Below are 70,500 nucleotides of genomic sequence, written 5' to 3'. Positions count from 1 at the left end.
AGATGGACATAATCAATCAATCAATCAATCAATCGTATTTATTGAGTGCTTACTATGTGCAGAGCACTGTACTAAGCGCTTGGGAAGTACAAATTGGCATCACATAGAGACAGTCCCTACCCGATAGTGGGCTCACAGTCTAAAAGGGGGAGACAGAGAACAGAACCAAACATACCAACAAAATAAAATAAGTAGGATAGAAATGTACAAGTAAAATAAATAAATAAATAAATAAACAGAGTAATAAATATGTACAACCATAAATATAAAGAGGTAAACATAAAGAGGTAGGTGATGATCTAAGAAAATTACCCACCGGTTAGAAAATATGGAGCTTTGAGAAAGTGTTCAACCTGGTGTTTCATGCCCAATGGAATGTACCACTGATTTTAAGGGCGAAGGTCATAGGGAATTAAGCACGCTAAAAATACGTGGCCCCTCTCAGGGTCACACCTGGAGAGTTTCCAGTCCTCTACCAGTCTCGATTATGGGAGGGAGAGTCAAGCAGAGTCCATTCCATTCCTAGCTTGGCCAGTGGCTAGCAAGTGGAAGGCAATCTGCTACAGGTAAAAACTCACCTGTACTGGGCGGAGGCTCAAGTTGACTGCGCGGAAGGAGGCAGTGGTAAACAACTTCAATATTTTCACCAAGAAAATTCTGTGGATACACTACCAGGACAATTGCAGATGGAGACGGGGAGTTCCAGGAGAGACGTGTCCATGGCGTCAGTGTGGGTAGGAGTGGAAATGGTCATTAGAGGCTGAAGAGAAAAAGGACGGTTCTTCTAGGCTGGGTTTACATCCTAAATGCCTGAAGAAGCATTCTGTGGACAGAGAATATTTTCCCACTGCTAGAAGAGATGAGATTTGGTGGAGGGGAGAGGGGGCGGAAATGGAGGAGTGGTAAGGAAGCAGCGTGGTCTAGCAGAAACAATAATAACAATAATTGTGGCATTTGTTAAGCACTTACTACGTGTCAGGCACTGTACTAAGCACTGGGGTGGATACAAGCAGCATGAGAAGCAGCATGGCTCAGTGGAAAGAGTCCGGGTTTGGGAGTGAGAGGTCCTGGGTTCTAATCCTGGCTGTGCCACTTATCAGCTGTGTGACTTTGGGCAAGTCACTTAACTTCTCTGTGCCTCAGTTACCTCATCTGTAAAATGAGATTAAGTCCGTGAGCTCCACGTGGGGCAACCTGATCACCTTGTATCCCCCCCAGTGCTTAGAACAGTGCTTCGCACATAGAAAGTGCTTAACAAATACCATCATCATTTTTTATAATTATTATTATAAGCAAATTGGGTTGGACACAGTCCTTGTCCCGCGTGGGGCTCACAGTCTCAATCCCCATTTTACAGATGAGGGAACTGAGGTCCAGAGAAGTAAAATGACTTGCCCAAGGTCACACAGCGGACAAGTGGCAGAGTTGGGATTAGAACCCATGACCTTCTGACTCCCAGGCCCGTGCTCTGACCACTACACCATGCTGCTTCTCGGGCAAGAGTCCAAGCCTGGGAATCAGAGATTATGAGTTCTAAAGAAGCAGCGTGGCTCAGTGGAAAGAGCCCGGGCTTTGGAGTCAGAGGTCATGGGTTCAAATCCCGGCTCCGCCACTTAGCTGTGTGACTTTGGGCAAGTCACTTCACTTCTCTGTGCCTCAGTTTTGTCATCTGTAGAATGGGGATTAAGACTGTGAGCCCCACGTGGGACAACCTGATCACCTTGTAACCTCCCCAGTGCTTAGAACAGTGCTTTGCACATAGTAAGCGCTTAATAATGCCATTATTATTAATATTATTATTAATTAATTATTAATATTATTATCGATAATGAGCCACTATAATGCCATTACTATATAATAATTATGTTATAATCATACAATTATATATAATTATATGATTATAATATATAATCATATACATTTTAATACACATTATACATAATCATTACACAATAATTATACCATACAATAATATTATATAATAATTATTATAATAATGCCACTATTATTATTATTAATTATTATTAATGTTAATAATAATAATAATAATAATCCCTGCTCTGCCATTTACCTGCTGTGAGACCTTGGGCATGTCACTTCACTTCTCTGCACCTCAGTTCCCTCATCTGCAAAATAATAATAATAATGATGATGGTATTTGTTAAGTCCTTACTATGTGCAAAGCACTGTCGTAAGCACTGGTAAATGAGGATTCAATCCCTGCTCTTCCACCTACTTAGACTGTGAGCCCCAAGTGGGACCTGATTACCGAGAAGCAGTGTGGCTCAGTGGAAAGAGCATGGGCTTGGGAATCAGAGGTCGTGGGTTCTAATTCGGACTCTGCCACTTGTCTGCTGTGTGACCTTGGGCAAGTCACTTAACTTTGTGCCTCAGTTTCCTCATCTGTAAAATGGGGATTAAGACTGTGAGCCCCACGTGGGACAACCTGATTACCTTGTATCTACCTCCCTTCAAGGCCCTACTGAGAGCTCACCTCCTCCAGGAGGTCTTCCCAGACTGAGCCCCCTCCTTCCTCTCCCCCTCCTTCCCCTCCCCATCCCCCCCACCTCACCTCCTTCCCTTCCCCACAGCACCTGTATATGTGTATATATGTTTGTACGTATTTATTACTCTATTTATTTATTTTATTTGTACATATTTGTTCTATTTATTTTATTTTCTTAATATGTTTTGTTTTGTTCTCTGTCTCCACCTTCTAGACTGTGAGCCCACTGTTGGGTAGGGACCGTCTCTAGATGTTGCCAACTTGTACTTCCCAAGTGCTTAGTACAGTGCTCTGCACACAGTAAGCGTTCAATAAATATGATTGAATGAATGAATGAATCTACCCCAGCGCTTGGAACAATGCTTGGCACATAGTAAGCGCTTAACAAATACCACCATTATTATTATTATTATTACCACAGTGCCTAGTACAGTGCTTGGCACATAGTAAGCTCTCAACAAATACTGCAATTATTATTATTATCCACTGATGGTGCACTCTTCCCAAGCGCTGAGTACAGTGCTCTGCACACAGTAAGCGCTCAATAAATACGATGGAATGAATGAATAACTGAATGAATGAATGAAAACTGAGGAGGAGCAGGCCCATTGGTGAACTGGGGGGAGGAAATGGCAAAGAAAACGCTGAGGGCCTCTGGCTAAACTTCTCACTGGACCTCAATCTTATCTATCTCTCCAACCTCTCACCCTGATCTCATCTATCTCACTGACCTCGCCCACATCCTACCTCTGGCCTGGAATGCCCTGCCTCCTCCTATCCGACAGACAATTACTCTCTCTCCCTTCAAAGCCTTATTGAAGGCCCATCTCCTCCAAGAGGACTTCCCTGACTAAGCCCTCCTTTCCTCTCCTCCCTCTCCCTTCTCTATCACCCTGACTTGCTCCTTTCCTTCATCCCCCACTCCCAGCTCCCAGCCCCACAGCACTTATTCCCTATCTGTAATTTATTTACTTATGTTAATGTCTGTCTAGACTGTAAGTTTATTGCAGGCAGGGAAGTGTCTTTTGTTCTATTGTCCTCTCTCAAGGGCTTAGTCCAGTGCTCTGCACACAGAAAGCGCTCAGTAAATAAGATTGATTGAGGGAATGAGTGGTTAGTCTCTGCCCTTTGAGTCACTCCCTGTCTGTCCCCAACCCGAGTCAGCCCCTTTTCCCACCTGCTCAGGGTCATTCCCTAGTGGAGCCCTGGTCTCTTGGAGGAACTGTGGGCTGGATGTGCCCTCCTGGGTGCCTACCACGCTCCAGCTCCAGTGAAGCCTCCTCACCCTGGGGCTGTGGGAAAGGGGCACCGGCACCATTCCCTGTTTCACCCCCACCGCCTTTCCTGAGCCGTGACTGATAGCTCTGAGGCAGTCAGTCAACGGTATTTATTGAGCGCTTACTATGGGCAGAGCACTGTACTAAGCGATTGGGAGAGTACAACACTGTAGCAGACACATTCCCTGCCCACAACGAGCTGACGGTCTACAGCGGGGGAGGCAGACAGGAATAGAAATCAATAAATGATTTGTACTTCCCAAGCGCTTGGTACAGTGCTCTGCACACTGTAAGCACTCAATAAATACGATTGAATGAATAAATGACAGATAGGGACATAAGTGCTGTGGAGCCGGGAGGGGGGATGAATGAAGGGAGCGAGTCAGCCCATCATCAACCGGGTAAAGTTTGGATGATCTTTCCCCAGTGTCCCCTCTGCCCTGCATTCAGCTGGTGGGACCTTCCCAGTTGGCCTCCATGGGCATATGGCGTTTTGTCCCCCAGAAGGACTCAGTGTGCCTGCACACCTGGAGATTTCACTGGGCACACTCCTCTTCCAGATTGGCTGTGACCAAGATAAACAAGCAGCCCCTGTTGTGTCGTCCCGGCTGGGTCCTGCCCCTGCCCCGTCCCCCCCTGCTCTGCCCAGTGTCTGGGAGCCCACATGCCCTTCCCGGCCCAGTTGTCCCTGCCACAACTTGGCAGAGGTCGGTCCCGAAGGTGCCTGGGGCCCTTGCCACACTTGTATCTCAGAGCCACGGAGAGGGGGCCGGGTTTCGGAGGTTTAGGGGTGCAGTCGCTTACCTGACCCAGCACCTGGGACCCAGGGTACTGCTGTAGGAAGATGGGACCATGTGGGCAGAGGCGTGTCCCATCTCACCCCCCCACCCCCATCCCTCACCCTCTTCCTCCTCCTCCTCCTCCACTTCCTCCTTTTCTGAGCAAGCCTGTTCTCTTCCTTCTGGAAGCTACTGCAAACGCAGGCTGCCCAAACTGGGGAAAGTTTTACTCAGGACTGTGTCCCCTCAGAACAACACTCTGCGCCGCCACCCCCCACCCCCTGTCCACTCAACCCCACCCTTCCCCCCACCCCACAAGTCCTTGCCTTCCGCCTGCTGCTCTCCGGCCAACACCACCCACGGGATTTCTAAACCATTTTTTTTGCTTTCTTGGTATCTTCGACTAAACTTTCCTGTGCCAAGAGACACTTACCCAGCAGACTTTGTTGCCCAAAGCCTTGGAAACTTTGATTAGTCATCGTAAATATTGTTACAACCCAACTACTTTCCGCACCACAATCATTTGCCAAATAAAAACATTCTAGAAGCGAATTGCTTATTTCCAATTCAGAGATCTCTTTGGGGGAGGAGATGAAATCCATAATTAGGGGGAAATGGCTCCCCTCTGAAGGTTCAGCCCACCCACCCGATCTATGTTTCTCTTGCAGAAAGAGTTCCCAAACACAGCTGAGAGCATTTGCGTGCATGAGTGCTCGATTATATATTCTCTGGCCTGGAGATGGTCAGATTGACCCTGGCTCTCCTGAAATGAACCCTCACGGCCTGGCCCAATAATAACAATAATAATAATCAGTTATGGTACTTGTTAAGTGCTTACCCTTACCCCCTTCTCCTCAACACGCTATCTGACCTTGGCTTCACAGACTCCGTCCTCTCCTGGTTCTCCTCGTCTCTCCGGTCATTCATTCTCAGTCTCTTTTGCAGGCTCCTCCTCCCCCTCCCATCCTCTTACTGTGGGGGTTCCCCAAGGTTCAGTGCTTGGTCCCCTTCTGTTCTCGATCTACACGCACTCCCTTGGTGACCTCATTCGCTCCCACGGCTTCAGCTATCATCTCTATGCTGATGACACCCAGATCTACATCTCTGCCCCTGCTCTCTCCCCCTCTCTCCAGGCTCGCATCTCCTCCTGCCTTCAGGACATCTCCATCTGGATGTCTGCCCGTCACCTAAAACTCAACATGTCCAAGACTGAACTCCTTGTCTTCCCTCCCAAACCTTGCCCTCTCCCTGACTTTCCCATCTCTGTTGACGGCACTATCATCCTTCCCGTCTCACAAGCCCTCAACCTTGGTGTCATCCTTGACTCCGCTCTCTCGTTCACCCCTCACATCCAAGCCGTCACCAAAAACTGCCGGTTTCAGCTCCGCAACATTGCCAAGATCCGCCCTTTCCTCTCCATCCATACCACTACCCTGCTCGTTCAAGCTCTCATCCTATCTCATCTGGACTACTGCATCAGCCTTCTCTCTGATCTCCCATCCTCGTGTCTCTCTCCACTTCAATCCATACTTCATGCTGCTGCCCGGATTATCTTTGTCCAGAAACGCTCTGGGCACGTTACTCCCCTCCTCAAAAATCTCCAGTGGCTACCAATCAATCTGCGCATCAGGCAGAAACTCCTCACCCTGGGCTTCAAGGCTGTCCATCACCTCGCCCCTTCCTACCTCACCTCCCTTCTCTCCTTCTACAGCCCACCCCGCACCCTCTGCTCCTCTGCTGCTAATCTCCACACCGTACCTCGTTCTCGCCTGTCCTGCCGTCGACCCCCGGCCCACGTCATCCCCCGGGCCTGGAATGCCCTCCATCTGCCCATCCACCAAGCTAGCTCTCTTCCTCCCTTCAAGGCCCTACTGAGAGCTCACCTACTCCAGGAGGCCTTCCCAGACTGAGCCCCTTCCTTCCTCTCCCCCTCGCCCCTCTCTATCCCCCCATCTTACCTCCTTCCCTTCCCCACACCACCTGTATATATGTATATATGTTTGTACATATTTATTACTCTATTTATTTCTTTATTTTACTTGTACATATCTATTCTATTTTATTTTGTTAGTATGTTTGGTTTTGTTCTCTGTCTCCCCCTTTTAGACTGTGAGCCCACTGTTGGGTAGGGACTGTCTCTCTGTGTTGCCAACTTGTACTTCCCAAGCGCTTAGTACAGTGCTCTGCACACGGTAAGCGCTCAATACGATTGATGATGATGATGATGATTACCCTTTGCCTAGCACTGTTCTAAGTGCTGCAGTTGACACAAGGTAATCAGGTTGGACACGGTCCCTGTCCCAGGGGACTCACAGTCTTAATCATCTCAGTTAGTTGAGGTAACTGAGAAGTGAAGTGACTGGCCCAAGGTCACACAGCAGGCACGTGGAGGAGCTGGGATTAGAACTCAGGGCCTCTGACTCCCGTGTCCCTGCTCTTTCCACTAGGCCATGCTGCTTCACTGCCCAATCAGAGGAGTCTTGGATTGGCATCCTGGATGGGGAACCAGCCAAGCTGCCCGCATATTCTGAAATCCTCCCTGATTGTCACCGGGGCTGGCTTCGGACGGGGCTTGAGGTTAGCCATGTTCTGGGAAGCCAAGGGCTAGGAAGGCCTCTTCTCAAAGATGGAGACTGCCACGAGCCTCCTGCGGAGCCAAGGGCCTCGTTGATGACGGTCATGGGATGGAAGGGATCCCTCAGCGGGCTGAGACTGGAGGTCCTGGGGCCAGCTGCCAGGGCCCTTGGTTGAGCTTGAGGATAGGAGGTAGTGAAATTGATGACCTTGGGGAGGGAATCATTTCAGTGACTGTGACGGGAACGGGAGAGGGCCTAGGGGTCAGGGGTGATGGAGAGAGGGGAAAAGCCATGTCAGTCTGTCAGTCAGTCGGTCAATCGTATTGACTGAGCGCTTACCCCTTGGGAGAGTACAATAGAACAATAAACAGACACATTTCATGCCCACAATGAGCTTGCAGTCTAGAGGGGGAGGCAGACATTAACAGAAATAAATAAATGACAGATCTGGACATAAGTGCCCGCTCGTCTTGAGTCTGTGCCACTGCTGAGCACCCCTGACCTCAATGGGCTATGCTGGCTTTCGTCAGAAGGATTAAGCTATCGAGGGTGCTCCCTGCCTCGGTCCTGCCCCTGCCCTGGTGCTGCTGTCAGAGGCAGGATTCCGGGCTGGATGGGCCAGGCAGCGGATCTGGGGGACTGCCAGGGGCTTTTCACTCGAGAACCTGGCCCGGTGCCATCTGGCCGCTTGGGCTTTCAGCTCCGGCCACCCCCAGGAATGGTCTCCTCTCGGAGAGACCCTGACCCCTCACGGAGTGGGCAGGGGCACTTGGAGGGATGGGACAGCAGGACTGAGTGGCGGGCAGAGAGGCGGGCAGAGCGGCCGGTAGAGTGTTCCCTCTCAATTTCTGTGACTTGCAGTGATGTAGCGGTGGAAATTCCCCATCTAGATTGTAAGCTTGCTGTGGGCAGGGAATGTGTCTGTTTATTGTTGCGTTGTATGCTCCCAAGTGCTTAGTACAGTGCTCCGCACACAGTAAGAGCTCAATAAATACAACTGAATGAAAGAATGAACTAGGCCCCGTGTAAGTGTTCCCGTGCATTCGGTCAACCGTTCCCAGTGGAGCCTTCTCACCCACAGAATGGAAAAGCCTGCGATGTATGTCAGTGCTTCATCCTAATCCCCGTCCCTGAGGAAACTCATGCCTCGGCTGGCTCCAGGCTGCCTGCACGGTTTGGCAATCGATCAATCAGTCAATCAGCAAGTGACAGACCACTGGTGGGGAAGACATGCTCCCTGGCTCACCTTTGTCTCTGGAGGAGAGCCAGGGGGCAGGGGGAGGGATGGGGATACATGCCTCTCCGCTCTGTCTGCTTCCTCTATGGCCTCCACGACCCGCCCACAAGCCTCCCTCTTTCCCTGCTCTGCTGCCATCTGGTCGGTAGCGTGTCGGGGGCCAGGCGGTTTTGGGTGGTTCCGGGCGGTTCTGTGTGGTGGGTTAGGGAGCGCGGGCCCCTGGGAGCCATCGCTCAGGAAATACCAGCGGTGGAGGCAGAGGAGGAAGCCAAGACGGCTGCCACAAAAATCTCCCTTGCAGCGGGCCCGGGGACACTGGCGGTTTGAGGCCTTTGTGGCTTCCATGGGAAGGGGAAGGCCAGGCGTCTCCAGCTCAGTGCATGCTGGGGAGACTGGCAGAATGGTGTTGGGGGGGAGAAAATGCCTCTCGGAGGGAAAAACGTCCTGGCTAGGGGCCTCTGGCCTTGGGGACCCCCGGCCCCAAATAATAGCCTCTCCTCGGCCTGGGTCCTGGGGACTCGAGGGTCAGAGCCGTCAGCCCCGTCCCGTGCCCTTCCTTGATTGCCATCACCCTCCCCACCCGTGTGTTTAGTCACTACTGTGTGACCTTGGGAAAGTCACTTCACTCTTTTGTACCTCAGTCCCCTCTGCAAAGTGGGATTCATTCATTCAGTCATATTTATTGAATGCTTAATGTGTGCAGAGCACTGTACTAAGCGCTTGGGAAGTACAAGTTGGCAACATAGGGACGGTCCCTACCCAACAACGGGCTCACAGTCCAGAAGATTCAATCTTCAGTCAACAGTCTAGGGATTCAATACCTGTTCGCCCCACTACTTAGAATGTGATCCCCTTGTGGGATCTGATGATCTTGTATCTCCCCCAGGGCTTTGTAGTGCTTGTTACACTGTAAGCATTTAACAGACACCACAATTATTATTATTGCTGGGTTCAGCACTTAGGAACCCTCATGTGCTTACATTTGTCTCTTCAACCACTTCTCCAGGTGTTTCTTCCCAGCACCACACTGCCGCTCCTGACGGTCCTTGCCCTTAAAAACAGTAATAATAATCATCATAATTATGGTACTTGTGAAGCCCTTACTACGTGCCAAGCACTGTTCTAAATACTGGGGTAATAATAATAATAATAATAATAATAATAATAATAATAATAATAATAACGGTATTTGTTAAGCGCTTACTATGTGCCAAGCACGCTGGGGTAGATACAAGATGATCAGGTTGTCCCACATGGGTCTCACAGCCTTAATCCCCATTTTCCAGATGAGGTAACTGAGGCACAGAAAAGTTACGTGACTAGCTGCACACAGTTCCCGTCCCACATGGGGCTCCCAGTCTTATTCCCCATTTGACAGACGAGGGAACTGAGGCACAGAGAAGTGAAGTGAGTTGCCCAAGGTCACACAGCAGACAAGTGGCGGAGCTGGGATTCAAATCCAGGTCCTTCATACTCCGAGGTCCATGCTCTATCCGCTAAGCCAAACTGCTTCTTCTCTTCCTTCTGCCCTGCACCTGCACACACTTAAAATCTGCCAGTCTCCCGCTCTGGACCAGCAGATGTTCAAGGGCAGGGACCCTGCGCCTTGGGTCCGTTTTGCTCCACTCAGCACCGACTGGGATGCCCGGCTCTCGGTAAACAACCTCAGTCGACTGATTTTTGGAACTCTCCAAGGCACCGGGGAGAAGCAGGGGAGCTGGAAGCAGAAGCTAGCAGATGCCGAGTGATTTTGCAGAGTGAATCCCCGTTCCAGGTCGGGCGGCCCACCCTCCGTTCCAAAAGAGGGATGTTCATTCGGCCCCGGCCAGCGCCCATCGGCTCGCCACCGTGCCCACCGCTCCCAAGTCGATCTTCCGGATGTCGTGGCCGTGGTGAGGATTCTGGCTTGCGGTATGGGCATGAGGAGTCTGGCGGAGGACAACTGGCTGGCATCTGTGCCCACACAGTTTGTTTTTTGTTGGCCCCGAGAGGTCAGGGTCCCAGTCTGGGGGAGAACATCACCTGCGACTCCATCTCCTGACCCCGCTCTGGTGCTCCGTGGGGGCCAGTAGCTCTCTAGATGAGAACTGCATGGGAAAATCGGGGCCCTTAGCTCCCTGCCTTGCCTCCTGGCCCATCTTCAGGGTCCTGGGACCAGCTGGCTCTTCCGGCTCCACAGCTGTGCCTCCAGATGTGGGCGTGGGGCCCAAGGGTGGGCAGGAAGGACAAACCCTGCAGAAAAATGAAACTGAAACAGCTGGAGGGGGATAGTGGGGGAGGGAGGGAGCCGCCACCGCTGCCACAGCCAAAAGCTAGGCGGAAAAGTGGCAGCTCCGCTCACCTTCCTGCCCCGTCTCTTGGGCCTGGCCCGGCTCCGCCCTGGCTGCAGGGCAGACAGGTGAGGCTACCGGGCCTGGCCCTGACCCCCGGGGTGGCCAGGTGAGGCTGCTGGGAGGCCAGGAGGGGATGTCCACGAGGCTCCCCACTCTGACTCGTTGCTCCGAGGCTTCTTTGGCACACTTCCCAGATCCGGACCCCAGTGGGCAGCGCTTCCCGGCTGGCCCTTGTCCACTAGGCCTCCGGGGATGCCCGCAGCTGACGGAGCAGGGAGGGTCCCCCGGAGGCCCCCCGGGAAGGTGCTGGGCCAGCCTGAGGAGCCCTGGGGGAAAGAACCAGTCCCGATGGGCACCCTCTGCTCTACTTGTCCGGTCGTGTGCAGTGATGGGGAGATCTCAGAGAGCGGCCCGAGCCGTGGCCCTGGGATGGAGGCAGCTGGCTTCGTGACGTTGACTAAGGGCATATAGAGAAGAAGTTAGGGGGTCTCGGCTTAGCTCCCTGCATTTCTCCAGTGCCTGTCAGCTGCAAAGATCATGTCTGTTGTGCTGCAGTTAGGTGTGAAGTCACCTTGTGATCCAGACAGTGGACGTGGCCGTGGCCCTGGCTGGGTGGCCTCTGAGCAGGGTTCTGGCTGGAGACTGTTGCCGGCTCCGGAGAGCAGGGAGGGCTCTCCTGCTCCAACCCAGAGACGGCTCGGGTCGTGGGGTGGCTTCTCCGTGGTCCCCCAGACGTGGGGGTCAGAACCTCCCGTGGGCAGGCGGGCGAGCGCTGGCCCCGAGATAGCCGCAGGACCAGAAGCTCTTCTGGTTTTTGGGGTGGTGAGTGAGGGGCCTGGATCACCGCTCCCCCGGCCCTGGCCCTGGGGTGGTGGAAAGTGGTTTCCGTTTGGTGGGAAAGCCACTGCGGGAGAGGGGAAGTGTTGGGTGGGGTTCTGGGCTGCGGATGGGTCCAGAGGAGCCCTAGTCGTACAGGCGTCCCCTGCCCGGTCTCTGGGGGTCGGGGGTAGGGTGCCCCTTGGAACCACGGGGCAAGGAGAGGGGAGCAGGCTGGGCTGACCAACCAGGCCAAGGGTCCCAGTTCTGAGCTCTGAGGTTTGAACTGTGGGGTGTGGGCCTGGATCTCCCCAGGGTTCAGGGTTCAGGTCACCTGATTCGTTCAATCATATTTACTGAGTGCTTACTGTGTGCAGAGCACTGGACTAAGCGCTCGGGAAGTACAAATCGGCAACATATAGAGACGGTCCCTACCCAACAATGGGCTCCCAGTCAAGAGGGGGAGACAGACAACAAAACAAGTAGACAGGTGTTAGTATCGTCAGAATAAATAGAATTATAGCTATATGCATATCATGGCCTCGGCATGGTGGTGGGGGCTTGGTGAGCCAAGTCACTGTGAGAAGCAGCGTGGCTCAGTGGAAAAGAGCCCGGGCTTTGGAGTCAGAGGTCATGGGTTCACATCCCGGCTCTGCCAATTGTCAGCTGTGTGACTTTGGGCAAGTCACTTCACTTCTCTGGGCCTCCGTTCCCTCATCTGTAAAATGGGGATGAAGACTGTGAGCCCCCCGTGGGACAACCTGATCACCTTGTAACCTTGATCACCTTTAGACTGTGAGCCCACTGTTGGGTAGGGACTGTCTCTATATGTTGCCAACTTGTACTTCCCAAGCGCTTAGTACAGTGCTCTGCACATAGTAAGCGCTCAATAAATACGATTGACTGATTGATTGTAACTTCCCCAGTGCTTAGAACAGTGCTTTGCACATAGTAAGGGCTTGATAAATACCATCCTGATTATTATTACTGCGCCCTGAGGCTGGGGTCGGGGGGAAACATCTGCAGCTTTCCTTGGGGCCAGCCCACCGCAGTACCGCCCCCCACCCCCCACCTCTCCAGGGCCAAGCATTAAGAGCACACGCGCGCGCGCGCACACACACACACCCACACACACACACCCACACACACACACCCACACACACACACCCACACCCCACACACCCACACACACCCACACACACCCACACCAAAAAAAAAACCAAACCACATACACCCTGCCCCCCAGGGCCGCGGACTGGACACACAAACACTCCGCCCCCGAGGGGTGTGGGCTGGACCCACACACACAAACACACCCGTCCACCCCCCCACCCCCGCGGAGCTGAGCGGTCCCTGCGGCCCCCCCGGGGCCATGGGCCCCGCAGCCCGGCCCCGGTCGCTCCCCCCGGCGGACCACGGGCCCCGGTGAGTCAGGCCCGGAGGGCCCGGAGGGGGTGGAGGAGGGGGGTCCGGGGGACCCAGGAGGCCGGGAGTCCCGGGCGGGTGGGAAGGGATGGGCCCACCTCCCCGGCGGCCCGGGGACACCGAAGCCTGGAAACGGGTCCCGGCCGGACCGGCAGGGACGGGGCCAGGACCTCTGGAGCCTGCCCTTGCGGAGCGGGCTTAGTGGAAAGAGCCCGGGCTTGGGAGGTCTGAGGTCGTGGGTTCTAATTCCGCCTCCGCCACTTGGCAGCTGGGGGACTTTGGGGCAAGTCACTTCACCTCTCTGGCTCTCAGTTCCCTCTCATCTGGAAAATGGGGATTAAGTCTGTGAGCCCCACGGGGGACAACCTGATTACCTTCGTGGCTCGGTGGAAAGAGCCCGGGTTTGGGAGTCTGAGGTCGTGGGTTCTAATCGGCAGCTGGGGGACTTGGGGCAAGTCACTTCACTTCTCTGGGCCGCAGTTACCTCATCTGCAAAATGGGGATTAAGACTGTGAGCCCCACATGGGACAACCAGATCACCTTGTAACCTCCCCAGCGCTTAGAACAGTGCTTTGCACATAGTAAGTGCTTGATAAATGTCCTTATTATTATCAAGTCACTTCACTTCTCTGGGCCTCAGTTCCCTAATCTGCAAAATGGGGATTAAGACTGTGAGCCCCATATGGGACAACCTGATCACCTTGTAACCTCCCCAGCGCTCAGAACAGTGCTTTGGACATAGTAAGCGCTTAATAAATGCCATTATTATTATTATTAAGTCACTTCACTTCTCTGGGCCTCAGTTCCCTCATCTTGAAAATGGGGATTAAGACTGCGAGCCCTACGTGGAACAACCTGATCACCTTGTATCCTCCCCAGCGTTTAGAATAGTGCCTTGCGCATAGTAAGCACTTAACAAATGCTATCATTATTATTATTACTATTGTATCTACCCCAGCGCTTAGAACAGTGCTTGACATATAGTAAGTGCTTATCAAATACCATTATTATTATTATCAGGAGGGCAATGGACTGTCTGTTAGGGGTGGGGGCATTGCTGCCTGTCTTTGAGCCCCACGTGGGACAGGGATGGTGTCCCACCCGGCTGCTTCTATCTACCCCAGCTCTTGGAACGGGGCTTGGCACATAGTAAGTGCTTAACAAATACCATCATTATTTAAAATACCATTATTATTCTTGGAGTCAGCAAGCCTCCAGGGTGGAGGGGATCATGACTGGACAGCCTGCCATTACAGTGTGCCCCTGGTGATATCTGGGCAGTGCGTCTTGGATAGCAGGTGTCTTCTACAGTGTACATTCATACAGCCTGGCCAGCATGGGTGTAGACAGCATATGTCTAGACAGCGTGCCCTGAATCGTGTGTCTATACAGGGCGTGTGTATGCAGCATGTCCTAAGCAGCATGTCTGTACAACATGTGCCTGTGCAGCGTGGCTCAGTGGAAAGAGCACGGGCTTTGGAGTCAGAGGTCATGGGTTCAAATCCCAACTCCGCCAACTGTCAGCTGTGTGACTTTGGGCAAGTCACTTCACTTCTCTGTGCCTCAGTTACCTCATCTGTAAAATGGGGCTTAAAACTGTGAGCCTCCCGTGGGACCACCTGATCATCTTGTAACCTCCCCAGCGCTTAGAACAGTGCTTTGCACATAGTAAGCACTTAACAAATACCGTTATTATTATTATTGTACTGTGTATGCCACGTGTCTGTGCAGGGTAGTGTGTCTGCAGCGGGTGTCTATATAGTGTGCTTTGGACATTGTGTCTATACCATGTACCTCTGCAGGGCATCTGGGTAGTGTGACTAAGCAGCATGTGTCTACAGCGTGCAGCGTGTATCCATCAGGTGTTTCTCCATTCATTTCATTCATTCATTCAATTGTATATATTAAGCACTTACTGTGTGCAGAGCACTGTACTAGGCACTTGGGAAGTATAAGTCGGCAACATATAGAGATAGTCCCTACCCCAAAACGGGCTCACAGTCTAGAAGGGGGAGACAGACAACAAAACAAAACACATAGACAGGTGTCAAAATCGACAGAAGAAATAGAATTAAAGCTATATGCACATCATTAACAAAATAAATAGAATAGTAAATATGTATAAATAAAATAGAGTAATAAATCTGTACAAATAAATATACAAGTGCTGTGGGGGGAGGACAAGAGGAAAAAGGGGCTCAGTCTGGGAAGGCCTCCTGGAGGAGGTGAGCTCTCAGTAGGGCTTTGAAGGGAGGAAGAGAGCTAGCTTGGTGGATGTGTGGAGGGAGGGTATTCCAGGACAGGGGAAAGATGTGGGCCGGGGGTCGATGGCGGGACGGACGGGTGAGAACAAGGTACAGTGAGGAAGTTAGTGGTGGCAGAGGAGTGGAGGGTGCGGGCTGGGCTGGAGAAGGAGAGAAGGGAGGTGAGGTAGGAGGGGGCGAGGTGATGGACAGCCCTGAAGCCGAGAGTGAGGAGTTTTTGCTTGATTCATAGGTTGACAGGCAGCCACTGGAGATTTTTGTGGAGGGGAGTAACATGCCCAGAGCGTTTCTGCACAAAGATGATCCGGGCAGCAGAGAGAAGGCAGCGTACCCTGGGCAGTGGTGTCTATACAGCAGGTACTGTCCAGGCACTGTCTATACAGCATGTCCTAGTGGACAGAGGCCAGGACTGAGAATCAGGGGACCTGAGCTCTAATCCTGGCTTTGCCACTTACCTGCTGTGTGACCATGGGCAAGTCACATAACTTCTCTGTGCCTTAGTTCCCTCTGCAAAATGGGATTCAATCCCTGATCTCCTGCTTTCTTACCCGTTGCTGGGTAGGGACCAACCATCTCTATATGTTACCGATTTGTACTTCCCAAGTGCTTAGTACAGTGCTCTGCACACGGTAAGTGCCCAATAAATACAATTGAATGAATGAATGGGAGCCCCCTGTGGTATCTACCCCAGTGCTTAGTACAGTATTTGGCACATAGTAAGCATTTAACAAATACCTCATTATTATTACTATTATTATTATTATTATATGTGTCTTTGCAGCATGCCCTGGGCAGAGTGCCTGGGCAGCATGTCTTTACAGTGTATATGTATGCAGTGTGCTCAGGGTGGTGTGTCTCTGCAGCATGCCTTGAGTGGTGTGTCCCACATAGCATATGTGTATACAGTGTGTGTCTATGCAGTATGCCCTGGGCAGTGTGTCTATACAGAATGTGTCCAGGCAGTGTGTCTGTATAGCATGCACTGGGCAGTGTGTCTATACAGTGTCCAGGCAGTGTGTCTGTGTAGCATGCACTGGGCAGTGTATGACAGTGCAGCATGCCCCAGGGGGGAGTAAGAAGATGGGACTGTATGTCCAGTTTGATCACCAGCTCCTGCTGAGCTCCTGGCCAGGTGGCTGGCCGCCAGGGACAGGATCTGGGGGGAGGGTCCCCTCAGAGGACGGCAAGGTGTGGGTTCCTCCGTGGGTCCTTGGGCCGACAGCTGTCCCTGTTGGACTGTGGTGGGGGGCAGGAGGGGGGAATCATATCATCCCAGAGGGGCAGAGGGCCAGCCCCTCTGGGAGTCAGGGGAGCTCAGTGGGGCGGAGGGGAGAGGGAAGGGGGCGCAGGCTGGCACAGGATGAGCGAGAAGGCTCCCTGAAAGATCCATCCCAGTAGTCCCAGGGGAGGCCAGGCCTCTGGGAAGCTGCAGGTGGGGATGGGTGGGAGGGGGGCGGCAAAGCCGCCAGAAGCCCCGTCCGGCTGGGACTCGCTTAAAGACTCGGCCCAGATGGGCCAAATCCAACTCTGCATCTGGCTGCGCTGAGGTGTGGCTTCTCCTCTACGGAGGGTGGGGGAGTGTGAAAAGGAAAGCACAGGGAATGGACATCATCGTTGACTCGTGGTCCTGAGCTGGGAGGGTCCCGGGTCATTTCTGGGCCATTTGGGTGCCACGGGGCCCCTCCGCTCAAGGCAGATGGGCTGGGGTCAGGACATGGAGGGGAGCCCCCTACCTTGGTCCTTGGAGAATTGGGGGGCTCCAGGGGTGATGGCAGGCACCGTTCCCAACTGCAGGTTCTGTTCATCGACCGTTAACTGGGCGCCTGGACCGTGCTGAGCCGGAATGGCCCCAGGGAGGAACCTGCCGAATGCAGGCCAAAGGCTGGGAGAGGCAGGGAGCTCTGTCAGCTGGCAGCAGTTCAGCAAAGCCTCCGGCCCCAGGCCTGGCTGGACCGCCTCTGAGAAGTTCAGCTCCCTGGGGGAGCAGGCGGACTGGAGCCAAAGCTGGACAGATAGATACCAGAGGTGGGAGAGGTGGAGGAGAGAGGGTGACCGGATCCCATGGCTTGAAAGTCCCAGGGCCAAGCAGCCGAGGGTCCACTCATCCCCCTCCACTCATCCCCCTGTGACATTTTGCTCTGCCGTCCAAAGTTTCAGCAACAGGGTCCAAGGAGTGTAGAGAGAGCCAGGGTTGAGTGATGCCCTGGGACCGTCAGGGATGTCATACTGGATCAAGGGGGGAGTCAGGGGGGTTGGATGGTTTATGCCGGGTTGCTGGAGGAGAGTCAGAGATGCTGGATGGTCCAGGCTGGATCACTGGGGGAGAGTCGGGGATGGAGAGGGAAGAGTTAGGGGAGTTGGCCGGCCTGTGCTGGGCATCCACGAGGGCAACCTGCACAGGTCCTTTTGTCCCTGTGAGAGACAGTCGTGGGCTGAGTGAACTGTGGGGGTGATCCAGAACGATGAGGTTGATGACTGTGTGCATCTCCGGTTCCGTTTAGCTCCCTTTTCCTCAAATGGACGAGGTTGTGCTGCTCAAATCTCAGTTATCATTTTGGGCTCTGGACCCCTGGGTTTTCCAGATTTGGGCATGTTAATTTAGTGGTAGTAGTAGTAGCGGTATTTGCTCAGTGCTCAGTGCCATACTAAGTGCTTAAATCTCAACTCTATGGGTTGAAAAAAATGGCATTTATTAAGCGCTTACTATGTGCAAAGCACTGTTCTAAGCGCTGGGGAGGTTACAAGGTGATCAGGTTATCCCAAGTGGTCTCACAGTCTTAATCCCCATTTTCCAGATGAGGTCACTGAGGCACAGAGAAGTGAAGTGACTTGCCCAAAGTCACACAGCTGACAATTGGCGGAGCCGGAATTTGAACCCATGACCTCTGATTCCAAAGCCCAGGCTCTTTCCACTGAGCCACACTGCTTCTCTACGCAGTCCTAATGGTCGAAGCGTTGCCCTGGGCCCCAGACAGCCTCCCCATCCATCGTCGCCTCAGCCTGCTGTGGCCACGTAGGCCTGGGTTCTCCTGAGTTCTCCTGAGTTCTCCTGGGTTCTCTCTTTTAGACTGTGAGCCCACTTTTAGACTGTGAGCCCACTGTTGGGTAGGGACTGTCTCTATGTGTTGCCAATTTGTACTTCCCAAGCGCTTAGTACAGTGCTCTGCACATAGTAAGCGCTCAATAAATACGATTGATTGATTGATTGATTGATTGAAGGCCAGCTCCGCCAACGCTTGCCTCGAAAACCTGCGCGGAGCAAACAAAGCTGAGGAAGCACCCAGGAAGGTACCACTGCCCATAGGAGGCATCCAGGACAGTGGGACAACCTGATCACCTTGTATCCCCCCCAATCAATCAATCAATCATATTTATTGAGCGCTTACTGTGTGCAGAGCACTGTACTAAGCACTTGGGAAGTACAAGTTGGCAACATATAGAGACAGTCCCTACCCAACAGTGGGCTCACAGTCTAAAAGGGGGAGACAGAGAACAAACAAAACCAAACATACTAACAAAATAAAATAAATAGAATAGATATGTACAAGTAAAAGAAATAGAGTAATAAATATGTACAGACATATATATATATATATATATATATATATACCCCAGCACTTAGAACAGTGCTTCACACATAGTAAGCGCCTAACAAATACCATCATTATTATTATTATCTGTTGCTTTAGTCAAGATATTTGTTAAGGGCTTACAGTGTGCCAGACACCGTTCTAAGCCCTGGGGTAGATACACGTTAATCAGATTGGACGCAAATCCCTGTTACCACATGGGGCTCACAGTCTTAATCCTCATTTTACAGATGAGGGAACTGAGGCCCAGAGAAGTGAAGTGAGTTGCCCAAGGTCACACAGCAGACAAGTGGCGGAGCCAGAATTAGAACTCGAGTCCTTCTGACTCCCAAGCCCGTGGTCTATCCACTAGGTTACACTGCTTCATTTGGAAATGACGAATGCGCCTCTCTGGCCCTGGAACTGGCACTCAAGAGGGATGTCTTCTAAGATGTCTTGGAGGCTGAGGTGGGTCGCTCCCCATTTAGAACGGCGGTTCGTTGTGTCTTGTGCGTCTGGTGTAATTTCCCCAGCACTTCGTTCACGGCGTTCTCTCCACCGGTGCTCAGTATATAGCGTTGCTGCTCCTCCCGCCACTGCCATAAGCCCAGGGAGTTCCCCAGGCCGGTCCCACAGGCCGAGACTCGTCTCCCGTGGGGCTCCCGGGCCATGGGGAGCTATGGCTGGCGGCCCTGCAGGATCCATCCTCCTGGCGGCTGCCCGGGTGGTGCCGATAACTGGCACGGCTCCCTTCCTCGGGCCAGCTGGGAGACCCCAAACCAACCCCGCCCCATCCCCCAGGGAGAGGACCCCACCCCAGCCAGCCTCTTGCACCGTGAGTCATCACTTAAATCAAAAGCGAAAGACGAACCAGCCAGACTCTTCCAGGGTGTCCCTGCCGGCACCATCGTGTGGGACTTTCTGTGGGTTGTGGGAGAGGACGTCCTCCGGCTAGAGACACCCGTGGGGCCCCCTTTCCAGCGATGCGCTCCCGCCCGGGGAGCCCCGGGCCCGACACCCGGCCCCTGAACCTCGGCACCGCTCCCTTTCTTCTCATTTGATGCCATTGAATTCAGTCTTTTTTAGGTATATCTTTGGGATTCCTCCTCTGATCCTCGTTCTGGTGCCGGTGTCGTCTTCCTCCAACTGTGAGAGGAAAGCGCTAAATCGGGAGAGCGAAGACTATGTGAACGTCCTCCTGCCCGGTATCAACCGCCTGGTACGTCTCCACGTCTCTGTTGTCTCTGCCGCTGTTCTGGCTTCGGTGGTAATTCCAGAGCCGTCATCATCCAGCCGGAGGCTGGGGTTTGGGGGTGGCCTTTCGGGCTGGAGTGTGGGGCCGGGAGCATCCCGGCGACCGTGGAGGATCGGCACCCGGTCCCCCGGGCGGATGTCTGAGATGGTCTGGCCCTGGCCCCCAGGGGTCTGACCCCAGCTGTTCACTGGGGCTGTGTTGAGTGGGAAGAGGGCTTCACCCCAGGGGCTTCCTCGCCCTGGCAGCTTGCAACCCCCCTATCCCATCCTCTCCCCACTGCTCCGTTTCATGGGGTGGGATTCCTGGCTCCCCAAACATCCGATCTGAAGCTTGGCTTCATCTCACCTCGTCTCATCCCAGGGATCCGCTCCAGGCCGGGCCACAGTCAGATTTGTTGCCGCTGCCGCTAGGCAGTCCTGAGTGCTCAGTACAGTGCTGAGCTCCCAGCGGATGCTCAACATGTACCGCCGATTGACCACGGGTTAACTGGGCAGGGAATGGGTCTGTTTATTGTGGTATTGCACTCTCCTAAGCGTTTAGTACAGCGTTCTGCATATAGTAAGCGCTCAATAAATAGGACTGAATGAGCTGGAAGATGGGGAGGGAGAGAAGCGGCCCCCTTCGTCTTGATCCTGACTCAGATCTATGACAGTCGGGCAAGGATTACTACTACTACTACTAATGATGATGGCATTTGTGAAGCGCTTACTATGTGCAAAGCACTGTTCTAAGCGCTGGGGGATACAAGGTGATCAGGTGGTCCCACGTGGGGCTCACAGTCTTAATCCCCATTTTACAGATGAGGGAACTGAGGCACAGAGAAGTGAAGTGACTTGCCCAAAGTCACCCAGCTGCCAAGTGGTTGAGCTGGGATTAGAACCCATGACCCCTGAATCCCAAGCCCAGGCTCTTTCCACTGAGCCACGCTGCTTCTCAATGGTCAGCTCTTTGCAGGCTTTAGGAATTGGGGAAGGCTGGGGTGAAATTAGGCCATTCCTTGTGTCGGTCTGAGGCTACTGTCATTTAATTGGGAGGCAGTGTTGCCCAGGGTGAGAAGGGGGGGTGCGGGGACGGAATGTCGGTTTGAATCCCAGCACCGCTACTGCTCCGCTGTGTGATCTCAGGCAAGTCGCCCCACCTCTCTGGACCTTTGTTTCTACCACTGAAAAATGGGGACAATGCTCCCGTATTTCTCAGGGATGTTGTGTAGAGCAGATGAAGTCACTGAGGCAAGAGTGCTTCTGGGATGGTTTCAAGTGGAAAGAGCCCGGGCTTTGGAGTCAGAGGGCGTGGGTTCAAATCCCGGCTCCACCACAGGTCTGCTGTGTGACCTTGGGCAAGTCACTTAACTTCTCTGAGCCTCAGTTACCCCATCTCTAAAAATGGGGATTAAGACTGTGAGCCCTACGTGGGTCAACTTGATCCCACTGTATCCCCCCCAGCGCTTAGAACAGTGCTGTGCACGTAGTAAGCGCTTAACAAATGCCATGATTATTATTATTATTAAGGGCTTCTTATTCCTTGGGGAGCCTGGGAGCCTCAGCCCAAGCTAAAGTAGCAGGTCCTGGGGGCCCGGGACCAGGGGCTCGGTCCTGTGGTGGAGACGGATCGTCGTCATCTGCTCCTCCCCCAACCTCCCCCTTGCCCGGCCTGTTCTAGGAATGGTTCATTTTGGTTTCTGCCCCTGTGAAGGAGCCAGCCTGGATAGGAGGGGCCACCTGCGGCAGGCCGGGTGGGACTCCCGGGGAATCAGACCCTGGAGCTGGGGGAGGTGAGGCTGTTTCCCAGAGAGCCCCGGGGCAGGTTCCATCCCACACAACTGCCCCGCCAAGCAGGGAGAGGTATGCTCACCCTCTCCGCCTCCCGTTTTCCCTCCCTCCAGCCCTCCTTCCCCCTCTCCCTCCTCCTGCCTTTCCTCCCTCCTTCCCTCTGATCTCCCTTCTCTCCCTCCTCTGGTCTTCCCTCTGTCCTTTCCTTCCCTCTAGTCATTCTTCCCTCCCTCCCTCCCTATTGTTCCCCCTCCCTCAAAATCCGTTCACCATCCTCCTGTTTTCCCTGCAGTCTTCTGTCCTGCCCTCCCTTTCTCCACACTTCTATCCCCCTCTCTGGTCCTTTTTCTTTCCCTCTCCGACTCCCTTACTCGCCAAATCCCCCTAAGCAGGTTTCAGGAGTGGTTCAAGATGAGGAGAGGGCAAGCTGGCCCCAGACGAGGGAGCGTCCCATACCTGAGGTGTCGGGGGTTTGCCAGGATGAGGGATGCGGGGGGAGCCCCCTCTCCCACCTCAGGCAGGCCCGGTTGCCCCGAGGCGAGAGAAGGGCTGATCCGGGAGCCGGGCAGGGCAGAGAGCTAGCAAGCCACCCTGGCCAATTTTCCTTTCCTGGGCTCCCAAGACGGGGCTGGAAAGTGAAAGGTGGCCCAGGCAGGCCCTTGGTCCCGGATTTTGGGGATGGCCCCTCAGTTCCTTGACCTCGGCAGGGAAGCACCTAGGCCCCCTGACCCCGCCTGGGTGCCATTCCATCTCTTGCCTGATGCCTGGCTCCATCTGGGAAGAGACTTTCCGGGCCTGGGGTCTTGTCTGGGCAGGGGCTGCCCCCGGGTCTGCGCATTGGGACCCCTTCCCTCTGGGGACCGAGAAGTCCACTGGGGAGCTGCTGGCGCTCCCACGGTCCCAGCTGGGGGAGAGGCATCTCAGCGTCGCCTTCCCCATCTCGGGGTGGCAGAGGTGCAGATGGTCCCAGCCTCTGTGCAACTCCCAGTGCAGCCGCTCTGGCCGGACCGTGTGTGGTCAGACCACCACCAAGAAGCCGTGGGGTCTAGTGGAGAGACACTGGGCCTGAGAGTCAGAGGCCTTGGGTTCTAATCCTAGCTCTGTCACTGTCTGCTGTGTGACCTTGGGCAAGCCGCTTTACTTCTCTGGCCTCAGTTTCCTCATCTGTGGAATGGGGATTCAATACTTGCTCTCCCTCCCCCTCAGACTGGGAGCATAGTGTGGGACAGGGATTGTGTCTGACCTGATTATCTTGCATCTATCTCCGTTCTTAGTACAGTGCTGGGTACGTGGTGAGTGCTTAACAAATACCACAGTGCTTGTTATTATTATTGTTAATAATAATAATGATATTACAACTAATAATACTAATACTAAGTACAATCCTCGCCCCAAAACCCTGTGCCTGCTGGGAGCAGCCTGCCACCCTGCATCACCAACATGGCTCAGTCTTTCTCCTGGGGCATATGCTAATCGCCCAGGGAGACTCACCCCTTGTGCCCCAAACCTGCTTAAAGGGAGATCCCCCAGTTACCTTGCGGGATCTGCCTTGGTCTTCTCCAAACCTTCTCAGGGTCGTGGTTCATGACAGCTCCTCACCCCCAAGGACAGCGCTTAGTAGAGTGCTCTGCATGCTGTAAGTGCTCAATAAATACAACTGAATGAATGACAGGAGGAGGTGTCTCAGTCTTCCGCTGCTCAGTTTGCTGATGTCTTTTAGTCTTTTAGACTGTGAGCCCACTGTTGGGTAGGGACTGTCTCTATATGTTGCCAACTTGTACTTCCCAAGTGCTTAGTACAGTGCTCTGCACACAGTAAGCTCTCAATAAATACGATTGATGATGATGATGATGATGATGATGTCCGTCAACCGACAGTGTTCTTTGAGCACCTATTTTGGGCAGAGCACCATATTAAATCCTCGGTAGAGTAAATTGAGATCTAAGGCAAGACCCCTGCAGTCAAGGAGTTTAGAGTCTAATAAGGGAGACGGATGACAAACATTTTCAGGTAGGAGAAAAAAGATCATGGATGAGGAAGTGCTTCTCTAGCTGTACGCTCGTGGGTAGGGAACCTGTCTACCAATTCTGTTGTTTTGTGCTCTCCCAAGCACTGCATATGGTGCTCAGCACACAGTAAATGCTCAGTAAATACCACTGATTGATGGCTTGACAGGGTATGTCAAACTTGACAGGATTTAGTCACTTACTACTCGCTCCCTTTCAACTCTCGTATTCAGTCTAGGATGATACCAGAGGCGTGGGGTTCAGAGACAGAAAGGACGGAGGTGGTATTGACTGCAATAGGAAAATTAGGTGGAGGAGAAGTTTTGGGTGGGAAGACGGATCCCGTTTTAAACAGGTTGAGCTTAAGGTTCCAGATGGACATCATGTGGACGCATCCTGGAGGAAAGAGTACAAGTGAGATTGCGCCGATGAGATTGGCGAAAGCAAGTCTCCCAAGAGCTAAGTACAGTGCTTTGCACACAGGAAGTGCTCAATAAATACCGTCGATCGATTGAGGCATCTGTGGTCCCAGTAGAAATGGTCACTGCAGCCATCAGAACAGATGAACTCCCCAGGGAAAGAAGAGGAGACCCAGGCTGGGCCTCGAGAGACGCCTGCAATTCATTAATTCACTCATTCAATCAGAGCACTGTACTAAGCGCTGCAATCTGGGGGAGGGTGGCAGAGAGGGAAGAGTACAGTGCCTGACACATAGTAATTACTTAAATACCATTAAAAAAAAGGCAGACCATGGGAGGAGTGTCACTGGAGCCAAGATTAGGTAGTTTTCCAAGGAAGGGAGGGGTCCACCAGTGTCAGAAGCATCTGAGAGACCAAGGAAAATTAGGACAGCATGGAAACCATTAGATTTGGCAAGGAGATAGGTGGCCGTGCAGTCTCTTTTGCAGGCTCCTCCTCCCCCTCTCATCCCCTTACAGTGGGGGTTCCCCAAGTTTCAGTGCTTGGTCCCCTTCTGTTCTCGATCTACACTCACTCCCTTGGTGACCTCATTCACTCCCACGGCTTCAACTATCATCTGTAGGCTGATGACACCCAGATCTCCATCTCTGCCCCTGCTCTCTCCCCCTCTCTCCAGGCTCGCATCTCCTCCTGCCTTCAGGACATCTCCATCTGGATGTCTGCCCGCCACCTAAAACTCAACATGTCCAAGACTGAACTCCTTGTCTTCCCTCCCAAACCCTGCCCTCTCCCTGACTTTCCCATCTCTGTTGACGGCACTACCATCCTTCCCGTCTCACAAGCCCGCAATCTTGGTGTCATCCTCGACTCCGTTCTCTCATTCACCCCTCACATCCAAGCCGTCACCAAAACCTGCCGGTCTCAGCTCCGCAACATTGCCAAGATCTGCCCTTTCCTCTCCATCCAAACCGCTACCCTGCTCGTTCAAGCTCTCATCCTATCCCGTCTGGACTACTGCAACAGCCTTCTCTCTGATCTCCCATCCTCGTGTCTCTCCCCACTTCAATCCATACTTCATGCTGCTGCCCGGATTGTCTTTGTCCAGAAACGCTCTGGGCATGTTACTCCCCTCCTCAAAAATCTCCAGTGGCTACCAATCAATCTGTGCATCAGGCAGAAACTCCTCACCCTCGGCTATAATGCTGTCCATCCCCTCGCCCCCTCCTACCTCACCTCCCTTCTCTCCTTCTCCAGCCCAGCCTGCACCCTCCGCTCCTCTGCCGCTACTCTCCTCACCGGGCCTCATTCTCACCTGTCCCGCCATCGACCCCCAGCCCACGTCCTTCCCCGGGCCTGGAATGCCCTCCCTCTGCCCATCCGCCAAGCTAGCACTCTTCCTCCCTTCAAGGCCCTACTGAGAGCTCACCTCCTCCAGGAGGCCTTCCCAGACTAAGCCCCTTCCTTCCTCTCCCCCTCGTCCCCCTCTCCATCCCCCCATCTTACCTCCTTCCCTTCCCCACAGCACCTGTATATACGTATATATGTTTGTACATATTTATTACTCTATTTATCTTACTTGTACATATCTATTCTATTTATTTTATTTTGTTAGTATGTTTGGTTTTGTTCTCTGTCTCCCCCTTCTAGACTGTGAGCCCGCTGTTGGGTAGGGACTGTCTCTATATGTTGCCAACTTGTACTTCCCAAGCGCTTAGTACAGTGCTCTGCACACACTAAGTGCTCAATAAATACGATTGATTGATTGATTGATTGGCCGTGGAAAGAGGGTCTCGGTGGAACAGAAACTGGATTGTAGAAGCACAAGAAGAGAAGTGGCAGAGAGGAAGTGGAAGCGGCAGGTGTTGCCAACCTTTGGGAGGACCGTGAACAGGAACAGGGAGCAGGGAGTCGGGGAGAGCATCAGCGGGGGCCGGGGAGAGGGGAGCGGGTACGCTGCTCCTCGGCCGGCCGGTTGACCCCGGGGCTCTGCCCAGACCAGACCATCAGGGAGGCGTCCCGCTGGACGCACGTGGGCCCCCGGGCACACTGACACACACGCAGGTTATCATGAGTGGAGTAGTTTGCACCCTCATGTCCGAGAACTTTGCCCGACAATCGGGATTATCTAGGGCAGTATATCTGTGGTCGGACAGGGCAGTGCCAGATGGCCTGGAGAAGAAAGCACCCTGGAAAGAGATGAGTCGCCTCTCCATCTTTCTGCCTCGCCGGGCCTTTCCTTCATTGAGCAAAATCTTCCTCGGCTTCAAAGGTCCCTGCCGACACTTCCCTGCCCTACATCTATATCTGCTTTCTCCGTGGACTCTCCCCATTTTCACCCATCTGCCTGACTCACCCTCTACTCCGCAGCTGACTTTCTTCACTTCTCTCCAGCCCAGCTTCTAGATTTCCTCGCTCTCGGCTCTCTCACCTACGCTCAGTTCCCCCGGCTTGTGACCCTTCACCATTGATGTCGGGCAAAACTTACGACAATAACGATCACGACGACGGTATCTGTTGAGTGCTTGCTCTGTGGCGAGCACCACGCTAACTCTGGGGGCCGGGGGAGTGCGGTGCAGATCGGAAACGGTCTCCGTCCCCCACGGGGCTTGTGGCCTAAGGGTTTGCGCTACTGTCCGCTCCGGGAGACGCTCGAGGGGACCGTCTCTTCACCAGCCATTTCTCCATTCCGTCGCAGAAGAACCTGTCCCACGCGGAGGTCACGGCTCATGTTTCCAGCAGCTGCCGGGGCAGAGAACCCAACTGGCTCAAGAAGCTTTCGTGCAGCGACTCTGAGGTAACGGTGCCTCTCCAGGGTTTCTACCGCCATCCTCACCGCAGCGCACGGCCGCCTTCTTGAAAAGCATCTCGCCGGGCCATCCGCCGTTTCCATGGGAAATGAAGGGACTCAAAAACCACTGCAGCAGTGCCCGGTGGGCCTGCCTCTGAAGCGTGCGTGAGAGGCCTGAGTGGAATGTCTGTGTCTGAAACGTGTGTGAGCGGCCTGTACCCGAAGCATGTGGGCGGCCTTCGTTCAGTCATACATTCAATCGTATTTCCTGAGCGTGGTGTATCTGCGTCCGAAGTGAGTAGCCCGGGTGGTTTGTCTGCGCCTCAAACGTGTGCGTGTGAGTGGCCTGTGTGGTGTGTCTGAAGCGTGTGCTTCCTCTGTGGCGCGTCTGCGTCTTCGGCTTGTGCGAGTGACCTGTGTGATGCGTTTGTGTCTGAAGCGTGTGAGAGGGGCCCGCCTGGTCTGTATGTATCTGAAGTGGTGTCCGTGTGTTGAGTAGGTGAACGGCCTGTGTGGTGTGTCTGAAGCGTGTGCGAACGGCTTGCCTATTGTGCCTGGGTCTGAAGCACTATCAGCTTGTTTGCCTCTTTCGGGGATGTGTAGCTTAAAGGTTGCTGATTGCAGTAGACTGGTGACACGGGTGAACTATAAACGCTGATAATCAGCTCCATATTCTGTGCCGATCAACTCTTACCATGTTCCTGACCCTGAAACACTACGCGATCCTATGCAGGAAGGGCTGCAGTCCTGGCCAGCATGGCCTAGTGGCAAGAGCACGGGTTTGAGTCAGAGGAAATGGGTTCTAGTCCTGGCTCCGTCACTTGTCTGCTGTGTGACCTGGGGCAAGCCGCTTAACTTCTCCGTGCCTCAGTTACCTCATCTGTAAAATGGGGATTAAGACAGTGAGCCCCACATGGGGCAACGTGATTACAGTATTTACCCCAGTGTTTAGAACAGTGCTTGATGCATAGTAAGCACTGAACAAATACTATAATAATAATAATAATTATCATTAAGCTCCGGCTGACCTCGTCCCGCCGTCACTTATTCTTGGGCTTCCTTCCTAGCCTCGCAAGCTTGACTGCACAGACGGCGTGTCTTTCTACCTCTGCCTCTATTGTCCTCTCCCAAGCTCTTAGCACAGGGTTCTGCACACAGCAGAGACCTCAGAAATCAGTAAAGGCTGTTAATTGATTGCTTTCCTGCCGAAATCCGAGTCACCGGTGGATCGAGGGAACCCGTTGTCAAAGTCCAGCCCAGCTTCGGAAAAGCTTGATTCAAGAGATGGAAAGGTCACTTCCAGGACTCTGCTCAGAAGCAGAGCGGCGGCCGGCCGGAGTCCAGTCGAGGCTACCTGTGGCAATAATCAATCAATCAATCGTATTTATTGAGCGCTTACTGTGTGCAGAGCACCGTACTAAGCGCTTGGGAAGTACAAGCTGGCAACATATGGAGACAGTCCCTACCCAACAGTGGGCTCACAGTCTAAAAGTCACAATAACAGTCACATTAACGGGGCTGGTTATACCGAGCGGTGCCGCCGGGCCCTGGGGGAAGATACAACAGAGGCCCAAGATGTGTGACCTTCCCACGAGGGGCTCGCCGGTGATTCCCGTTCCCGAGAGACGCCCGGCTGGTATTTCAGGCTCCCTTGGACAGGACGATGCCGGCGTGGGAATCTAGCTGCCTGTCCCCCGCAACTTGCCAGGGAGATCCCAGAGTGGGCACAGAGAGACTCTGGGCAGCAGCGACAGTTACGGGTGAAGGCATCATTTCAATGTGTTAGCGTGAGAATAATACCAACACCCTATAGCTGCCAAATCCAACACCCCCGCTGCTTTGGGTCACCGGTTCATGCCAAAGTCACGTGTGGCATCCCGGTTCGATTTTCCCCCATTTAGCCGAATTTTTGTTTCCATCGTCTCAAACTGCTGTTCTCTTGGCCAAGATCATTTCCTGCTTGGCAGTGTCCAGAGAGAGGGGAGGCCTTGCCATAATCTTGTTGTCTGTTGCCGGGAAAGCCAACCAAAGCCACCAGCCCTTTACTCCCTGCTTCCTCCGGGGGTGGGCCTTGGCTGAACCCACAGTCCTCTCGCCTTGCCCTAACTCAGCCGGTGCTGATAAAAAGGAAACTCTGCTGCTGTAGAATTGCCAGAACAGAGCCCAGGGCTCCTAGCGCCAGGTAATCATTGACCGTGAACCCCGAACCCCTACCCTTGGGGTGCTGCCAACCGGCATCAGGGTGTTTGCCAGTCATGTGATTTACCAGTAGGATGAGCCGCGGGGCGGCGAGTGAATCTTTGTGTACCTATTGAGCTTCTGAGGGGTTTGATGATTGGCAGGTGGTCCTTCATCCAACCTTGTTTGACTTCTCCCTTTCTCTTTCTTCTTCTCCATACCCATCCCAGGAAGGCATGTATCTGTACCTGTGTCAGGTGGCCTGTAAGATGCTGCAGATTGCCAAAGCCAACATCAGCGAAGCCTTGAACCAACAGCTAAGTTTTGTCTCCCGGGACACGATCGATATCCTGTGTTGCAACTGCCCCCAGGTCAGAGTAAGTTGAGGAGAAGGTTGTGCGGGGAGGTGGGAGCCAGGCTGTGGGTTTCGGGGGTGGTTGGGGGTGGGGTGCCACCGCTCCCAACCTCGTGAGGATGGGGTGGGCTGGTGAGATGAGGCCAGGGTTGGGCTTCGGGTGGGGTGGGGGAGATCGAGGAGCTGGGTGCCCTTCCCCAAGTTATTGCAGTTGATTTCATGGCTGTCCCCACCTGCAGGACCCTGCTTGTCCCTGGTCTGCCCTTGTAACTGAACTCCGCCAGGCTGTCCGGAACGGCCCTGTCGGGCGGGGGGAGCAGGGACGGGCGACGATGGCAGCGGATTGCTAGGCCACGGGCTGAGCCCTCAGACTCCCTCCTTCTGGGGTCCTGCTCCGTCCCTCTGTGGCTTCTGGATGCTCCGTGGGGAAAGCAGGGGAGGGTGGGCATGCACCCAAAGGTGAGCCCCCTGCCTGTCCGCTCTCCCCTGGGGGACCCGGGAAAAGAGAAGGACCAGAAGTCCGACCCGACATAGGGCATTTGCTGGCTGCCCTCCCCTCACCAGTCCCGGCTGGAGCTGGCCCAAGGAGGGCAAGGTCCTAAGGGCGAGGGCCATGTCTTTTCCTAGTGCTCAGAAGAGCAGGTGCCCGCCTGCCCACGCAGCCGGATGATTGCCAGAGGTGCCTAGGCCCCTCCAAAATGCCTCCTTTCCCCCACCTTGAACTGAAAGCTGAGAGAAATAGGGGCATGATGGGGGAGAACCAGCCCCCACCAAGACTTTCCACATCGATTTTGTGTCCCCCCCAGGAGAAGCTACGCAAGACAGAGAGAGAAAGAGAAACCGAAGACTCCTCTCTGAACGAGCCCTACCCAACCAGGAGTGTGGTGAGTCTGCTTCTCCCCTTCCCCTCATGGCTTGGTCCTCCCTGGCTAGCCCAGCTCGAGGACACATGGTGATGGGAGTGGGGGGGGGTTACAGTTTTTTTTTCTGTTTTTTGCACTTACTCTGTGCCAGGCACCGTACTAAATGCTGGGGTAGATACGAGCTGATTAGATTGGTTGGACACAGTCCCTGTCCCACATGGGGCTCACCATCAATCCCCATTTTACAGGTGAGGTACAGAGAAGTGACTTGCCCAAGGTCACACAGCAGACAAGTGAAGGAGCTGGGATGGTCCTCCTGACTTCCAGGACCGTGCTCTATCCACTAGGCCTCACTGCTTCCCTGTGTACCTAAGTAGATCTGATTTGGAAGCTTAATCGTCCTCTTTCCCCTCAACCCCATAAATGGACAATCGCAGGGGCTCACGGGTCTGTCCTCCCCACGCCCACCTCTGCTCCAGCCTGCAACACGGGGATCGAGACTGAGCCCCACATGGGACACGGACTGTGTCCAACCCAATTTGCCTGTATCCACCCCAGGACTTAAAACAGTGCCTGGCACACAGTGAGTCCTTAACAAATACCACAGTTATTACACACGCAGCTATGTCCACCCAGGTTCCGTGTGAGCACGCCACATACCACGCCACCCCCAAACTCCAGTCTAGAAATCAGCACCGTATGGGGAACGAGAGTGTCGGCGGCTCTCTTTGCCCCAAGCCCTCAGTCATGCTCTGAGACTCCACCTCCCACGACATCAGGCAGCCTCTCACTCTCATACGCATCCACCTCCCTCCCAATTTCGCAATTGTGCTTCATCAACAATTCCGCAGGGTCCGTTTTCTTCCCAGGAGAAACCTGGGTCACCTCTGCTCTGTCCCCTCCCTCCCCATCCCACCCTGGCCGACGGGTGGAAGGGGGTGAACCACTTTTTAGTACCCGAGGGCCCAAAGTGGGATGAGAAACCGGTTCTGGGAGGGGTTGCCCACCTGTGTCCTGGCCAAACTTCCTTCCTCGCCCCTGCTTCCGGGCACCAGCGCTCACCTCTTCTCCTTGGCTCTCTCCCACAGGGCAAGGACAAAGGCCCAAGGAAAGGGCGGAGGAAACAGAACCCAGAGCTGCGCTGTTTTCTGGAGAAAGCACTGTCTGAATTCATAATCTGCTGGCAAAAGCGCTATTCTACGACGAGCCGCTTCGGCTGAGCTGCGGTGGCCCAGGCCAGCTGTTTGGGCGCTTGCGTAGCCACTCCCTGCTTGCCCCCGGGCACTGCGGCAGAAGCTCGGGCCCCTGGGGCCGCATTTCATCTTGCCTCAGGTCGACCCACCCGGGCGCCTTCATCCATCCCACCCGCCCGTGCTCCTGCCGCTCTCCCGGGGTTGGATAAGTCGGGCCGGTAGCCTGCCGGTTGTCCGCCGGAGGGGTGGCTCCATGTCGGGGTGGCCCGGTCCCTGGTGAGGTAGGAAGAATGGCGGCGTGGGCGGAGCCACCCTGATGCGAGGGGGCCGTGAGGCTGCCGCTCGACTGGTGCAATGAGTTAATTTTGACCTCGGCGCACGAAAGGCGTGCTAGAGCCGGGGTATTTTTACAGAATAATATATTGGCATTTTATCAGTGAAATGTACATACTGACTTTCTGATGATGTACCTGAGCATAAATCTATTTTCCTAGATGGTTTATACCTTCCCCTTTCTTATTTTGGGTGACCTTACCCCTTTTTGGTATTAAAAGAAGCCCCTGAAGGATGCCAGTGGAGTTTCTAGGAGCGAGCGAGGTGAAGGATAATACGTGATCGCCACAAAGGCTCGCTCCGGCTCGACTCCGGCTGCCGGCCGGCCGCTGGGCCCCCGACGGAAGGGGCCTGTCAGGCCCTCAACCCGTTGTTGGCTTGTTGCAAGTCCGTCCTTCCTCCACTGGCTGGAAGGAGGTTTTTCTCAGCCAATGTCGTGTCCCTCTTCCTCAACCTTGGCTCTTTCCACTCGAGGTGGAGTCGCTGGGTGGGCCGACTCTGCCCCTACCATCCCAAGGCCGCCTGGCCTAGTTTTCCAAACCCTTCAAGAAGGTGATGGTTCCCAAGCGCTTTCCCACACCCACCCGCCGCACCTCCTCCTCCTCCTCGGGCTGACCTCCGGGGCCTCAGACGACGAATCACCGCACAGCACCGGGACGGCCGGTAGTGTTCCGTTCCTTTATTGGGAGAGGACGGGGAGATGCACAGGGGCTCGAGTTGTGACGAGGTCGAGGGGCATGTGGTTCGTGGAGCTAGTGCCTACTGTCAGAGTGGGCCACAGTGGGGATTTTACACTTGCGGCCCAAGCTGGAACTCATTTTCCACATTGCGACACGGTCGCTCACACACAAGCTGAAGCGAGGAGACCTGGCCTCAAGACAGTTTCTTAGGAACAGTATTGCACAACAAATCAAAGAGAGCAGTCGTAGAAGAAGTTAATTATGAAAGTCTTAAAACTGGCTTTGTGTACATAGCCTGTTGCCTAATTCATAAATACCTTGCCCCCACCCCCCTTCGGCTTTCTGAACCCAGGTTTCTATGGAGACGACCAACCGCCAGCTGCCTCCCGGCCCCTCTAGACTGCCCAGGGTGCCCGCACCTTGCCGCCTCTCCCTCCCGTCTCCGGCGAGAGCCAGGAGCCGGGACCCACCGGGCTCGGCGACTGAGCGGGCACTGGATGTGGAGCAGAGCGGAGCTGACTGGAAAGACTAGTCACACTGGAAGCACGACCAGTTCTAACTGGTCCGCCTCGCCCGCACGGAACCGCTCCTCCCTTACTGACCGGTCAGCGGCGAACCCTGGCCGTAAAGGCCGAGCCCAATGGAGGTGGTGGAGGGAAAACAGCTCGGCCCGTTAGAGAAGACGTGCAGCAGAATGACTCGTGCAGCAGTGCCTGCCAGGAGGAGGGGAGAGGGGCTGGGCGACGGTGACAGAGACCCACCTTGGGGAGGAAGCCTTGGGACCATCTAGGAGAAAAAACCACCACTCTCTCTGCGTGGGCTCCTGCCCCTTCTCCCCCGCTCCCCGGCCCAGAGCAGCAGGGAGCGGGTTCCCCTGGGAATGACCCAGACCCACGTTTCCAAGTGGCCTTCCCGGGGGGCCTAGGGTGGATCTAGAAAGAGTCCCTCTCCAGGAGGGCCCTAGGGAAGCCTCGGGGAAGAGGGCCGGGGCCACGGCTCCGGAGAGTGGCCCTGGGGTGCGGCCGCCCTTCCTCCCGCCGGGTTCAGAGCTGGGGGGAAAAGCAAACCATCACCTGTTCTAAGCTGGCGTGGGTCCACGGGAAACTCTCAGGGCGCTTCTCCGGGATCTTTGCTGTTTCACGCGCACGTGCGCACACACATTCATACACTCACGCATATAAATTAGATAACCGAGCAGAGGGCTGCCCCTTCAAGTCACTCCTCCAGGCCGGGGGTCCTGGGATGCGGACGGCTACAGCAGGCGGAGGAGCTTCCCGCGGGGTCGGCCGGCCGCGCCGTCGATCCGGTCGGGGGTCACAGGACCATCCTCCGAACGCCACACTCGCAGCAGAACTTGGCCCAGTCCACGGGATGGCGGGTCCCACACTCGTGGCAGAACTTGGGGAAGGGTCCCGGGGAGCCGCCGTCGCAGCCGTTGGCCGCTGAGGAGCGGTCGCCGCCTGCTCTGTGTTGGGGCCGGACAAGTAACGTTAGAGACACACCCGTGGACGGGACCCGCCCCGTCCCACAGACCCCTGCCCCGGCTGCGGGGCAAGGGGGACCGGAGCCCCTTGGCCAGCGCACGGGTTGGGACACCAATGCAGAAACCGGAAGCGTCTTGGGACCTATCCATTCCGACTCCTCCTTCCCTCCCATACCCGGGCCTGAGGGCTTCTTATCACGTTTCCTACCGCCTGCAAAATAAGTGTTGTGGTTCCAATCACGGTTCAAACAGCACATCGAAACAAAATAGTGCCTTTCCCTGAAATACCTGCAGTCCCGTAACCCCTCTGCTGGAACCGGGGCGGTCGCCCGGGGCCGGACAGGGCCAGCCGTTTCCCCGTCCTGTTCTGCTCTGCTCACTGTTTGGAGCCTCCGCCATCCACCATCCGGCCCCCAGTGCCCGGCCCGGGGCCATTTGGCATGTAACAGCACCAAAAGCAGCCCCGGGTGAATGGGAGGCAGCGTGGACGGGCTTGAAGTCAGAGGAACTGGGTTCTAATCCCAGCTCCGCCACTTGTCCGTTGGGTGACCCTGGGCAAGTCACTTCACTTCTCGGTGCCTCAGTTTCCTCATTTGCAAAATGGGGAATAAGACTGGGAGCCCTGTGTGGGACGGGGACTGTGTCCAACCCGATTAGCTTTAGTACACTGCCTGGCACACAGTAAGCGCTTAACAAATACCATAACAAATCAGAAAAGAACCACCGAACCCAGCGGCACGCCACTGAGGAGAGAAAGTTGACTGTGGGGGGAGGGAGACATCCCACTTCCAGCTCTCTGACAGTTTTAGGGAAACAGCTTGGCGTAGTGGAAAGAGCACAGACCTGCAAGTCAGCAGGTCATGAATTCTAATTCCAGCTCCGCCACTTGTCTGCTGTGTGGCCTTGGGCAAGTCATTTCACTTCTCTGGGCCTCAGTCCCCTCACCTGCAAAATGGGGATTAAGACTGTGAGCCCCACGTGGGACAGGGACTGTGTCCAACCCCATTTGCTTATATCCACCCCAGCGCTTAGTACAGTGCCGGCACATAGTAAGCGCTTAGCGAATGCCACAATTATTATTATTACTATTTTAGGGGTCGCGCAGGACTTGCCCCGAGGTCTTCAATCTCTCAAAGCTGCCCTAAGAGACTCTAATGGGGAAAGCAAGCGTCCAGGCCGAGATCTGACAAAACGTGGGAGGCGGTAGCCCACCGGCCCACCCACCCACCCACTCTCCTTCCCACTTCTTGTGATCGGGAAGGGATATCTTAGCCAGCAACAGCTGCTAGGACACCCGGCTCACTGCCTTCTGCCCTCACCCCCTTTTGATCTCCCAAAGTTCGTCAGACAGCCGGTCAGACTGGCAGCCAGCCTCCAATCTCCAGGAGGGAGGCAGGAAGGCAGGCAGGGAGGCAAACTTCCATTTCTGGGAGGAGGAAAGGAGAGTCCACTCAGCCCAGCAGGGTCTGGGGGAGATGGAGCCCCTCCACTCCTATTTAAAGAAACGGCTAAGCATTTATACACAGCTAGAAAGGGACCTCTCTGGAGATCCGGACCAGACAGAGTCACACTTAAAATTCTGTGTCTACTGGGTTATATCTTGTACAAATATGATTCATTTTTAAGTACACACTGGTCTTAACTATTGGACGAGAATCAAATTTTTAAAAAATGTATAAGCCCTAAAATCACAAGAGTCTAAGCCGCTAAATTCCCACCCTAACTGTGGCTTAGTTAGGGTCTGCGGGTGTACCCGCTGACCCGGCTGTGGGAGCTGAAGGCCGAGCCGGGCCCTGTGGGTCGCTTGCCCAGACTGTACCCGCGGGGTCCCCTGGCACCCCACGAGCCTGCCTGCCCGCCACCCAGCCTGGCCAGAAGCCTAAGGACCCCGGGCTGCTCACCTCCCCCATCCCCTGCCCGAAGGAGCAGAAGGGTCACGTTCCCGCTTCCCGCCTCAACGCCGGCCCTGTACGTGCCCCCGCGAGGGCCTGGCAGGAGCATGGCTGGGGCAGGGTGGGACGAGAGTGGGATGGGGCGGGGCGGGGTGGGACGTGCCTGGGACAATACCCTTTATAACAATGTTCCAGAGGCGGGAGGGGAGGGAAGAGCTGCGGCTCACTCAGGTTGGAGAGAGGAGTGAAGGCGGGCTGTGGCTGTGGCCGCTTCCGCGGCCACCTCCAGGGATGCTAGCCGCAGGGAGCGGGATCACAGCCCGCTGGCCACAGGCAGGCCGGACGGAGCCGGCCCCGCAGGGAGCTCGGGGCCCGTCTCAGCTCCGGCGGCTCCCGGCCCCAAACACCAGAGAGGCGAGGCTGGCTGCTGAATCAGCCGGCAAGGCGCCGGGCCAAGCGCCCATCCGCCAATCCCGGGCCATCCCCGACCCGAGATCCCAGAAATTTCGGCTCCGCGGCGGCCAACCGGTGACTCAGAGCCTTTCAAGTGCTCAGTTCAGCCCTGCCGTCGGGCCGTCTCCAAAACACACACAAACACCCGGGCGTCCCCCCGGGGAACTGCTGTCTGCCATGTGTGGATGTGCCTCAGTCACTCGCGATTAGAAACAAACGCTAACACGGGCCTACCAGCTTCTAGCGTGCGGGCCAAAAAATGGAGTAGCGGTCCATGCGGACCCCGAGGCGGGCCGGGCTCAACCTTCAGCTCCTGCCGCCGGGTCAGTGGGTACACCGTCATCCCGTCGAGTGCCTCCCCAGCCCCTCAGAGAGAGGGTGGCTTAGTGGATAGAGCATAGGTATGGGAGTCCAAAGGACCTGGGTTCTAATCCTGCCTCCACCACGTCTGCTGGGTGACTTTGGGCTACTGACTTCATGTCTCTCAGCCTCAGTTACCTCATCTGAAAAATGGGGATTAAGAGCATGAGCCCCTAGTGGGACGGGGACTGCGTCCAACCTGATTAATTTGTATCTACCTTGGCACTCAGAACAGTGCTTGGCACATGGAAAGCGCAGAACAAATAGGGGAAGCAGCGTGGCTCAGTGGAAAGAGCCCGGGCTTTGGAGTCAGAGGTCATCGGTTCAAATCCCAGCTCTGCCACTTGTCAGCTGTGTGACTTTGGGCAAGTCACTTCACCTTCTCTGGGCCTCAGTTCCCTCATCTGTAAAATGGGGATTAAGACTGTGAACCCCCAGTGGGACAACCTGATCACCCTGTAAACTCCCCAGCGCTTAGAACAGTGCTTTGCACATAGTAAGCGCTTAATAAATGCCATCATAAAATATAAAAAAAGGACCATAATTATTATTATTATTACCCACCTGCTCGTGGAACCTTCGACTCCGTAGGTTTTCCTTTTGCTGGCCAGCGCGGCCGGGATGGGGCTTCTCACCAGGCTGGGCGGGGGCGGCGCTCGAGCTTTCGGGGTACCTCTACAAAAGGGGAGACACGTGGGAGGAAGTGTCACACGTTTGTCGGCGGGACAACTTCTTTTTTGGGAACTGCTGTCAGGAGCAGAACTCCCAGAACATTCTCGGCTTTGCTCTCCACTTTGTTGTACAAGCGAGAGACCTTGAAACCTTCTCCAATGAGATAAGAACCCCAGGCAACGACAAAGCTTGCTCCCGTTCGCCCCACTTTGGGAGCCAGTGACACCAGCTACGACGTAGTGGATACAGCGCGGTCCTGGGAGTCAGAAGGTCGTGGGTTCTAATCCAGCCTTCACCACTTGTCTGCTGTGTGACCTTGGGTAAGTCACTTCACTTCTCTGGGCCTCAGTTACTTCAGCGGTAAAATGGGGATTGAAACTGTGAGCCCCACATGGGACAGGGACTGTGTCCAACCCGACGTGCTTGTATCCACTCCAGCGATTAGTATAGTGCTTGGCACATAGTAAGCACTACAATTATATGATTGAATGAATAAATGAATGATTATTATTATTCCAGAAACAAATGAAAACTCTCTCTCTCTCTCTCCCCTCAAACTGCCCAGAGTTCTTGAAGGGCCTTCCATTCGCTTACGAAATCCAGCTTTCGATTTCTCTCAAAAGCATAAATGATCTGCAATTGTAGTTGGATTTCTGAGCACTGACCTGGCCCTGGGGAGACAGGAGACTCTGCTCAACCCCACTCTGGGGGTCGAGGTCAGGGCGGGGGGCGGCCAAGAGCCACGCCTAGCTGGGCCCACCCCCAGCCCCGGTCAGTCCCAGCAGGGTGGTCGGTGGTGGGCTCTCTCTCCCAACAGGGTCGTGTCTGATTTGCGACCGGGAAGCCCGGAAGGCCAGTAGCCCCGAGCCTCGCTGTAGACAGTGTCGGCTGGATCACCGTGACCCACTTACACACAGTAAGTGCTCCGTAAATATGATTAAATGAAAGGAAGGCCTCCCCCCAGCAGCTCCCCTCCCCCGGCACACAGTTGGGATGACAGGCCAACTGGGCTGGAATAGTTCGGGCCCATGTAAACATTCCCGGGAGCAAGGAAGTTCTACTTGAACCTGAGCCAGAATTTGCCCGCCGGATCTTTGGGCAGAAGCCACTGAGAAGAACTGGGGAATGCCGCTCCCCTGGGAGTGGGAAGGTGGGGGTGTGTATGTGTGTGTGTGGGGGGGAGGGTTGGAGGGGAGGGGAGGGATGAGAGCCCCTGGAGAAGTAGTGGACTGACTTGGAATGAAAACGGATGTCTCCAGGCCACCACCTGCTCCTCCTTGGCCACTGACTTTTTGTGGGTGGCACCTTTTGCCCTCTCTCAATCAATCAATCAATCATATTTATTGAGTGCTTACTGTGTGCAGAGCACTGTACTAAGCTCTTGGGAAAGTACAAAACAGCAATGAAGACAGACAATCCCTATTCACAATGAATTCACAGTCTTGAGTCTCTCCTCTGGGGCACGCCTAGGATGGCTCAGACCAGGCCTGGGAATCAGAGACCTCCTTTCCAGCCAGCCGGTTACTCTTCTGGGTCTCTAGCCCATTAGGGAAAAAGAAGGAAGAGACTGGAGGCTGGAGGAAGAGGTGAAGAGGAATGCACGAGGCTTGTCCGTCATGCCCATGGAGGTCGCCGTGCCCGGTGCCGCAGACCGGGCCCGACACCAAGTGTGTAACTGACTCTGCGTTGCGAGGGGACGGGCGAACGCACCCCACCTCTCACAATGACCTTTTAGAAACACACGGGGAAAAGTCATTCCCTGGGAGAACCAAGCGTGGTGCTTCACTTGGACACAGGAACAGTCAAACCAAAACATGGCTCCTGCTCAGCACAAGAGAAGACCAGACACTTCCACGGAAAAGGCCCAAGTTTACAATCCCACCCACCCACTCAACAAGGCTGTTGGCGGGCAGGGCCAAAGCCGCCGTTGCCACCACGGCAGGGAAGGGTGGTGTGGGGGCTGGGAACGGGTTGCCCTGTCATTCTGGCCTCTCCAACCTGCCCTCATGGGGAGCTCGATAAATGCCGCTGCTCCAGATGCTCCTGCCAGTGGGCATGAGTACCCAACCCGGGTCGTCGCCCCGGAGCTCTGCTCGGAGGAGGAGGGCGGCGGCTGCCCTTCTGGACCCTGGCCAAAGACTCCAGCAATGCCCTCGGATCTGTCCTCACCGTCCCCATTCTTCTCCTCTGGTAAACCACTCCTCTGGGCCTCGTGTCCAAGAATTCACCCACGCCCTCTGACCCCAACTCATAATTCCGGCAGGCACAACTAACTGTCTGCTGGCCACCTTGTGTCCAAGAATTCACCCAAGCCCTCTGACCCCAGCTCATAATTCCAAAAGGCACAACTGTCTGCTGCCCATCTTGTGTCCAAGAATTCACCCAAGCCCTCTGACCCCGGCTCATAATTCCAAAAGGCACAACTAACTGTCCGCTAGCCATCGGGGCTTACGACTGGTCACCTGGGGCTTTTGCTGACCGACCCACATTTCCCTAACAAGGCATTTCCTGACACCCTCTAGGAGTGAAGTCACTCCCTTCTGAAGCTTTGTCTTTTTGAGCTCCCGTCTTCCACCCAGTTCCCAAGATCCATACTTGTTCTCTGCTTCCCTTGGCCAATCCCTTCTGCCCATCCTTGCCCACCAACACTATTTCGGTTCCTCGGACAGGGCACTAGCTCAACGGACCGATAAGTGAGACTCCATACCTTATCTGCTTCAACTTCCCACTCGTCTCTCTCAGGCAGAAAAATCACAGTTGGGTTTTCAACTCAAAGAATTGCTAGAAAGCCTCAAAGCTACTGAAAATGGACTCCATCGTTCACAATCTGGAGAGGGCATTTTCAAGTTTCGATATGGAAAAAATTCAGCTGCTCCCCTGGGTCCAAAATGTTAGGCTTTCCCCCCCAGCAAATTCTCAGGGGGACCCTCCCCTCCAAGCTGCTCTGTGTGGGGGACTGGAGTTTTTCACTCTTTCATCTTTTTTTCTTGTGGGATTAAACCGGACAAACGCTCACCCAGTTGGAAACCCAACTAATCTAACTGATGATTCTTCTCTTCAAATTGCCTAACGGATACCTGAGAGAGCTGTTGCCTAAAACAGAAGTCAAACGGTGGCAAGTCATCTGGGACGCTTGGGAGTAAGGGGAAACCCCCCCCCCCTCAAAACAAACTGTAGATCTTATTTCTTTGCTTTGTTTCCTATTTCCAATTTGGAAATGGGTTTTGGATGCCACTTTTTCAAATGCAGATTTCCCTAATGAGCCTACAAAACAGTTCCCTTGCACAGATACTGGTATGAAATAATTCCAGAAAGTTTAGGGAGGAAACCCAAGTTTTGAGGTAGGGGTGAGCAAGGGTAGGAAATTCAGTCAAATCTAAGCCAACTGTGGTTTCAATTTAAACTTCTTCCCAATTCCAGACAATATGAAGCCTTGGGGGAATGAGTCCTCATGCACCGGTGGGAACTGGAGGATGAGAATATCATGGCCTCTGCTTTCTCAGGATCTCTGTCAAAGGTGTGGGCCCAGATTTAAGATTGGGGGAGATAGAATATGGGTCTTTTTTGTCGGGTTGTGCACGGTGAACATCAGAACTACCGCTAAGACCCGGCCGGGTAAGCCAAAGGAGACCCGAAAATTTGCCAGACTCGGCCGACGGAACACGGGGGCTAGAATTCGGGTCTGAGGTTGGCCGCTGGTGTCTGTGCCTGTGGCCTCATGCCTTGCTCAGTTTTGGGGAGCGGGCTGGGCTGGGGCGGTGGCTTTTCCTCAGCCCCAGGGTTCAGCCCGGCGGAGAGGAAAACAGCTTGAAGGGGGGTGGGCCTGGGGCGGTCGGGACTTTGGGCCACAGGATACACCCGGCCCTGGAGGAAGGCAGAAGGCCAACAGGGTCCACTCTGATCCCTTTCATCAACATCAGAGAAACAGTGTCTTGGTGGCCTGCCCAATCCCCACATTGGGGCGAGCGGTGTGTGTGTGTGTGTGTGGTCAGCTGCTTTACTGAGATCACACCGGCCTCCATTCTCCTGGGTGGCCTTTCTAACCCTGAAAAACAAAATGGTGTTCTTAGACAGATGGCGAGTACGGAGTGCTCTCTGTCTGCTTACTGTGTGGCCACAGGGAAGCAGCATGGCCCAATACAACGAGCACGGGCCTGGAAGTTAGAGGACCTGGTCCCAGCTCTACCGCTTGCCTGTTGTGTGTGACCTTGGGCAAATCACTTCACTTCTTTGGGCCTCAGTTTCCTCATCTGTAAAATGGAGATTCAATACCAGTTCTCTCTCTCCCTCAGGCTGGGAGCCCTTTGTGGGATAGGGACTATGTCTGACCTGATTATCTCATATCCATCCCAGAGCTTAGTACAGTATCTATTCCAGCACTTGGTATGGTTTTGGGCACATAGTTAAGTGATGTAACAGTATTATTATTTTTATAAATTTCACAGAGCAAACCTCCTCCAGGATGTCTAGGTCCCCTCCCGGGAGGAAGATTCAATCAGGGACAAAGCAGGTTAGGGAATCCTCGAGGGTGGGAGGAGAGAAGAGGAGACAAGTTGGCAGCAGGCCTGGTGGGTGGGGGGGGCAGGGGCGGTGATGCTGGGGAGAATCACTGTTCCGGCGGGGTCCAAACCTCAGCTGTTTCAAATTCCTGTCCCTACCACTCAGGCAAAATTAGAGAAGCAGCGTGGCTCAGTGGAAAGAGGCCGGGCTTTGGAGTCAGAGGAATGGGTTCGAATCCCGGCTCCACCACGTCTGCTGTGTGACCTTGGGCAAGTCACTTCACTTCTCTGAGCCTCAGTTCCCTCATCTGTGAAACGGGGATTAAGACTGTGAGCCCCACATGAGACAACCTGATCACCTTGTATCCCCCCAGCGCTTAGAACAGTGCTTTGCACATAGTAAGCCCTTAACAAATGCCATTAAAAAAAAAAAATTGACAGAATCACCCGAGCCCCATGGGCCGTTCCTTTGGCCTGAACCACAGGATGGGAATCCAGCCAGCCTCTCCACCAGGGTCCCAAAGAGAGACACCGCCTCCCCGAGACTCTACTGGATTCTTGTCCAAAGACAACACGCAACCAAGTATTGTGGGGGCAAAGACAACCGAGCGGATCTCAGAGTGGAACGCCACAGTCACTTATTCACCAAATCAGTTTTGTCAAGACAAAGGACCCTTTCAAAACAAAACCTTATCAAGACTAAAAAAACCACATCGATTTCCAGAGAACTTACCCGGCCTGAGGGGCTGCAGCTCCCACGGCACCTTTGTGAGAAGGAGATAAGGTTTGAACTTTGGTTCCCCACGGAGCCCCGGGAGAGGGTACCTTGCTTGCAGGCCCACCTGCCAACAGAAGAACGGGCGAATGTGAGAGGTGTCATCCCTGGTCCAGCCTCACACCCGGCCGGCCGGGACCCTGTCCCCGTCAGGGGTGCCGAAACGTTGGGAGGAACTGTGGGTCGGTCTCCCCACCTGACCGCCCCCTCTCCATCCCCGACTCTCCCTGCGGTGTCCTGGCATGGACCATAAAACCCCTGTGACCCTCCTGCAATGTCCCAACATGGACCACTCCACAGCCCCGCCTCTACCAATGGTAGAGTGTCGGTGGATTAGCCCTTTCCACCCCGGGGGTGTCCCACAGGTGGCCAACAGGGCTAGGGCCCTGCAGAAGGGCTGTACAGCGTGGGGGGTCGGCGAGAGCAGCAGGAGCCACAGAGCATCTCGGTTCCTCTGTCGTTCGGCCCGGCTCGTGGGTTTGGGCAAGTGAAGAGCACCTGTTGGGGGCATGAGCCGCTTTCATTTTCAATTTCTCTCCGCTCCTGTCTACGGGTAGGTCTGGTGCACGGTCCGTGTTTATCAAGTGAGAGGTACAGCCTGGGGTGCTCAGCTGCTGCTACTGTAGCTGGGCTACCTCATCTGCTACCGAGGCAACTGCTGCTTCATCGCCTCAGGGAGGGAACCCGGAGCCTATGACTCCTGCCAAGGGCCTCTCCCATTAAAGCTCCGGAGCTCGGCGTCCAAGAGCTCCCCGTCCCGGCTCCCGTCAGGGAGGCCCCCAGAGCTGAAGCTGTCCCCTACTCGTGCCTCCCTCCCGACAATCTTCTGAGAAGCCACGCCAAGATCCTCAGGCACCCTCTCCGCTAGGCCGGCCCAGTCTGGCTCCACACCCGGGCACGCTCTCCCAACCCACCACGGCTGCAAATAGCAGTCTGCTGCCGCCGCCTGGAAACGGGAATCATCTCCAGCGATGCGGGAACTCTCCGATGACAAACAAGGGTGGTTCTTCCCGACCGACTCCAGGCGGAGACGGTGCCCAGAAGCCCTGAGCCCCTGCAGTTCTCCCTTCTTGAGCTTTCCCTTCCTCCCAATCTGTAGCCGGATTCCCCCTCGGGTGTATGTCTATTGATAAAATCTCTGCTTTTCCTTTGGGAAATTACTCTGCTCCCATCTTTCTTCCTTTGATCCCGGGCCCTCTCTCGGGAGCCTCGTCTCCTGCCCTGGTCACCCGCTGGATGGAGAAGGAGGAGGAGAGATGACATTCACACCTAGGCCGGCCTTGCTGGCGCTACTCGGCTGCGGTAAGCGAGAAGAGGCCGAGGGAAGCGTCGTTGGGGTGCTGGGTTTTCGAAGAGCGGGAGGCTTGTACTGGAAAAGTGAAAGGAAAATCCATTTGCGGGATTATCCCCCGTCCCTCGGACAACCGAAAGCCCTCCTTATTTATTTATCTTAATGTCTGTCTCCCCCTCTAGACTGTAAGCTCGTGGTAGGCAGGGAATGTATCTGTTATCTGACTCTCTCTGGAGCTTAGTACATTCTTTCATTCATCCATTCAATTGCATTTATTAAGCGCTTATTGTGTGCAGAGCACTGTACTAAGCACTTGGGAAAGCACAATACAGCAATTAAGAGGAACAATCCCTTCCCACAATGAGCTCACAGTCTGGAGGTGGGGAGACAGGCATCAATACAAATAAACAGACATCAATATAAACAAACAAAATGAAGGATACATACACAAGTGCCGTGGGGCTGGGAGTGGTGGAAGAGTAAAGGGAGCAAGTTAGGGTGATGCGAAAGGGAGTACAGTGCTCTGCACACAGTAAGCGTTCAATAAAAATGATCGACTGACTTTAGATTCGATGTCTATTCCTCAGGCCAGGCAGAGGAAGCCGGTTCTGAGTCAGCCAGGCCTACCGCTACAAATCACTGGCTAGCTCCCTGACTGGTCTCCCTGACCGGAGGACCTGAGGGGTGGTGGGGGGCAATCAATCAATCAATCAATCAATCAATCAATCGTATTTATTGAGCGCTTACTATGTGCAGAGCACTGTACTAAGCGCTTGGGAAGTACAAATTGGCAACACACAGACAGTCCCTACCCAACAGTGGGCTCACAGTCTAAAAGGGGGAGACAGAGAACAGAACCAAACATACCAACAAAATAAAATAGGATAGAAATGTACAAGTAAAATAAATAAATAAATAAATAAATAGAGTAATAAATATGTACAACCATATATACATATATACAGGTGCTATGGGGAAGGGAAGGAGGTAAGATGGGGGGATGGAGAGGGGGACGAGGGGGGAGAGGAATGAAGGGGCTCAGTCTGGGAAGGCCTCCTGGAGGAGGTGAGCTCTCAGCAGGGCCTTGAAGGGAGGAAGAGAGCTAGCTTGGCGGAGGGGCAGAGGGAGGGCATTCCAGGCCCGGGGGATGACGTGGGCCGGGGGTCGACGGCGGGACAGGCGAGAACGAGGTACAGTGAGGAGATTAGCGGTGGAGGAGCGGAGGTTGCGGGCTGGGCAGTAGAAGGAGAGAAGGGAGGTGAGGTAGGAGGGGGCGAGGTGATGGAGAGCCTTGAAGCCCAGGGTGAGGAGTTTCTGCCTGATGCACAGATTGATTGGTAGCCACTGGAGATTTGACCCACTGGAGATTTGAGCCACTGGAGGTAGCCACTGGGGCAGCTTACTGCGGGGAGGCTGGCACTGATGGGTAGACATGTCAGGCAAGGGTCCTCGTTTAAAGGCCCTGGAACATTATTAGACTTGGGGTCGCCACCTGACATTAAGTGGGATCTCTGGGGGTAGAGAATCACTTCCCTTGCGGGGGGAAAAAGAATCCCTGAGAAGAGACTTCAATTTTGGGAAATTAATTTGGGAAACATTGCCGGGATGAAGGGAGGAAGAACGAAGGAGAAAAAAGGTGGGGAGGGGGTGTGTGTCTTCTGAAGGAGTGAGTGAGGGGACGCGTGAGTTTGTATGTATTCTTTGCCCAATGGAGCACAGCCATTAGACTGTAATCAATCAGCGAATCTCTTTCCCTACGTTTCTGGAAAGAGGTCCAAGTCGGGGGAGGGGATGGGGTGCCTCACCTGAGCTCGAGGAGATGCTTTTCCTTTGGTGTCGGAGGCGGAGAATTTGCCTTTGTTGCTGATGCGAGCTGCCTGCTCCTTGCAGAAACTGATGTGCCTGTCGGCTGCATTTTCATTGAACCTCCTCTGGCAATAAGGGCACTGAATGTAATCTAAAAAAGGACACAGGCCGGATTTTTCAGAGAATGAGCCGCCGAGCGAGCGGCAGGGTCCACAGCCAGCCCGACCAGTCCCACCAGCCCCTCCCCACCCCCCGGCCCGGGGAGAAGGCCGGAGAGCAGGGGGAGACCCGGCCAACCCCGGGACATCGGGTGAACCCCCTCAGCCGTCCTCGCTGACCCCAAGGGGGAGACCACAGATGGGGGTCTCCAAAACTAAGATTCAGTCTTCGTCCATTCAAACATATTTACTGAGCGCTTACTGTGGGTAAAGCACTGTGCTAAGTGCCTGGGATAGTACAAAACAACTATATATATATATATATATATATAAATTATATTCCCTGCCCATAATGAGTTTACAGTCTTGAAGTCGCCTAACAAAATTGGGTTAAAATTCTTTCCCTAGCACTGAGTCCAAATGTCTCCCAAGCATAGAGCATAGCCAATTACATGCATACTGAGTTTCACAGAGAAGTCCCTTCTGAAAGTTCAAAAAATGAGTAGATTACAAAGTATCCGAGACACCCTGACGAACCCACGGAGCCGGGAAAAAGCCCAGGCTGGTCATAGGAGGCTCTGTCTTCTGGCTGGCGGAGGCTGTTAAGGGAGTTAAGGTGCCTCCACTCCCAATGTGCTCTACGGGGCAGCAGGGCCGAGACCCCGGGAACTGGAAACCCTGCAGGGTCTGCCCGACAAAGAAGCCTCCCTCCGGGCGTGGGTAAGTGTGCCCAGGACCAGCCTGGCTCCGAGCCAGCAGCCGCTGCAGCTAGCCACCCGCCTGGCACGCTGCAGCCTCCACAGTGGCACCACGTGGGAATAACTAGCTTGGTGCCACCCCGGCTAGAGGGGGCCGCCGCTCTCTCCTGCTCTCCCACCCTGGATTTTCCTGGGGCTAAGCTGTCACCCGGCTGCCTGCTGAATTTGTCTCTGCCCCTGTAATGCAGGGAAATGTTGCCAAAACCTGCTTTGGCTTCAAGGTTCCCTACCCATGCCACCTGTGTGGCATGGCATCTAATAATAATAATGGCATTTGTTAAGCACTTACTATATGCCAGGCACTGTACTAAGCGCTGGGGTAGATACAAGGTAATTGGGTTGGACAGAGTCCCTGTCCCACGTAGGGCTCACAGTCTTAATCCCCATTTTACGGATGAGGGGACCGAGGCACGGAGTAGTGAAGTGATTTGCCCGAAGTCACACAGAAGACGTGTGGCAGAGCCAGGATAAGAGCCCATATCCTTCTAACTTCCAGGCCTATGTTCTAGCCACTAGGCCACACTGCTTCTCGATGGTCTAGACAGTACAGCCTTTGTGTTGGGCTGTCTCCTTCTGGGAGTCAGAAGGACCTGGGTTCTAATCCCTGCCCTGTCACTTAATTTCTCTCTGCCTCAGTTTCTTCATCTGTAAAATGGAGATTATTATTGTGAGCTCCATATGGGACATGAACTGTATCCAACCTGAATAGCTTGTATCTACCCCACTGCTTAGTACAGTGCCTGGAACATAGTGTTTAACAAATTCCATAAAAAAATTTTTTTTGACTCTTAGGAACGCAGGACTCCAGCTTTCCAAGAATGTCTCCACTGTTCTATGAATCGCCTGCCCTCCTAGCTTCAAGTACCCATGCTGGAACACTCAGGAGTTTGTTTCCCAGAGTTGCAAATGACAGTGTCTAAAGCGTATATTCAGGTATGGTTTAGATGAATACCTAAATCACAATTTTGTAAGTTTCCTACTTACATTCTGGGTTCCCCTAAGGGATAAAAACTTCCAGTGGCATTGGGCACATGGATTCTGGCATCCTTAATCTTGTTTATCTCACCGACGACCCCTCACCCACATCCTCTCTCTGGCCTGAAACTCCCTCCCCCTCATTAAAAGCCAGACCACCACTCTCCCCACCTTTACCACCTTAGTAACAGCACATCTCTTCCAAGTGGCCTTCCCCGCCTAAGCTTTCATTTCCCCTTCTGCGTTGCCTATGTAATGGATCTGCATCCTTTAAGCACTCGATACTTACCCACCCTCAGCCCCACAGCATCTATATACGTACCTGTAATTTATTCCTTCATGATAAGGTCTGTCTCCCCCTCTAGACTGTAAGCACCCTGTGGGCAGGGAATGTGTCTACCAACTCTGCTGTACTGTACTCTCCCAGGCATTTAATATAGTGTTCTGGGGCCAGGAAAAGGTCAATAACTATCATTGATTGAGTGATCCGCAGTGGATCAAGGACAGCCTATGTTTAATGAGCTTGGATATTGACTAAGCAAGGGTGACGCTCTCCCTCTGCGTGTCATCAATCGATCAGTGGTATTTACTGAGCACCTACTGTGCACAGAACATTATACTACGCGCTTGGGAGAATACAATATAACAATGTAACAGGGTTGGAAGACACATTTCCTGCCCACAACAAGCTCTCAGCCTACAGTCCCCCCAACAAGCAGGAGCCCACCTCCCCCGACCCTTTCCCTACCAGGATCGTAGGAAGGTGGAGGTGGTGGGGGGAGTTTCCCCCCTTCTTTAAGGGTCTGGTCAAGCCCTTTGGCTGCGCGGATGGTGGCTATGAACTCTTCGTGCTTCCTTCTCCAGTTAGACTGCTTCTTTGGTGGTTCTGGCTAAAAAGAAAAAAGAAAACAAAGGCCTAGAGGTAAATTTTCCTACAACAGGAAGCATGAGGTGAATAGGCCTGTGTGAGAGACAGCCTATGAACAAGAATCATTAGAAAACAATCCCTCCTGGGGGTTCTCATCCTTTGAGCAGGGGGTCCGTTTCTGGGATGAGCTTTTGGGGATGAAGGCCGTGTTTCAGAAGCTGGCCCTCCAGTGCTCCTGAACGAAGGGTCTGGGCTACTAGGCTCCAATCCACCCCAGATTCTGCTCAGTGCAGAGGAAAAAAATTCCATCCCAGGGGATTGTTTTACAGGTGGAGGGAGAGAAGTCAGCCTTCAGGGACAGTCGTGAGGTGACTGCGAAGCGGCTGGCATTTCTTCGTCCATCCTGGGACAAGGGGTCTGTCTCCCTCTTCTAGACTGTGAGCCCGTTGTTGGGTAGGGACCGTCTCTATATGTTGCCGACTTGTACTTCCCAAGCGCTTAGTACAGTGCTCTGCACACAGTAAGCGCTCAATAAATACAATTGAATGAATGAATGAAGGTCTGCTGTTGCCCCCAGGGCCAGGAGGTGAACAAGACAGCGAGCCGGGGGGCTGCCGCGGCTTGTCCTGCTGGCCAAAGGGGGAAGCTGACATGGCCCGGCACATGGCAAGCGCTCTGCAAATGCCACAGTATTTCACCAGATCTCAAAAGTTGGGGGACAACTGAATCAGCGTGGCCTAATGGATAGAGTCTGTGAGTCGGAGGAACTGAATTCTAATCCTGGCCCTGCCACATGTCTGCTGTGTGACCTCTGGCAAGTGACTTCACTTCTCTGGGCCTCAGTTCCCTCATCTGTAAAATGGGGATTAAGACTGTGAGCCCTATGTGGGGTAAGGACCGTGTCCACCCAATTACCTCAGTGCTTAGAAGAGTGCCTGAAACATAGTAAGTGCTTAACAGACACAATAATTATTATTATTGTTATTACTTGTACCGTATTCTCCCACACACCTAGAACAGTTCCCTGCTGGCAGCAGGTGTCCAGTACAGAGCTCTGCATATAGAAGTCAGCCAGTCAGTTGTATTTATTTAGCGTTTATTATAGGCAGAGCACTGAATTAAGCACTTGGGCTAATACAATACAACAATAAACAGGCACATTCCCTGCCCGCAACAAATTTACTGGTGATGATGATGATGGTATTTGTTAAGCGCTTACTAAGTGCCAAGCACTGTTCTAAGCGCTGGGGTAGATACAAGGTCATCAGGTTGTCCCACGTGGGGTTCACGGTCTTCATCCCCATTTTCCAGATGAGGTAACTGAGGCCCAGAGAAGTTAAGTGGCTTGCCCAAGGTAACACAGCAGACAAATGGCGGAGCCGGGATTAGAACCCACAACCTCTGATTCCCAAGCCCGGGCTCTTGCCATTAAGCCACGCTGCTTCTCACGCTGGAGCTCAGTAAAGACTAATGATGATGGTGTGTGTGTGTGGTACCTAAAGGGCTTACTGTCTTTATGACTCGTTTTTCTAACTCTCTGGTCTATCTCTGCCACTACAGACATTGTTCTGGGAACAATGCAGGATTCAGCAACCACATCTGGCCAATGTCTCCGATGGAAATCCTTGGCTGGGAAAACGGCTAGACAGGCCGAGTCCCATCCCCCACTTCAGGATTTCGGCTGTAATCATTGTTCCAGAACAACCATGCTTATTCTCAGTAGTGTTTCCTAACTGCCCATGACATATGTGTGTGTGTGAGACAGAGAGAGAAAGAGTCTGTTCAATTACTGACTTACCCGAGGCTTCAGAGGTTTTACTGTTGGAATATCGGTCCCTTCTGCCCGCTGCCTGCTGGAATCAAACGCCTTGCGCTTCTTTGTGGCGGTTTTCTGGCATATCGGCCCGTGCTTTTTCTGTTGGGTGGAGAGGAATGCCAGGACTGACCGAGCTACACCCGGGGGCCCGTGTGGTTCTTGGCCTGGGGTGACCATGGTCCTGCCACGCAGGGGGTGAGTGGAAGCCTGGGGAGCTCAGAAGCCTGGGTTGAATGGGGGCTCCGGGTGTGCCACACCCTCCGACGCCACTCTGCCTCCCAGTGCTTTCGACTAGAAGACAGATCTGGGCTGCCCGATACAGTGACCCAAGTCCTTGGGTGGATACCCCCAGTTTGACCGTGAAGGCCGGCAAACATTGGGCGGGTTGGGTTTTGGCTGCTTGGACGAATGTCCCCTACTGCCCTTTCGGATGAAGGCCGGGCCCACGTGGTCCCAGGACTAAAGGAACGGGCCCTGCAGGCCGCCCCGCTACTTTCCACCACCCGACTTGTTTCAGTTCACTGAGGCAGATGACCCAGAGGTGCAGAGTGGATCCCTTCCACTTTCCAGTGGTCCCTGACCACAACATGCAAGCGAAGAGGCAACAACAGGGAGGAAGGGGGAAGGTGGCCACAACAACCTGGACTCCTTAATTCCAGGGGACTGAAGAGAAACCACGTGAGCTTCGGTCTCAAGGAGAACTGGAAGCCCCTGGAGCTTAAGAAGTCTTATTATTCATTCAATCGTATTTATTGAGCACTTACTGTATGCAAAGCACTGTACTAAGCACTTGGGAAGTACAAGTCGGCAACATAGTAGATGGAAGCCATCCGATATCTGTCTGTGGAACCCACCTTACCACTCCTCAAGAACAGAGCACTTTTTCTCCTTTTTATTTAATGGTGTTGGATAAGCGCTTCCTACGTGCCAAGCACCGTTCCAAAAGTTGAGGTAGATACATGCTAAACGGGTTGGACACCTTCCACGTCCCACACGGGGCCCATGGTCTTAATCCCCACTTTACAGATGAGGGAACTGAGGCAGCGAGAAGTGAAGTGACTTGCCCAAGGTCACACACCTCTAGACTGTGAGCTTGTTGTGGGCAGGGACTGTCTCTCTTGATTGCTGTATTGTACTTCCCCAAGTCCTTAGTACAGTGCTCTGCACACAGTAAGCGCTCAATAAATCTGATTGAATGAACACAGCACACAAGTGGTGGAGCTGTGGTTAGAGCCCAGGTTCTTCTGGAACCGAGGCCCGGGATCTATCCACTAGACCACGTTGCTTCTTTTCACCTTCTGTGGAAATTGGTCAGAGGGTGAATAAACAAACCCAACCTGATTCTGCCATCCGAGGGACCGGCCAGAACGAGGGCGTGGTTCCAGCCCTCAAACGGCCAGAGGTGTGGCCAGTGACACCGACTTTCCCTCTCAACGGGAGAAACGAGTTCCCCCGGCATTCCAAGTCTCCCAGCCCCCGTCCCCGTCCCCCACCCCCGGGGAGGGAGGAGCCAGGTGCCGGGTGACAGCAGACGCAGAAGCAAAGACATTTGTGCATTTTACTCACTAATGCTACTGGGAAGAATGTTCGTCCACAAATCTTGCACGGCAATAATTCCCCCGCTTTCATTGCGGTGCCATTTTCTGAAAGAAAAGAAAATGGACATTAACCACAGGTTGGCTCTTGAAACGTAGCCAGACTTGATTTTGGAACTACATGGAATTTTGGAATTATAGTAACTACGCAGGCCGAGTCAACCCAGATCCTTTGTGATATATCAAGGATGAGAAGGGAAACAGAAGCTGGTTTTAACGCTTTCTTTTTATAGGCCCAATAAAAACGGAGATGATCTGGAATGCAATATATTCCGGGGGGTGGATTTTTCAGGTCAAAGCCCATTAATAGGGGGTAATTACTAAGGCTTATTTTTGTTTTTCAGTAGGGGGAAAATCAGCTTAAAATGTTTTTTAATGTCAGGTTTTATTTTAAAATAATTTCTGGGTTCAGAATCTTCCTGCAAAGGAAGCTGAGAGATGGAGGGAAGGAAAGAGAGAAAGAGGAAAGGAGAGGAGAGAGGGAAGAAGGGAGGAAAGGACAGCCAGGGAGAGATGGGGCAATGGCAGTGTTCACTTGTGGATACAGCACGGGCCTGAGAGTTCAGAAAGTTGCGGGTTCTAATCCCGGCTCCACCACTTGCCTGCTGTGTGACCTTGGACAAGTCACTTCACTTCCCTGGGCCTCAGTTACCTCATCTATAAAATGGGGATCAAGAACGTGAGCCCCATGAGGGACAGAGACCGTGTCCGACTCGATTTGCTTGTATCCACCCTAGTGCTTAATACAGTGCCTGGCACACAGTAAGTGTTTAACAAATACCATTATTATTATTGCGGCTAATGTGCAGTTGATGGCTTGGAAGGGTTTCAGGGGTGGGGGGCTGAGTGCGGGGGAAGGGCTGGGGGGGAGTCCTTTCTCAGGAGGCTCTGCCCTTCAAAGCAGCACCTTCCTCCTGCCTTTCCAGGGGCTGGGACTGCTCCTAAGAGCTCAGCCTCCTGAGGAGGGGTGGGGAGGAGAAGGAAGAGCAGGGGGAGAGGGTCAAGAGCGAGTCTGAGGGACTGGAGCTACATGGGGTAGACACAAGCTTTTTTTTTTTCTTTTCAACCCAAATGTTTGAAAAACCACCAGGGAGTCAGAAAATTGGGATGAAATCTGGTCAAAACTCCCAAAATACACTTGTAAAAATGACTTGAGTTTGCCACGAAATATCTACGCATGCTTTACTCTGAATTAGTCTACACATTCTGCCTAGTGAGTTTAAATTATGATAGCCACTACATAACACTAAAAATGCTGGGCTGGGCTGGGCTGCTATTTAGGGGTGAAGCAGCCTCTCCAACCTGGAATGGGCAGAGAAGAGGGGGCACGGCCCCCTTCCCACAATCAGGATGCCTAACTTCTCCCAAGAGGCACCCAAGGCTATATTTTTGGAGAAATCAGGCCTGCACAAACAACAGTCATATTCTCTGAAATTTCAGGAATCAGCCACGCCTTCCCTCGCTGGCTCCTCACTCTTTTACCGTGCGTATGTCTGGAAAGTGAGCTCTGCTACCCTGCTGAAAGGGGTAGATGGGAGGGAGTCGTTTTTTTTTTTCATTTTTCAAGTCCAGATGTGAAAAGTGCTGTAACTATAGCCTTCGCCTTAAAATAAGAAATGAGCATGGTACTAAAGGTCAGACGTAGGATGGTGATTCCAGGCTGGTTGTTTCAGGGTGTGAGTCTGTCGCCTGCCTCTCTCCCCCATGACCTCCCCCCTCCACTGGCTTCAAGCTCGCTCATAGCTCCCGTGCATGGAAAAAGCCTTCTCTGGGTGCACCGCCACGCTCACCCTGCTCCCGTTCATGGCCAAACTCTCCGAGAGTATATCTATTCTATTTATTTTATTTTGTTAATATGTTTTGTTTTGTTCTCTGTCTCCCCCTTCTAGACTGTGAGCCCACTGTTGAGTAGGGACCGTCTCTATATGTTGCCACTTTGTACTTCCCAAGCGCTTAGTACAGTGCTCTGCCCACAGTAAGCGCTCAATAAATACGATTGATTGATTGATTGATTGAGAGGGTTGTGAACGCCCACCGTTTCCCCAGACTCACTCTCCCACCAGGTTTCTGCTCCAATGATAATAATATGGTATTTGTTGAGCGCTGAATGTGTGCCAGGCACTGTACTATGCGCTGGGGTTGATACAAGCTAATCAAGTTGAACACAGTCCCTGTCCCACATGGGGCTCAAAATCTTGATGGGGTTTGAGATTGTGAGCCCCATGTGGGACAGGGGCTGTGTCCAACCTGATTTGCTCATATTTACCCTCGTGTTTAGTACAACGCCTGGCACATAGTGAGCACTTAACGAATACCACAATGAATCCCCATTTCACAGAACAGGTAACAGGCAAAGAGAAGTGAAGTGACTCACCCAAGTTCACACGGCGGACAAGCGGCAGATCCGAATTAGAACCCAGGTCCTTCTGACTCTCAGACCGGGCTCTATCCACTACTCCATGTTCATGACTCCCGAAGCTGCTCTCTCAGACTCCTCTCCTGCTTTTCATTCCCACATATCCTCCTGCCTCTCGAGCCTCTCCCCTTAGGGGGCTGGGGAGGGGGCGTTGCCAGCCTCTTAAACTCCAACAGTGCAAACCCGAACCCCTCATCTTCCCCTCCCACCTCTGTCCCCCTACATTTTCCCATTTCTGGCAATGCCCCTGGCTTCTTCACCGTCCCAGAGGCTCGCAACTTTGGTGTCACCCTCACCTCCTCACCATCTTTCAGCTTTTTCCAATCAACCCATCAATGGTATTTATTGAGTGTTTACTGTGTGCAAAGCCCTGTACTAAGCGCTTGGGAGAGGACAGTACAGTAGGGTCAGCAGAGTCAATCCTGGACCTCAAGGAGCTAACACTCTTACAATTTTAAATCCTGCCTATTCTTCCTTCAAGATAATCAATTAATGAATGTCATTTACTGAGTGCTTACTATGTGCAGAGCACTGTACTGAGTGCTTGGGAGGTTACGACACAACAGAGTGGGCAGACACATTCCCTGTCCACGGGTAATTTGTTGTGTTTGCAACATTATGTTTCCATGTTAAGCTGCCTCCAGTGCTTCAGGTTGTCCCATGACAACTGGGCAAAACAACTGAAGTATTCAACAAAGACTACTCCAGCGCAACACAGCCCAGAAATATGAAGCTTCTGCACCTAATGCTGAATTATACTCTCCCAAAGCACTTAGTACAGTGCTCTAGAGGACAGACCTTAAGTATAAAATAATGAATAACTCTTAATAGCTATCTAAAGTGAGCCAACACCTTCTTGAAATGGAGAATACTGGAGGGATGGGGAAAGATTGCTTTCCCCTTTGCAATTCCAAGGGTGTGTCGCTGCTTCCTTAGAAGCTTGAAACGGGAGAGTTGGCTCAGAATTGATACATATTTTACATTCTGGTGTAAGTCAGAGACAGTAAAATGATCTATTTTTATACCACATTACTCTGGCATGCTGTTTCACATCATACAGTATGGCGTGTTGAGAAGCAGTATGGCATAGTGGACTGAGCATGGGCCTGGGAGTCCGAGGGTCATGGGTTCTAATCCCGACTCTGTCACTTGTCTGCTGTGTGACCTTGGGCAAGTCTGTTCACTTCCTCTATGCCTCAGTCCCCTCATCTGTCAAATGGGGATTGAGACTGGGAGCCCTCTGTGGGACAGAGACTGTGTCCCACTCCATTTGCTTGTATCCATCCCAGCGCTTACTACAGTGCCTGGCACACAGTAAGCGCATAACAAATGCTACACTAATAATAATAATAATAATAATAATAATAATAATAATAATAATAATGATGATGATGTCATTTATACAAAGAGAGAGAGTCATCAGGGTGGGGACAGTGATCATAATGGATATGGTCTGAAGTATGTGGCAGGGAGTCCCAAAGAAATGTTTTATAGCCCTGATGACACACAACCTCAAATCTTGCAGCACTGTTGAGGAGAGCTGAGAAGCAACAGCAGCAATGAGGAAGAGGATGACCCTTTAAGAGCAGAAGCTTGAGAAGATTATGATACAAGGAGACATAATCAAAAATGGTGCCGGCATCTGCAAGTAGCTAATGTAACTACCCAGAGAAGCAGCACGGCATAGTGGCTAGAGCCCGGGCCTGGGAGTCTGAAGGCCGTGAGTTCTAATCCCAGCTAAGACATTTGTCTGCTGTGTGACCTCAGGCAAGTCACTTCATGTCTTGGGGCCTCATTGACCTCATCTGGAAAATGGGGAGTGAGACTGTGAGCCCTATGTGGGACGGGACTGTGTCCAACCCAAAGCTTAATACAGTCCAGAGGAGCCCCCTCCTTCCTCTCCCCCTCCTCCCCCTCCCCATCCCCCCCATCTTACCTCCTTCCCCTCCCCACCGCACCTGTATATATGTATATGTTTGTACATATTTATTACTCTTTATTTATTTTACTTGCATATATTTATTCTATTTTTTTTAATACGTTTTGTTTTGTTGTCTGTCTCCCCCTTCTAGACTGTGAGCCTGCCGTTGGGTAGGGACTGTCTCTATATGTTGCCAACTTGTACTTCCCAAGCGTTTAGTACAGTGCTCTGCACACAGTAAGAGCTCAATAAATACCAATGACTGACTGACTGACCTTCGCTCTCAGCTCACCATCCTGCCCCGAGACTGGAATTCCCACTTTCCCTAAATCCACTTGTACCAATGCCCCTCCAAGTTTCAATGCCTCCTAAAGTACCACCTCCTCCAGGAAAGCTTCCCCAATGAAATCCAGGTCATTTCATTCCAATAGCCCATCCTCAGAACACATTCTGTATACATCTATCCATACATATATGTACACACACACACACACACACACATGTGTTTGTGCATTGCTCAATTATAGAGACACCACTTCTCCCAATTTAGTCCGGTATTTTCTCCTGGCACACTGGTTCCATTCCCTATCTGATCCTTGTCCTTCCTACTGCTCTGCCAGTCTGTAGCAGTTCCACCCAATGGAGTGTCAGCTCCCTGAGGGTAGGGGGTGTGCGGGGAGAGGAGGGAGTCTGGCCAGGGCCCCGGACAGGAGGAATGCTTGTTTGGAGGCAGATGGCGTCAACAGTGCAAAGAGCCAACGCAGGCCTCGGACCCAGGAGCACGGTCTTCCCTCCCTCCCTCCCGCCGGCCCCACTGCATTTCCAGAGGGGTCTGCTCCGGTCAACGCCCGCTCCCTCCCTCCCCTCTGAAAGGGTGGCTGGAATGTGGAGGGGCCAGAAAAGATTCATTGACCCTGGTTAAAGACAACAGGAAAACAGAGCCGGTGAGGAGAGGTTCAAGGAACCGGGGACCACTTAGCCTGGGGGAGGCCGAGGGGGGAGCACCAGGAACAGAACGGACCGTCTCCCAGTAAACACAGGATTGCAGGGGGAGGAAAGCAGCCAGCTGTCCTCCACGGCCCTGAACCCGAGGCCCCACCGGGAAGAGGAAATGGACACACATAGCAGCAGGGGACCCGGTGGTCGGACATCACGGAGGACTTCCCGAAGACGGGGCGGGATACGCCGGAAGGGGTGCCAAGGAGGACGGTTTGGGCGTCTGCAGCCCTGGAGACCTTTCACCCAACAGCGTGGCCTAGTGGGTAGAGCCCAGGCCTGGCAGTCAGAAGAACCTGGGTTCTAATCCCGGCTCTGCCCCTTGTCTGCTGTGTGGCCTTGGGCAAGTCACTTCACTTCTCCGGGCCTCAGTGCCCTCATCTGTAAATTGGGGATTAAGACTGTGAGCCCCATGTGGGACACCGACTGACCCAATTTTCCTGTAACCACTCCAGCACTTAGTACAGTGCCTGGCACATAGTAAGTGCCTAACAAATACCTATTATTATTATTAGCGCTGTGTACACAATAAGCACTCAATAAACATGACTGAATGAGTGATGATTATAATTATTACAAGGGGTGGACTCCACCCTTCTGGGATGGCTGGGTTATTCTCCGGCCAGGGGCAGCGGCCTGTGCCCGCTCATCTGAGATCCCTCCCGACTCCCCCCCAAGCTCTAAGATGGTGTTTCCAGTCTCCTTAGATGACTTCAATCCCTCCCTGGCCACTTTTCACCACCTCTGCCCTCTTCCACGCTTTTGCTCATCCTTGGAAACCAGCCTCTGGACAAACAGAACCACGGCACTCTGAGCCACCCCCCACCCGCTCAGGCACTTCTCCAGGGGAGCGTGACTCTCCCCTTTCCAGCATCCCTCGGGTGGTTCCCGCTCACAGGGTTTCAAAGACCGAATAGCGGCAGGATAAGTACAGACTAGACCTTCAGATGCAATCTTGAACCATGGTCAACCCCGCGTCACTCATGTGGATCCCCTTTTTCCTCTGCTCAGCTACTGGAGACGAAGCAAGCTCCTCGAGGGCAGGGATCGTGGCTACTAACTTTCTTGGCTCGCACTCTCCCCAAGCTCGATAAATAATGCCTCCACTGACCGAAAACGCTGGGAAAGCAGGCCTGGGACCTGGGTTGCCCGGGAGGCACTCTCAAGGCCAGCTTGGAAGAGGTGATGTCGCACTCTCCTGCTCTGTGGTCGAGCAGGCCGAGGGCCCTTGGGCCGGAAATCCGGGACTTATTTTCTGGGTCTCTGGAGAGCTTTGCTGTGGGGGTGAGCCCCCGTTTTTCACACCTCCAAACCACACAGGGTACTCCATACCTTCCTCCCCAAGGAAGACCACTGCCCCAGACAATATTCCGAATTGTAAAGCCCTCCGCAGGACTCGGCTTTTCCGGGAGACTCTCCGCATATGCAATCCTGCTCGGTCTCGAGGAATGGCGATGCTTTTTTTTTTTAAGGTATTTGTTACGCACTTCCTAAGTGCCAGGGACTGTACTAAGCACTGGGGTCGATACGAGCTGTTCGGGTTGGACAGAGTCCCTGCCCTGTGCTTTCTGTCTCAATCCCCATTTTACAGAGGAGGGAACTGAAGTGCGGAGAAGTGAAGTCACACAGCAGACAAGTGATGGAGCCAGGATTAGAACCCGGGGCTTTCTGATCTCCCCAGGCCCGTGCTCTGTCCTCTGGGCCACGCCGTTTCACTAAGGTCATCTCATCTTAGAGCCCAGCCATTTCCAATGCCGCGTTAGCCCGGTCCCAAGCCTCAAAACGCTTCCTCTGTGCCCCCCAACCTCCAGTCTGCTCTGGGCCTGCCAAGCCCCTCGGCTGAGAGCGCTAGCGGTTGGGGCTGGAGAACCTGGTGGCTGGACAGCCTGGTGGCAGGAGCTGGGGTCGGGGTCGCTTGCCTTCCTCCAAGGCAAGGGAGCCTGATTAGACCACCCAAACGCCGGGGCTCGCCTTCTCCCAGACAGGCTCGCCCCCCCCGGTACCCGGGCAGGACCTAGGACCAAAATTCCACGATACGAATTCTCCATCCCAAAATAAACCGGAAGCCAGTCGTCTCTGGCTTTCATGAACCTACAGGAACTCAGGATTTGCATTTCACCCCCAAATCGCTACTTAAATAACCGATTTTGGGACTTGTGAGGATGTGATTTTTCAGATGTTCTGACAGACTACGAAGTGGGACTGAAAATTTCCCCTACAGCCTTCGCGCTTTTCTTTGGCATTTTTCTCTAAGTCTCCAGCCCCTCTTGTTCCCACCGTCCTCTGCCTGCACTACCCGTCCTTCATCTGGTTACGACGGAGACTGCCACCATGGCTGCACCTGTTTGATTTTTCCCTCTGGGCTCTAGGCCTGTCCTTTTCCTCTCCACATCCTGAGGGTTTAGGGCTGCGGGCAGAATTCATATTGACTTCTCTCAAGTGCTCAGTACAAGGGCTCTGAACAGAGTAAGTACTCAATAAATATCACTAACTGAGGGCTTTGGCCCCAGGGAACAGGTAGGGCCTGGGCACCACCTCCTTGGTCAGCCAGTCAGTCATATTCATTGAGCACTTCCTGTGTGCAGAGCGCTGTATTAAGCACTTGGGAGAGTACAAGACAACAAAGACACATCCCTTTCCCACAGCGACCTTACAGTCCAGAGGGGGAGACAGACATTACTATAAATAAATAATTACTGATATGTACAAAAGTGTTATGGGACTTGGGAGGTCGGGGGGATGAATAAAGGGAGCTAGTCAGGGTGACACAGAAGGGAGAGCGAGAAGAGGAAAGGAAGGCTTAGTCAGGGAAGGCTTCTGGGAGGAGATGGGCCTTCAGTAAGGCTTTGAAGTGGGGGAGAGTCACTGTCTTGGATATGAGGAGGAAGGGCATTCCAGGCCAGAGGCAGGACATGGGTGAGAGGTCTCTGTACCAGAGAGCAGAGACCGGCTTCTTTCCCCTCCTCCTACATCCCAGGAGGAAGAGTTGGGTGAGAAAGTGATCTCTCCGGGAATGCATCCCTCCTTGGGTCAAGAGGGAGCACTCCCGGGAGGGCCGCCGGCTTGGAGGACGTGACAAGGAGCAGCAGGAGGAAAAGGGAACGGAGGAGGAGGAGGACAAGGAGAAGGATGGAGATGAGTCAGGGAATAGGGGCAGTGGAGGCAAATGACCATGGTGACGTTGGACTGGAAAATCTCAACGGCTAATAGATCACTTACATCTAGATTCAAAGCTCGTCATGCGTAGGGAATGTGTCTACCAACTCTGTCATACTGTACTTTCTCAAGCACTTCGTACAGTGCTAAACACATGGTAAAGTGCTCGATAAATACAACTGACTGGCCGATTTATTAAATCCCATCGGCTCAGAGTAGAAGATGGAAGGACGTCGTATCACTGCCAGCCCTGCTAATGGACCATGATCGGTAAGTGTGACTGGAAAATTCAGGGAAGCTGGAGAGAGAACAGAGTTCTTTTCCAGGGAAGTTTTGGAGTTTTGGCATTTCTTCCCCGGAAACAAAGTGGTTGGCGGGGGAAAGGGTTGTGCTTTTCATCCCAGTGGGTAGCAGCGTGGCCTGGTGGACACAGCACGGGCCTGGGAGTCGGAAGAACCTGGGTTCTAATCCCAGCTCTACCACTTATCTGCTGGGAGACCTTGGGCAAGTCTTTTCATTGCTCTGGGCCTCAGTTCCCTCATCTGTAAAATGGGGATTAAGACCGTGAGCCCCATGCAGGAAGGGACTGTGACCAACCTGACAAATCTGTATCTGCCCCAGTGCTTTGTACTGTGCCTGGCACATAGTAAGCGCTTAACAAGTACCACAATTATTATCATTATTATCAGGACAGGGTCTTTAGGCCGATGGAAGAATCGCCATTGCTCAGACACCATTTATCAATCTCTCTACTTACTTGCCTGGAGTCAGGGTGGCATGGTGGAAATAATAACAATAACAATAATAATTATTAGTACAGTGGTACTTGTTAAGTGCTTACTACATGCCAAGCACTGTTCTAACCACAGGTAGATACAAGTTAATTGGGTTGGACACAGTCCCCATCCCAGGTTGGGCTCACGCTCTTAATCCCCATTTTTTACAGATGAGGTAACTGAGGCACAGAGAAGCTAAGAGACTTGCCCAAGGTCACACAGCAGACAAGTGGTGGAGCCGGTATTAGCTCGGGCCTGGGAATCGGAGGCCCAGCGTTCAAGTCCTGGTTCTGCCTCTCACCTGCTGTGTGACCTTAGGCAAGTCACCTCAATTCCTGGTGACTCCGGTTCCTCATCTTTAAAATGGGAATTCAATATCTGTTCTTCTGCCTATGTGGGGCAGGGACTGTGTCCAATGTGATAAACGATCTATGCCAGTGCTTAGAAGAGTGCTTGACACACAGTAAGGGCTCCTCCTGGGGAACTTCCAGGCTGTGGGGGCCCTCGCTTAATCGTCATCTCGGTGTCTGTCTCCGGTGCCCTGAGGTGCCCCTGCCCACCTCCTACGCTGCCCGTCCTCTCACTGGGCTCAGCGGGCGTGGCCGGCCGGTTCAGTGGGCAATATGGATGGCAGCGGGAGGAGGACCGGGGCCCATCCACCCCCCAGCCCGGGTGGGTCCCTGTAGAGAGCGATCTCCTAGGTGGAGGGAGAAGAGGCCGGTTGGGTGGAGCTGATGGGGGCATGACGCCGCTCCGCGTCCTGACCGGCCCCGGCCCCCATCTTGGCCTCAGGCGACCCTATGACCCCGCGAACTTTAGGTCTATGAAACAGCAACTGTGAGGTGGTGTCAAAAGGTGTCAGTCGTGTGGGATCTTGAGTCTCTCCCCTCATCCCCTTTAGACTGTAAACGCACTGTGGGCAGGGAATGTGTCTGTTATATGGTCCTCTCCCAAGGGCTTACTACAGTGCTCTGCACACATAAGCTCTCAGTAAATATGATTGATTGAGCCATGGGAAGCAGCGTGGCCTAGTGGAAAGAGCACGGGGCTGGGAGTCAGAAGGACCTGGATTCTAATCATAGCTCAGCACCACTTGTCTGCTGTGCAACCTCGGGCAAGTGACTTCACGTCTCTATGCTTCGGTTACCTCATCTGAAAAATGGGGATTAAGATCGTGAGTCCCATGTGGGACATGGATTGTGTCCAACCTGATGAGCTTGTATCTACCCCACTGCTGAGCACTGGGAGAGAATGACGGTATTTATTAAGCAACACTGGGGTAGTTACAGGCTAACCACACCCCAACAGACACAGGCCCTGTTCTGCCCAGGGCTCTGGATCCAAGGGGGAGGGAAAACTGACATTTCCTCCCCATTTTACTGATGAGGACCCTGAAGTCCAGAGCAGGCCAGTGGAGAGCTGGGACCAGAACCGGGATCTCCTGACCCCCAGCTCCTTGCTCTTTCCACGGGGCCATGATGTGACAGGTGCCAGGGCCAGAATGGCAGGAAGAGAGGGAGGGGCGGCGCTGGGCGGTGTAGAAGAAAACTCGGCAGGACTTAGCAGGTCCTGAGGGGCAGAAGCACAGGAGGGAAGGAGATAGTGCGAGGTACTGAGTGGTGGGAATGCCGGGGGCCAGAAAGAAGCCTCGGGCGTATGCCCTTCCCCCTGTGCCCTTTCCAGGCAGCACTGTATCTGGTCCCCCGGCAGATCTGGACCTGAACTGGACAGCAGGACGGGAGGTGGCCCCGGCCCCAGAGCCTGGGCGGACCGGTGACACGGGACCCCAGACCCGGGCCCGGACTTTGGGCGGGCAAGACCTGGAGCCCAGGGTGGCTGGGAGGGTGGACAGGCAGGCAGGTGACGGGTGGCCCACCCCGTGGGCCTGGGCCCCGGCAGCTGGGGGCAGATGGTGGCAGCTGGTTTCCCGGGCCGGGCGGGGCCTGGGCTATGGGGTGCGGGATGAGGAGCTGAGCAGCACAGCAGCCTCCCGCTCAAGCAGGGCAAGCCCAGACCTGGCGCTCACCACACTGCATCCTCTGCCTGAAAGCTGGGCCGGGCCAGACCGCCGACGGGAGGGGACAGGAGGAGAGGGGAGCAAAGGGAAGGGGAGAGGAGGGGAGAGGAGGGGGAAGGGCTGGGAGCAGAGTGGATGGGGAGGAGAGGAGAGAGGAGGGGGAGAAATAGGAAGGGGTGGGGAGAGGAGGGACAGGCAGGAGAAAGACTGTGAGCCCGTTGTTGGGTAGGGACCGTCTCTCTACGTTGCCGATTTGTACTTCCCAAGTGCTTAGTACAGTGCTCTGCACACAGTAGGTGCTCAATACATACAGTTGAATGAATGAATGAAAGGTAGGGGAACGATGAGAAAGGGAGGGGTGGGGAGAGGAGGGGCAGAGAGAGGAGAGGAAAGGGAGTGGAGGGGTGGGGCGGGATACGGAGGGGAGGATGGGAAGAAGAAAAGACGAGGGGAGAGGAAGGATGGAGAAAAGAAGGGGAGGAATGGGGAGAGGAGGGACAGGAGGTGGGTGGAGGGGCAGGGAGGGACGGGGGGGAGGATGGGGAGAACAGCGCTTAGAACAGTGCTTGGCACATAGTAAGTGCTTAATAAATGCCATAAAAAAAAAGAGAAAGGAGGGGACGAAGGGGAGAGGAAGGGCGGGATGGGGATGGGCGGGAAGAGGAGGGGTGAGGAGGAAAGAGGAGGGGAGAAGAAGCAGCGTGGCTAAGTGGAAAGAGACCAGGCTTTGGAGTCAGAGGTCGTGGGTTCAAATCCCAACTCTGCCAATTGTCAGCTGCGTGACTTTGGGCAAGTCACTTCACTTCTCTGGGCCTCAGTTACCTCATCTGTAAAATAGGGATGAACACTGTGAGCCCCACATGGGACAACCTGATCACCCTGTAACCTCCCCAGTGCTTATAACAGTGCTTTGCACATAGTCAGCGCTTAATAAATGCCATTATTATCATTATTATTATTGTTAGGGGGCAGGGGGTGGGGCCTGAGGGGGCGGGATGAAAGGGGCAGGGCCAGTGCTCTGCACACAGTAAGCGCTCAATAAATACGATTGAATGAATATTCCATTTATTTTATTTGGTTCATATATGTTTTGTTGTCCATCTCCCCCTTCTAGACTGTGAGCCCGCAGTTGGGTAGGGACCGTCTCTAGATGTTGACGACTTCGCCTTCCCAAGCGCTATTTATTCTATTTATTTTATTTGGTTTATATGTTTTGTTTTGTTGCCTGTCTCCCCCTCCTAGACTGTGAGCCCACTGTTGGGTAGGGACCGTCTCTAGATGTTGCCAATTTGTACTTCCCAAGTGCTTAGTACAGTGCTCTGCACACAGTAAGCACTCAATAAATACGATTGATTGATTGTACATATTTACTATTCTATTTATTTTGTTAATGATGTGCATTTAGCTTTAATTCTGGTTGTTCTGAGGACTTGACACCTGTCCACATGTTTTGTGTTGTTGTCTGTCTCCCCCTTCTAGACTGTGAGCCCATTGTTGGGTAGGGACTGTCTCGATATGTTGCCAACTTGTCCTTCCCAAGTGCTTAGTCCAGTGCTCTGCACACAGTGAGCGCTCAATAAATACGATTGAATGAATGAATGAATGTTGCCAACTTGTACTTCCCAAGTGCTTAGTCCAGTGCTCTGCATACAGGACGAGCTCAATAAATACGATTGAATGAATGAATAAATACGACTGACTGAATGAATGAATATGATTGATCAATGAATGAATAAATACGATTGAATGAATAAATATGACTAAACGAATGAATGAATAAATACGACTGAATGAATGAATACGATTGGATGAACGAATGAATAAATACGACTGACTGAATGAACCATCATCATCATCAATTGTATTTATTCAGCGCTTACTGTGTGCAGAGCACTGTACTAAGCGCTTGGGAAGTACAAGTTGGCAACATATAGAGACGGTCCCTACCCAACAGTGGGCTCACAGTCTAAAAGGATAGTGGGCTCACAGTCTGAATGAATACGACTGACTGAATGAATGAATACGACTGAATGAATGAATAAATACGATTGGATGAATGAATGAATAAATACGATTGGATGAATGAATGAATAAATGCGACTGAATGAATGAATAAATACGACTGACTGACTGAATGAATAAATACAATTGGATGAATGAATGAATAATACGATTGAATGAATGAATAAATACGATTGATTGAATGAATAAATACGATTGAATGACTAAATACGAATGAATGAATGAATACGAATGAATGAATAAATACGACTGAATGAGTGAATGAATACGACTGACTGACTGAATAAATAAATACGACTGAATGAATGAATGAATAAATACGACTGAATGAGTGAATGAATAAATACGACTGATTGAATGAATGAGTAAATACGACTGACTGAATGAATGAATAAATACGATTGGATGAATGAACGAATAATACGATTGAATGAATGAATAAGTACGATTGATTGAATGAATAAATACGATTGAATGAATGACTAAATACGAATGAATGAATGAATAAATACGACTGAATGAGTGAATGAATACGACTGACTGACTGAATAAATAAATAAATACGACTGACTGAATGAATGAATAAATACGACTGAGTGAGTGAATGAATAAATACGACTGGATGAATGAATGAATAAATACGATTGAATGAATGAAAAGAAGGGCGGGGTGGGGGTTGCCGGTGGGAGCCGGGGCGCGATGAGGCGGCTTCGGCCCTTACCTTCCGGCCCCTCCATCATCGTCCCCCTGGCCGCCGCCGCCGCCTCCTCCTCCTCCTCCTCCTCGGTCCCTCAGCCGCCGCCTCAGTCGGCCGGTCAGTCAGTCATCGCCTCAGCGCCGCCGCCCGCGCTCCGGCGCCACCCGCCAACATCCCCGGCTCCCATTGGCCCGCGCCGGCGCCAGCCGCCAACATCCCCGGCCCCCATTGGCCCGCGCCGCGCGGGAGGGGCGGGGCCCGCGCGCGGCCCCAATCCCCCCGCCGCGCCCTCAGCCGCCCGGCGGTCCAGCCCTCCCATTCAATCGGTCAGCCGAACCTGCCGGTGTCACGTCGGCACCATGGCCAACAGCCGCCCTTTCCTCTCCATCCAAACCGCTGCCCTGCCGTCGTTCATTCTCAGTCTCTTTTGCGGGCTCCTCCTCCTCCCCCTCCCCTCCCCTCACTATGGGGGTTCCCCAAGGTTCAGTGCTTGGTCCCCTTCGGTTCTCCATCTACACCATTCATTCAGTCAGTCGTATTTATTCATTCATTCGGATTCATTCAGTCAGTCGTATTTAGTCATTCATTCAATCGTATTTATTCATTCAATCAATCGTATTTATTCATTCATTCAATCGTATTATTCGTTCATTCATCCAATCGTGTTCATTCATTCAGTCAGTCGTATTTATTCATTCAGTCAGTCAGTCGTATTCATTCATTCAGTCAGTCGTATTCATTCATTCAGTCGTATTTATTCATTCATTCATCCAATCGTATTTATTCATTCATTCATCCAATCGTATTCATTCATTCATTCATCCAATCGTATTCATTCATTCAGTCATATTCATTCATTCAGTTGTATTCATTCATTCAGTCAGTCGTATTCATTCATTCAGTCAGTCGTATTCATTCATTCAGTCGTATTTATTCATTCATTCATCCAATCGTATTTATCCATTCATTCATCCAATCGTATTCATTCATTCATTCATCCAATCGTATTCATTCATTCAGTCATATTCATTCATTCAGTTGTATTCATTCATTCAGTCAGTCGTATTCATTCATTCAGTCGTATTCATTCATTCAGTCAGTCGCATTTATTCATTCATTCAGTCAGTCGTATTCATTCATTCAGTCGTATTTATTCATTCATTCATCCAATCGTATTCATTCATCATCCAATCGTATTCATTCATCATCCAATCGTATTCATTCATTCAGTCGTATTTATTTATTCATTCATTCAGTCGTATTCATTCAGTTCTCATTCGCTCTCACAGCTCCAACTGTCATCTCTACGCTGATGACACCCAGATCTCCATCTCTGCCCCTGCTCTCTCCCCCTCCCTCCATCTCCTCCAGCCTTCAGGACATCTCCACCTGGATGTCTGCCCACCACCCAAAGCTCAACATGTCCAAGACTGAACTCCTTGTTTTCCCTCCCAAACCCCGCCCTCTCCCTGACTTTCCCGTCACTGTAGACGGCACTACCATCCTTCCCGTCTCCCAAGCCCGCAACCTTGGTGTCACCCTCGACTCCGCTCTCTCGTTCACCCCTCACATCCAACCTGCCGGTCTCACCTCAACACCATCACCAACATCGGCCCTTTCCTCTCCATCCAAACCGCTACCCTGCTCGTTCAAGCTCTCATCCTTTCCCGACTGGATGACTGCATCAGCCTCCTCTCCGATCTCCCATCCTCCTGTCTCTCCCCACTTCAATCCATACTTCACGCCGCTGCCCAGGTCGTCTTTGTGCAGAAACGCTCTGGGCACGTTACTCCCCTCCTCAAAAATCTCCAGTGGCTACCAGTCAACCTACACATCAAGCAAAAACTCCTCACCCTGGGCTTCCAGGCTGTCCATCACCTCGCCCCCTCCTACCTCACCTCCCTTCTCTCCTTCTCCAGCCCAGCCCGCACCCTCCGCTCCTCTGCCGTTTATCTCCTCACCGGGCCTTGTTCTCGCCTGTCCCGCCATCGACCCCCGGCCCACGTCCTCCCCCTGGCCCGGAATGCCCTCCCTCTGCCCATCCGCCAAGCTAGCTCTCTTCCTCCCTTCAAAGCCCTACAGAGAGCTCACCTCCTCCAGGAGGCCTTCCCACATTGAGCCCCCTCCTTCCTCTCCCCCTCCTCCCCCTCCCCATCCCCCGCCCTACCTCCTTCCCCTCCCCACAGCACCTGTCTATATGTTTGTACATATTTATTACCCTATTTTACTTGTACATATTCACTATTCTATTTATTTTATTTTGTTAATATGTTTTGTTTTGTTGTCTGTCTCCTCCTTCTAGACTGTGAGCCCGCTGTTGGGTAGGGACCGTCTCTATATGTTGCCAACTTGGACTTCCCAGGCGCTTAGTACAGTGCTCTGCACACAGTAAGCGCTCAATAAATATGATTGAATGAATGAATCAATGAATGAATGAGGGCTGGTGGCTGCGGCGCCCACCAGAAGTCCCCCCACACGTGCCAGCCTCCTCAGCACCCTCCCCCACCTCACCATACCCACCCCAGCATTTACAACAGGGCTTGGCACGTCGTAAGCGCTCAACAAATAATAATAATAATAATGATTCATTCATTCAATCGTATTTATTGAGCACTTATTGTGTGCAGAGCACTGGACTAAGCGCTTGGGAAGGACAAGTTGGCGACATATAGAGACAGTCCCTACCCAACAACGGGCTTACAGACTAGAAGGGGGAGACAGACAACGAAACAAAACAAAACATGTTGTCAGGTGTCAAGTCATCAGAACAAATAGAATTAAAACTAAATGCACATCATTAACAAAATAAATAGAATAGTAAATATGTACAAGTAAAATAAAATTCATTCATTCATTCATTCAATCGTATTTATTGAGTTCTTACTGTGTGCAGAGCACTGGACTAAGCGCTTTGGAAGGACAAGTTGGCAACATATAGAGATAGTCCCTACCCAACAGCGGGCTCACAGTCTAGAAGGGGGAGACAGCCAACAAAACATATTAACAAAATAAAATAAATAGAATATGTACAAGTAAAATAAATAGAGTAATAAATACGTGCAAACGTACATATATACAGGTGTTGTTGGGAGGGGAAGGAGGTAAGGCAGGGGAGAAGGGGAGGGGAAGAGGGGGAGAGGAAGGAGGGGGCTCGGTCTGGGCCCCCAGTCATCATATGATGATGATGGTATTTATTAAGCGCTCAGTATGTGCAAAGTACTGTTCTAAGCACTGGGGAGGTTACAAGGTAATCAGGTTGTCCCCACGGGGGGCTCACAGTTTTAATCCTCATTTTACAGCTGAGGGAACTGAGGCCCAGAGAAGTGAAGTGACTCGCCCAAAGTCACACAGCTGACAGTTGGCAGAGCCGGGATTTGAACCCATGACCTCTGACTCCAAAGCCCGGGCTCTTTCCACTGAGCCACGCTGCTTCTCAGCGCTTACAACAGGGCTTGGCACATCATAAGCACTCAACAAATAATAATGATAATAATAACAATAATAATAATAATAATAATAATAATGATGGTATTTGTTAAGCACTTATTAGGCACAAAGCCCTTTTCTAAGTGCTGGGGATATACAAGGTAATCAGGTTGTCCCACGGGGGACTCACAGTTTTAATCCTTATTTTACAGATGAGGTAACTGAGGCTCAGAGAAGTGGACTTGCCCAAAGTCACACAGCTGACAAGTGGCGGAGTCGGGATTAGAACCCATGACATCTGATTCCCAAGACTGGGCTCTTTCCACTGAGCCACGCTGCTTCTCACTTGTACTTCCCAAGCGCTTAGTACAGTGCTCTGCACACAGTAAGCGCTCAATAAATACGATTGAATGAATGAATCGTTTCTTCTTTTCCCAGCCCCCAACCCTCACTCCAACCCCACCTCCTTTTTTTTTAAAATGATATTTGTTGAGCACCCATTATGTGCCAGGTGCTGTTCTAAGTGCTGAGGTAGATGCGAGGTTGGACACGGTCCCTCCACCCCCACCCCCCGTCCCACGTGGGGCTCACCACCTTAATCCCCATTTTACAGATGAGGTCACTGATGCACAGACAAGTCCTCATTCACTCATTCATTGAATTGTAATAGTAATGATGATAATAATGATCATCATCATCATCATCAATCGTATTTATTGAGCGCTTACTATGTGCAGAGCACTGTACTAAGCGCTTGGGAAGTACAAATTGGCAACATATAGAGACAGTCCCTACCCAATTGTTAGGAACTTACTACGTGCCAAGCAATGTTCTAAGCACTGGGGCAGATCCAAGTTCATCAAATTGTCCCAAATGGGGCTCACAGTCTTAATCCCCATTTTCCAGATGAGGTCACTGAGGCACGGGGAAGTCCAGTGACTTTCTTTCATTCATTCACTCATCCATCCATCCATTCAATCACAGTAATAATCATGATGGTCTTTGTTAATCCCTCACTATGTGACAAGCAATGTGCTAAGCACTGGGGCA

General features: G+C 52.9%; 2 protein-coding genes and 1 non-coding gene across 3 annotated transcripts; 2 read left to right on the top strand and 1 right to left on the bottom strand.

The window, feature by feature from the left end:
- Positions 1-435: 435 nt before the first annotated feature.
- On the top strand, positions 436-568 carry LOC119945645. Its single transcript, XR_005456304.1, has one exon. It is a non-coding gene; the product is annotated as a small nucleolar RNA SNORA7 (small nucleolar RNA).
- A 12,328-nt stretch (positions 569-12,896) lies between these two features.
- Positions 12,897-32,166, top strand: IL7 (interleukin 7). Its single transcript, XM_038766696.1, has 7 exons — positions 12,897-12,949; positions 19,156-19,250; positions 19,869-20,001; positions 26,928-27,026; positions 29,429-29,575; positions 30,360-30,437; positions 31,505-32,166. The coding sequence occupies exons 2-7, from the start codon at positions 19,177-19,179 to the stop codon at positions 31,634-31,636; spliced, it is 663 nt and encodes a 220-aa protein (XP_038622624.1). The 5' UTR covers positions 12,897-12,949; positions 19,156-19,176; the 3' UTR covers positions 31,637-32,166.
- Positions 32,167-32,607: 441 nt separating this feature from the next.
- ZC2HC1A (zinc finger C2HC-type containing 1A) lies at positions 32,608-66,101 on the bottom strand. Its single transcript, XM_038766713.1, has 9 exons — positions 66,049-66,101; positions 51,995-52,071; positions 50,411-50,527; positions 48,493-48,634; positions 45,853-46,004; positions 44,026-44,125; positions 42,715-42,823; positions 37,375-37,485; positions 32,608-34,087 (listed from the first exon to the last, which is right to left on the bottom strand). Exons 1-9 carry the CDS (start codon positions 66,065-66,067, stop codon positions 33,937-33,939), a joined length of 978 nt encoding a protein of 325 aa, XP_038622641.1. The 5' UTR covers positions 66,068-66,101; the 3' UTR covers positions 32,608-33,936.
- Between the last annotated feature and the right edge of the window lie 4,399 nt (positions 66,102-70,500).

Source organism: Tachyglossus aculeatus, chromosome 25 (assembly GCF_015852505.1).
Source record: "Tachyglossus aculeatus isolate mTacAcu1 chromosome 25, mTacAcu1.pri, whole genome shotgun sequence".
Taxonomy (NCBI): domain Eukaryota; kingdom Metazoa; phylum Chordata; class Mammalia; order Monotremata; family Tachyglossidae; genus Tachyglossus; species Tachyglossus aculeatus.
Note: the sequence above shows the minus strand (reverse complement) of the source record. Positions and strands in the feature narration are given on the sequence as shown.

Coding starts and splice junctions, on each gene's coding strand:
- ZC2HC1A (XM_038766713.1), bottom strand. Junction 50,528..51,994: donor CATTCTTCCCAGTAGCATTA/GTGAGTAAAATG, acceptor TCCACCCAACAG/AAAAAGCACGGGCCGATATG. Junction 34,088..37,374: donor GTCGAAGGTTCCACGAGCAG/GTGGGTAATAAT, acceptor GCCCCAACACAG/AGCAGGCGGCGACCGCTCCT.
- IL7 (XM_038766696.1), top strand. CDS start 19,177: ATGACGAATGCGCCTCTCTGGCCCTGGAACTGGCACTCAAGAGGGATG. Junction 19,251..19,868: donor AAGATGTCTTGGAGGCTGAG/GTGGGTCGCTCC, acceptor AGTCTTTTTTAG/GTATATCTTTGGGATTCCTC. Junction 27,027..29,428: donor TTTCGTGCAGCGACTCTGAG/GTAACGGTGCCT, acceptor TACCCATCCCAG/GAAGGCATGTATCTGTACCT.